Source organism: Hemitrygon akajei, chromosome 1 (assembly GCF_048418815.1).
Source record: "Hemitrygon akajei chromosome 1, sHemAka1.3, whole genome shotgun sequence".
NCBI classification, from domain to species: domain Eukaryota; kingdom Metazoa; phylum Chordata; class Chondrichthyes; order Myliobatiformes; family Dasyatidae; genus Hemitrygon; species Hemitrygon akajei.
The window spans coordinates 158,127,973-158,200,061 of NC_133124.1; the positions used below are offsets into that span (position 1 = coordinate 158,127,973).

At 45.8% G+C, this 72,089-nt stretch overlaps 2 protein-coding genes across 5 annotated transcripts; one reads left to right on the plus strand and one right to left on the minus strand.

Moving 5' to 3' along the window:
- Nucleotides 1-5,890: 5,890 nt before the first annotated feature.
- LOC140731737 (uncharacterized) lies at nt 5,891-42,409 on the minus strand. 4 transcript variants are annotated; one of them, XM_073053501.1, is made up of 5 exons: nt 42,307-42,409; nt 36,169-36,336; nt 17,687-17,779; nt 16,019-16,039; nt 5,891-10,992 (listed from the first exon to the last, which is right to left on the minus strand). In XM_073053501.1, exon 5 carries the CDS (start codon nt 10,599-10,601, stop codon nt 9,786-9,788), a length of 816 nt encoding a protein of 271 aa, XP_072909602.1. In that variant the 5' UTR covers nt 10,602-10,992; nt 16,019-16,039; nt 17,687-17,779; nt 36,169-36,336; nt 42,307-42,409; the 3' UTR covers nt 5,891-9,785. The 4 variants fall into 4 exon arrangements, with proteins under 4 accessions (XP_072909602.1, XP_072909593.1, XP_072909611.1 ...); XM_073053492.1 differs by lacking the exon at nt 16,019-16,039; XM_073053510.1 differs by lacking the exons at nt 16,019-16,039; nt 17,687-17,779 and adding an exon at nt 33,499-33,658.
- A 9,131-nt stretch (nt 42,410-51,540) lies between these two features.
- Nucleotides 51,541-60,516, plus strand: LOC140731755 (uncharacterized). Its single transcript, XM_073053524.1, has 2 exons — nt 51,541-51,569; nt 58,321-60,516. The coding sequence occupies exon 2, from the start codon at nt 58,460-58,462 to the stop codon at nt 59,543-59,545; it is 1,086 nt and encodes a 361-aa protein (XP_072909625.1). The 5' UTR covers nt 51,541-51,569; nt 58,321-58,459; the 3' UTR covers nt 59,546-60,516.
- The last annotated feature ends 11,573 nt before the right edge of the window (nt 60,517-72,089 follow it).

Genomic DNA, 72,089 nt, shown 5'->3' on the forward strand with positions numbered 1-72,089 from the left:
TACAGTATATATGAAAGAAAAGAAAAAGTAAAAGGCGCCAACTTATCAAAGTTCAGTCAGTTTAGTGCACATTGTTGGAGCTCAACCATCGAACCATTCGACCCCTCGACACTTTCCTCCGACCTCCACATCCTTGCAACTGGGACCACCCAGGTGGACAACCGAGCAGTGCAGCACACGCCCACCTTCCTCGGCGTCTTCTTCCCAACTCCCCTGAAAAAACCGCGAAAACCCCCAAGCTCCCAGCCTCACAAGACAAAATAACATTCCCCATTGGTTAACAAATGAATACAATCCTCATATCAGCAAGTGTAAAGCTAAACAACTGCGAGGGAAAACACATCAAAGAAGCATTCCTACTCTTAACAAACCAAAGAAGCCATTTTGAGTAATATACACAGTACATTTAATATTCTCCCCCCACCAGCAAATGTCATGCCCTCATGACATTACCAGAGTTCCCCAAAGCTTCTTGCAACACACAAAACCCAACCCAGGTGCAGAAAGCAGCGACATAACTACCCAGAGCAGTAGAAATCACACTCGGTTCACCTGGCACCACATATGTCAACTGCTCCGGGAGGCGCCTACTTCTCTGAGATCTCCGTACCCCTTCTGCTGACTCTTCCACCTCACTGGGCTCCCTCTTCACCTGCAAACCCTCTGCCTCGGACACCCCAGGTCTATCTGTCAGACCCTCACCTCCTCCCTGACGGGGTTCCCCCCTCACCTGAGAACCCTCTGGCTCACGTTCAGGTTCCACTCTCTTTCCCCCCAACGCTGGCTGCCTCTCCATCTGACCATCAACACCTTCCCTCCTCCCGCCCAACTCAGTATGGGAAGGGCCAGGAGCCTCCTCTTCTGGTACTGGAGCGCCAGCGAATGGGAACAGGGGCCACTCATCTGAGTCGTCATCTTCCGAATCGGTATCATTCCCGGGTTAAGGACCCGTCCCCGCTCTTCAGCAGCGGCCTCTTCCCTCGTTCCGCGTCCTCGCAGAGTCCTTGTACTGGGCACAACCTCCCAGTCTGGCTCCTTGTCCACCTGCACTGCTTGACCCAGGGGCAGCAGGTGATTCCGATGGAGTACCTTGATAGGCCCATTCCCATCTTCAGGTTTCACCGGGTAAACTGGTAGATTCGGCATTTGGCTCTCTATTACATAAGGCTGGCCGCCCATCGATCTGCCAACTTGTGCTTACCAGGGAGTCCCAAATTCCGTAAAAGGACCCGGTCACCTAGCAATAAGTGGGTAAACTTCACCTTTTGGTCATATCTCATCTTATTCCTCTGATTTTGTTTGGTAGCCGCCGCCTCGGCCAACTCCCTCTTCGTATCGGACACATACTTTAGATAGGGCTTCCCAGGTAAATCACCCACTTCAGCCCCAAAGCACAAGTCAATGGGCAACCTTGCTTCCCGCCCGAACATCAGATAATAAGGCAGTGAAACAATTGTCCATTATGACGACTCCACTTACTTTTCTGCCCAATCTCCAGCATCTCAAGCATATCCAACAGTGTCCGGTTAAACCTCTCGGGCTGAGGATCACCCTGTGGGTGATAAGGGGTAGTCCTAGATTTCTCAACCCCAAGCATAGTCAGTAATTCATAGATAAGCCGGCCCTCAAAGTCCCTCCCCTGATCACTATGGATTCGCCTGGGAAGGCCATAATGAACAAAATACTTCTCCCATAACACCTTCTCCATTGTCGTCGCCTTCTGATCCTTAGTGGGAAATGCCTGAGCATAGCGAGTGTAATGATTGGTGATAACTAAGACATTTGCGGTGTTGCTGGTGTCAAGCTCAATAGACAGAAAATCCATACACACCAAGTCCAGAGGTCCCGCACTCTGCAAGTGCAACAGTGGAGCCGCCGACGCTGGCAGGGTCTTCCTCCGGATGCAACGACTGCATTTCCTACAATATTCTTCGACCTCCCCCCTCATCCGGGGCCAGTAGAACCGGTCTTTGAGTAATCCATAGGTCTTTTCCACCCCCAAGTGTCCGGAATCATCATGTAAGGCCTGGAGTACAGTCTGCCGATACTTCTCCGGCAGGACCAGTTGCCAACGGCGGGGTTGGTCCTGAGGCACCGTGACCCGGTACAAGATGTGGTTCTTTAACTTTAACCGAGACAACTCCTTCAATAACAGAGGCACGGACGGGTGTTTTGCCTTCTCAGCCAACGCCACATCCCCCTTCTCTACCGCTCTCCACACAGTGCCAAGACCCGGGTCATTCTGCTGAGCAGCTGCCACTTCCCCCGGACTCAGTTCCGGCAACTGTTTAGTCCGCAGTGCGGTCAGCTCACATTAAGCTAGGGGTATGGCATCATCAAAAACCCCCAAATGGTCCACAGCTCGCTCCAGTCTTCCTCTTCCCTCGGCTTTCACGGTGATAGCGAACTGACACATAGCCTTCACTGTAGGGGCAGGGACACTCTCCCACTCCTCGTCCTTCTCCTGTTCCCCGGCTCCCGATATGACAAAGCATCCGCATTGACATTCCTGCTTCCTGAGTGGTACCTCAGGCTGAAATCATATACCGACAAGGCTGCCAGCCACCGATGTCCTGTGGCATCCAGCTTAGCCGAAGTCAGAATATAAGTGAGAGGATTGTTATCGGTTCTCACCTCAAACTTGGCTCCGTACAGGTAATCGCTCAACTGGTCCACCACCGCCCACTTCAGCGCCAGGAACTCCAAATTGTGAATGGGACAGTTTCTCTCAGATGGCGACAAGCTTCGGCTGACAAATGCTACCAGTCTCAATGCTTTGCCATGCTCCTGGTACAGAACAGCCCCTAGATCCTCACAGCTGGCATCCGTGTGCAGCACATATGGCTTCTGGGGATCAGCAAAAGCCAACACCGGGGCCTGAGTCAGCGCCCTTTTCAAAGATCGGAATGCCTCTTCACATCGATCATCCCATCTCGAGCCAAAAGGTTCCAGTATCCTCCAGCGTCTTGCCTCCGGTCCCCCTTCCTTTTCTTTCCCAGCGGGGGTAGCCACACAACAGCTGAGTCAACGGGTGACACACATTTTGGCGTATCCTTTCATGAATCGGCGGTAATACCCACAGAACCCCAAAAATGAGCGCAGAGTGCTCACTTTCTGGGTTGTCGGCCAGGTGGTCACGGCATCTATCTTGGTTGGATCAGTAGCCACTCCCTCTTGCGAAATGATATAGCCAATGTAGCTAACCGACGACTTGCAGAACTGACATTTGTCCAGGGAAAGCTTCAGCCCTTCCTCCTTAAACCGGCTTAACACCTTCAACAGCCTCTGCTCATGTTCCTCCAAAGTCGATCCAAACACTATCAAATCCTCCAGGTACACCAACACCACCAACAGATTCACATCCCCCACAGTCCTCTCCATGAGCCTCTGGAAGGTGGCTGGGGCCCCCGATATGCCTCGGGGCATTTGTTCGAACTGAAAGAACCCCAGCGGGCAGATAAAGGCCGTCAATGAGGCCCTCACTCATTGGGACCTGGTAATACCCACTTTATAAGTCCAGAACACTGAACCATTTCGCTCCACTCAGGCAACCCAACGCGTCCTAGTCCCTCAGGACAGTATATTGATCAGGGACAGTTCGCTGATTCAAAGTCCTGTAGTCAACACACATGCGCACCCTCCCATTCTTCTTCCGTCCCACCACTATTGGGAACGCATAAGGACTTCGAGACTCAGCTATGATTCCGGCTTCCTTCAACATGCACAAGTGCTGCCGCACATCCTCAACATCTGCTGGGGCCAGCCGCCGGGATCTCTCTCGGAACGGGGTGTCCTCCGTCACCCGGATGGTGTGGTGAATGCTTTTGGAGCAGCCCACATCAAACTCGCTCCGAGAAATAACAGCTTCCATCTTCAGCATCTTCTCCACTAGCCTGCGCTTCCACTCCGGCGACATAGGAGAATCCCCGAAATTAAAGGCTTCAGCGGTCAGCTCCCTACGATTCTCCGACCCCTCCCCGTTAGGGGTCCTCACTGGTGCGCTAGACATTACCGTCACCGAGAACAGATGTGCCAGTGGCATTCCCCTTTTAAAGGTGATTTCTCTTGCCGTAGTGTTCCTGACACTTACGGCTATACGCCTCGCATGTACCACCCCTGGTCTCTGCACTTTGGGCCTCAACAACGCCCCCGCCGGAAATCTTGTCTCCCCTTCAAGATCGTCCGGGGCGTTTACTAACAGGGCTTTGCCCATCGGCACTCCAGGGAATCTGGGGGTCTCCATCACGATTGCTACCTCCCCTGGTCGGATCACCTTGGGCCTCGCCTGCGTACACCACACCGTCCCTCGTTTACACTCCGGGTTCAGCCCTTGGGGGGCAACCCCTTCTTCGAATACCGCTCGAAACACTGGATGCACCGAGAGGGTCTCCAGAAAGTGTTCCCCCCCTTTCTCCTTACAAGCTCCCAGGAGCCGTCGCACAACGGGGGAGTTAGTCCCCACCAGGAGGGCAGAACCACTGGTTTCCACCGGGTCAGGACACACCAACACCAATGTCTCAATAGCTTCGGACACTCCCACATCGCCCTCCGAGAACTCCAATCTCACCGATAGGTACCCATTGTACGGGTAATCACCCTCGCTCACACCCCAAATCTGCAGGGCGTCAAATAGGGTTATGGGCAAATGCTTTAAATATTTGTTGTAGAACGACTGGTAAAATAAGGTCACCTGCGATCCCGTATCAAGAACGGCTATCGCGTAAACTCCCTCTATCCGTAGACACACACTGGCACGGGGTCCTACCAGCCCATCCGGAATAGAGGCGTGGGCACCCGGTGGTCCCCTGGCTGATCTCTGGGAACATGTTCCTCCAGAGGCTCCAGTCCGTTCCCTCACTGAGCCTCTCCCAAGTTTCCCAACACCTCTCCCTTCTTAGTCACAGGGGGCTTGCCCTCCGTGGGACCCCTTGTCTCTCACAATCCCACCAAATGTGTCCCTCCTCTCCACAGCTATAGCACACCCGTGGCCGCCCACAGTCCCGCCTAAAATGCCCCTCTTTCCCACAGTTAAAGCACACACTGCCCGCCCCCCCTCCTCTCCCAGGACGGCTCCCACTCCCAACCCACTGCACGGGCCGCCCCCGGGAGTGGGTACCTCCCCTGTCCTTCCCCTCCAGAGGGGGGGTCCATACTCCCCTGGGGGTTTTCAGTCCTCCACCCAGCCACCACTTCCTGTATCGCTGAGGATCACTCCCGGTGGCCCAAGCCCCTTTTCCGCCCCAACGCTCTCTCTTCCTCCCTAATCAGTTGCCCGAACGATGGATGGGAGCCTTTCCTATAAGCCTGCTGGATAGTCCACGCCACCTTGTCCTCCTCCAGAGAGCCACTGAATATCTGACTCATCCTCACGCTAGCCACGTCAGGTGCCTTTACTACCCCCCGGCACCACAACCCCGTAAGCATCCCCTCCATCCAAAATATGTACTTGGAGAGCTTTTCTCCTCTCCGTTGTTCCAGGCATTGGAACTCTGCTAAAAGCAGACAGGGTTCCCCTGACAACCCAAACACTCCCTCCAAAATTTCTATGCATTCCTCCACTGAAGCCCCAGGCTTTTCAGCTTTCAACTCCCAGACTGTTTAGCCTGCCGAACCCCTCAAACGTCCCACCAATCGCTGCCTCTTCTCCTCCTCCGAGCCTGGCCACCCCTCCAACATCAAAGACGTATGCTCGATCCAGGTCTCATAGTCCACCTCCCCATCCGGAGTAGGCTTGGCCTCTCGGCCACCCCCGCCAGGAAGTTAAGTGCGGCTGCCAGCTCCGACGCTTGCCCCCTACCTGGGGGGGGGGGTGGGGCCTAGTCACACTTCCCTCCTCCGACCTCCCTTTACAAGTGACAGGCACCTCTCCGGGGGACACCTCTAGCTCTAGCTCCTCCTCCGGTGTCTCGGCATCCTCATCCTTGGAGAGGGTGCGGAGCCCCCACAGCCCTGCCTCCCCCGAAACACTGATCATCGCTGGCAGTTCCAACGTCATGACATCAGCACTCGTACGAACTAACACCCAGCTAGACTCCACCTCTTTACCACACCGTCTAGCTACAAATTCTACCTGCCCAATACCTTTTACCAAACTTAACCCCCACACTAACGCATCTTCCAAAACTCGAAAATCCACTCCGCTCACTACACAGGCATACTGCACCAGTTAACAATCTTATCTCTGTCCACCTCCGCTTTGCTGCCTGCGCGATTCCACAGCCCCTGACAATCCAATCCCGGATGAGCCCCCACAAATGTAACACTTACCCAACAGGCTGGTATATGTCTAGGGGAAAAGGAGATCCAGCCACTCACCAACCCCACCTCCCCTTCACGCAAGTGCTGTGAGAATCAAGTTTATGCCGCGCGCACACACACAGTATCAGACTCACACCAGATACCGTTATGAAATACACTTTAAAGATTTTACTGATACTAAAAGAGTACTATGCAATACAGTATATATGAAAGAAAAGAAAAAGTAAAAGGCGCCAACTTATCAAATTTCAGTCAGTTTAGTGCACATCGTTGGAGCTCAACCATTGAACCATTCGTCCCCTTGTCACTCTCCTCTGACCTCCACATCCTTGCACCTGGACCACCCAGGTGGTCCACCAAGCAGTGCAGCGCACGTCCACCTTCCTCGGCGTCTTCTTCCCGACTCCCCTGAAAAAAACCGTGAAAACCCCCAAGCTCCCAGCCTCACAAGAGAAAATTACATTCCCCATTGGTTAACAAATGAATACAATCCCCATATCAGCAAGTCTGAAGCTAAACAACTGTGAGAGAAAACACTTATCAGACAAAGAAGCATTCCTACTCTTAACAAACCAAAGAACCCATTTTGAGTAACATACACAGTACATTGTACATCTGAAAATAACACACCTGCAAGAAATGGCAACAAACTGTCAATGGAGAGAGGGGACATTGATTGGTATGTTGATAGCCGACACTTCACCTGTGAGTCAGCTGGTTGGTATACTGCATCCGGTGCTCACGGTGTGGCCTTTTATATATTGGTGAGACCCATTGCAGACTGGGTGACCATTTGACTGATCACCTATGCTCAGTCTGCCAGAGAAAGCAGGATCTCCCAGTGGCCATACATTTTAATTCCACGCCCCATTCCCATTCTGATATGTCTATCCATGGCCTCCTCTACTGTCAAAATGAATCCAAACTCAGGTTGGAGGAACAACACCTTATATACCGGCTGGGTAGCCTCCAACCTGATGGTTGAACATTGACTTCTCTAACTTCTGTTAATGCCCCTCCTCCCCTTCTTACCCATCCCTGACATACTTAGTTGTTTGCCTGTTCTTCTTCTCCCTCTGATGCTTCCCCCCTTCTTTCTCCCGAGGCCTCCCGTCCCATGATCCTTTCCCTTCTCCAGCTCTGTATCACTTTCGCCAATCACCTTTCCAGCTCTTAGCTTCATCCCATTCCCTCCGTTCTCCTATCATTTTGCATTTCCCCCTCCCCCCACTACTTTCAAATCTCTTACTAACTTTCCTTTCAGTTAGTCCTGACAAAGGGTCTCGGCCCAAAATGTCGACAGTGCTTCTCCTTATAGATGCTGCCTGGCCTGCTGTGCTCCACCAGCATTTTGTGTGTGTGTTGTGTTTAGGAAGTTGTGCCAGAGATGTTCCATCATACTTTGCAGTGGAACCTTACACTACCAATGATAATGCACTGACGCAATGCATTTTCAAAATGCATGTCTTTACTCTCCCAGCGTGGGAAGTGTACCAGTTGTTTAACACTATCACTACACTGTTATTGCTGATCGGTTTGTTTCTACTTGTTAATGCTTTAACAGCCACTCATATTATAGAGGCAAATAGAGTTCACGGAGGGCTGAGAAGCAGCAAAGAGAAAAAGAATGATCCAGAGGTGGAGCACCGTAAAAAATCGATAATTGTGTTGTTCGCTCTACCAGCCAATTTCTTACTGTTGTGGAACCCTTATATTGTATATACTACTAAATCAGAATTACTTTTACACTGACAGATATTTGAACACACCACCTTATATCCTGCAACAGTTTGGATTCATGTTGCAGTTTCTCTGTACCTGCACCAACACGTGTATCTACACTCTGTAACAGAGGAAATTCAGGGAGGAGCTGAAGGGCAGAGTCAAACGTCTAGTTCCATTAAATGGTCGGCTCTGTTGGTAAAACGTAAATCACTTTTACGGGATTTAAAATGCATTTCTGTTATTTATATGTCTGGTAAATGTGTCTATGTTCCTTCAGTCAGGTGAGCGAGTGCTCATGGTTGTTTGTTTTCAGTAAGGTCAGCAACATTACTTAAATTATGTAGGTGAAGAAACAACAAAAAGGTGCTGATGTGATTGCTACAACAGCAGAAATTGTACTCAAAATGTCGGATTAATGCTAGAATCTGGGGAACAGCTACGTGAAGCCACTATCAACGTTTGTTACATTAGTAGAATTCTGTTCTAATTCACTGGACTATGGATCATTCCCAGGATTTCTGAAAAAGAACAGAAAAAGCATGGAAAACTGAGATGGAATAGTATCAGATATGCAGCTGAGACGTAAAAAACAATTCTTCATACCCTTTCTCGTGTAAGGGCGGTGAAAGGTTACAGGAAGAATGCGGGGGAATATGTTGGAGGGGTACAATAAATCAAACATGATGGATCAATGCAAGGATTTAATGTGGAAACTTTATAAAGCATTGGTGAGCTTTCACTTGGAGTATTGTGAGCAGGGTTGCCTGCCTTCTCTTAGAAAGGATGTGCTAAACCTTGGAGATGTTTCAAAGGAGGTCACCAAAATGATTCCATAGGCTTGTCATATGAAGAGTGCTTGATTACTCTAGCCTGTATTCACTAGAATTCAGCAAAATGAGGAGTGATCTCATTGAAACCTATCGAGTGGTGCAAGGCCTTGATAGTGGGTGTGGCAATGATGTTTCCCCCGATGGCAGAGCCTAAGACCAGAGCACACAGCCTAGAATACAGGGGCATCCTTTTAGAATGGAAAAGCGGAGAAATTTCTTTAGCTAGAGAATGTTGAATCTTTGCCACAGAAAGCTATAGAGGGTGTCTTTATCTGCATTATACAAGACAGAGGTTGATAGATTCTTGAGGGTCAGGTCATGAAGGGATACGGGGAGAGGGCAGCACATTGGTGCTGACAGAAAATTGGATCAGCTATGATTAAATGGCAGAACAGGTGATGGGCAAAATGGAGAACATATGGCCTTACATCTTATGTCCTTCCAGCAGAAATTGGGTCAGGACAGAATACATGAAATACAAACAAACAACGCAGTAAATGCAGAAAATGCCAAGGGAAACCAGACACTATCCAACACATTCCAGGATCCTGCAGCAGTTTAACTTAATATGATTGCTTACAAAGGAACAATCAAGTGGGAAATATCATTCACCAAAATCTTGCTTTAAAATGCAAACTCATGAATTCCCTCCATCACTTCATAAAGGCATCATTAATTCAAGCCTGATCCAGTTTTAGAGTCAAAAGCTTACTAATTATATGATAATCAATACATTATTTCAGATAGGACAATCCATAGTAACCATCAGGATATAATATCACAGTAAAAACAGGCAGCAACTTCCCTCAATAGATAAAATCATCCCAACACACACATGTTCCTCGACCACTGGAGCACCTCACCACAGGCATAGTTTGAGTCATCAGTCAGACAAACAAATTATTTTCTCTGTCAATCAGCTTCCAAATGTTGCTACTCTGTCATTCACTCCGCCCACTGCTGATTCCCTTCTCATATGTTCTTACCCCAACTATCATCCAGAACCCCAAACTCGGCTCTGTGGTGAGCCATTAGGTCAGATGTTCGAGCGAATCCCTTTCCACAGTCTGAGCAGGTGAATGGCTTCTCCCCAGTGTGAACTCGCTTGTGTCTCTGTAGGGTGGATGACTGAGTGAATCCCTTCCCACATTCTGAGCAGCTGAACGGTTTCTCCCCAGTGTGAACACGCTGGTGACTTTGTAGGGTGGATGAATGAGTGAATCTCTTCTCACACACTGAGCAGGTGAACGGCTTCTCCCCAGTGTGAATTCGCTGATGTCTCTGTAGGGTGGATGACTGACTGAATCCCTTTCCACAGACTGAGCAGGTGAATGGCTTCTCCCAGGTGTGAACTGACTGGTGTGTCAGGAGGTGAGATGACAAAATGAATCCTTGTCCACAGTCTGAGCAGATGAACGGCTTCTCTCCATTGTGAACTCGCTGGTGTCTCTGTAAGTTTGATGACTGAGTGAATCTCTTCCCACAGACTGAGCAGATGAACGGCTTCTCCCCAGTGTGAACTCGCTGGTGACTCTGTAGGGTGGATGACTGAGTGAATCTCTTCCCACAGACTGAGCAGGTGAACGGCTTCTCTCCATTGTGTACCCGCTGGTGTCTCTGTAGGTTTGATGACCGAGTGAATCTCTTCCCACAGACTGAGCAGATGAAATCCCTCTCTGCAGTATGAACTGACTGGTGTCTCTGTAGGTTGGATGACTGAGTGAATCCCATCCCACTGTCTGAGCAGGAGAACAACTTCTCCCTGGTCTGAACTCGCTGGTGAGCCATTTGTTCAGCTGAGCGAGTGAATCCTTTCCTACAAATTCAGCAGATGACCAGTCCCTGCCCAGAGTGAACTGACTGGTGTGTCCACAGGTGGGAAGACCGACTGAATTGTTTCTCACAAACAGAACAGGTGAACGGCTTTGCCCCAGTGTGAACTTGCTGATGTACCTTCAGTTGAGGTGACTGAGTGAATCCATTCCCACTGTCTGAGCAGGTGAACGGCCTTTGCCCTGTGTAATTTGATGGAAATGCCAGTTGGTCAGATGACAGAGTGAATCCCTCTCCACAGTCTGAACAGGAAGGATGATCGACTTCTTAAATATCTGGACAGAGACTGAAAAACTGGCATGCCATGTTCAAGATTCCCGGAGATAAATTCCTTCTCGTTTTTAACCTGTAAAAAGATATACAAAATTCATCAATGGGTGAAGGACATAATTTCAGATGAGATCACTTCAGTTGCCAAGGTGTGATCTGACATCACACTGTTAGAGTGAGGTTCAACCCAAGTTGGACAGAGAAATCATCTCCTGACTAGGCATAGTGCTGTTATCTGGCATGACCATCAATTCCCCGATGCTCTTCCTGCCTCTATAAGAATTGGGCATTTCTGCCATCTCTAATCTGTGAGCTGGCTCACTTTGACACTCTCCATTGGTATTATTCCCTGTTCCCACTGAGGAGCATGAGTGCCTGGCCCGACAGTAACTGAAACACTCTCATGCAAATAGCCTTTGTTGATGGGATTTTCTTTCAAGTACTATTAATTTAAAGATCCACAGTTTGAACGTCATATAAAAAATTCCTGCTGAGATGAATGGTTGGTCCGCACTGTTGTTAAAAGGTCTGAAAGAGAATATTAGTATTATTTAAGATTCTTGCCACAGTCATAGAAAAACACAGCACAGAAACAGGCCCTTTGGGCCATCTAGATGTCTTGAACTATTTAAACTGCCCACTCCCATACCCCTACCATCCTGGTACCATCAGTGAGCTACTGACTCCACATCCTGACATCTTTGTGCTGATTGCTGGGGACTTTAAACACACCAGCTTAAAGACTGTGTTCCCCAAATTCCTGCAATATGTGGATTTCAAAACCAGCGGAGACAACACACTGAACTTGGTTTATACAAACACACCACAGGCATACAAAGCAGCCCCCCGCCCCCATCCTGGCCACTCTGACCACATATCTGTCATGTTAACACCAGCGTATAAACCACTGCTTAAGGATGTGAGAGAAAAGACAGATAAGGGTCTGGCCAAAAGGAGCAGCCTCAGCACTACAAGACTGTTTTTTGCACACAGACTGGATCATATTCAAAACAGCAGTCTCCTATGATGACCATGTAGACATTGAGGAGTATGTGGAGGCTGTAATCAACTACATAGCCAAATGCACGGAGGATGTCACTGTGATGAAAACCTTCACCGCACATGGTTATAAAAAGCCATGGATGACAACAGAGGTGTGGTCGCTACAGAAGGCCCGTGACACAGCCTACAGATCGGGGGACAGGAGTGCGCTTCACTCAGCTAGGTCTGCGCTTTCACAAGGGATCAGGAAAGCGCAAAGGGCCTATGCGGGCAAAATACATGGACACTTCTGTGACACAGGTGACACCAGACGGATGTGGCAGGGAATTAAAGCTCTGACAGACTACAAGATCAGGCAGAAAACTGATGACAGTGACGCCTCTCTTCCTAACAGGCTTAACAAATTCTTTGCACGCTTCGAAGCATCAAACACTACAGCAAGGGGGAGAGCCAGTCCCTTCTTACCATCTGACCATCTGGCTCCAATCATTGATTCAGAGCAAACATGGAGGACCCTCGCCAGGGTCAACCCACGAAAAGCGGGAGGTCCCAACAACATCCCTGGACGTGTGTTCAAGAAATGTGCTGATGTATTAGCAGATGTCCTGACAGACATTTTCAACATCTCCCTTAGTCAAGCCATTGTCCCCAGATGCTTCAAAACCTCCACAATCATCCCTGTAGCAAAGAAATCAGTTGTAGCCTGTCTGAATGATTACCGTCCCGTTGCCCTGACCCCCATAGTGATGAAATGTTTTGAACGACTTGTCAAGCCTCATATCACAGCCAGCCTCCCTGCATCGCTAGATCCTCTACAGTTTGCTTATCGTCCAAATCGCTCTAAGGAGGACGCAATATCCACCACACCGCACACAGTTCTCTCTCACTTGGACAACAAAGACACTCATGCCAATATCCTGTACATTGATTTCAGTTCAGCGTTCAATACCATCATCCTGCAGAGTCTAGTGGAGAAACTGTTGCTGCTTGGCCTTAACACTGCCATGTGTCGCTGGATTCTGGATTTCTTGACAGAGAAACCAGTCAGTCCGTGTTGGTAGGAACATCTCAGACTCCATCACACTGAGCACTAAATCCCCACAAGGCTGTGTGCTTAGCCCATTGCTGTTTACACTGCTAACACATGACTGTGCAGCCATATTTGAGGAGAACCTGATCATTAAATTTGCTGATGATACCACAGTGGTGGGGCTCATCAGCAAAAATGATTAAACAATGTACAGGGAGGAGGTCAAACACCTAGAGAGCTGGTGCAGTGACAACAACTTGATGCTTAGTGTCACCAAAACCAAGGAGATGATCGTCGATTTCAGACGGTCTCAGCCTGAGCACATACCCCTCAGCATCAGCGGCTCCACAGTGGAGAGAGTGGAAAACATCAAGTTCCTTGGGGTGCAGATCTTGGACAATCTCACCTGGTCCAGGAACACTACTGGGATTGTGAAACGGGCCCAGCAGAGATTGCACTTTCTGAGGAAGCTTAAACAAGCATCACTCCCCACTAACATCTTAACTACATTCTACAGAGGCGTGGTTGAGAGTGTGCTGACCTTTTGCATCACAACCTCGTACTCCAGCTGCAGTGCTGCCGACAAAAAAGCCTTGCAGTGGGTGGTTAGGGGAGCAGAGAAGGTTATTGGGGTCTCGCTGCCTTCTGTCCAAGACCTCTTTCAGAGTGGATGCCTCCAGAAAGACACAGTACATCATTAAAAACCCCTCACACCCTCTCCATGAACTGTTTGTTCTTCTGCCATCAGGTAAAAATTACAGGAGCATCAAAACTAAAACCACAAGGCTAGTAAACAGCTTCCTCCCACAGGCAGTCAGACTACTAAATAGATGCTCTACCTGACTCTGCTTTTGACACTTTTAACTTGCACTCGACTCTTATAACATGTTTTTAACTGACATGTGGCTGTTTATTTTTTATGTTTATTATTTAGTGTTGTGTTTGTTATGTTATGATTGCACTGCTCCTGGGAAACGCTGTCTCATTCTGCCCTGCAGAGCTGATGTACGGTTAGAATGACAATAAAGTTTTTGAATCTTGAAAGAAGTATTTGTCTAATACCCCAGCAGTAAGGCATGCTAGTACTGCAAGGTGGGGGATGGGGGGGTTAAACTAAAGTTGCAGGGGGAATGGGAGCCTGAACAGAGTGGAGGGGTTGTGGAGACAGATATTGTTAAGACCTCAGACAAAGTCAGGAATGAAAAAGTTGAACATGGTACAGTGACTATGCTGAGGTCCATATATTTCAATGCAAAGAGCATCATAGGAAAGGCAGATGTGTTCAGGGCATGGATCAACACCTGGAATTATGAAACTATTATCTGACAACTGTGCACTGGGCAGGCTGCTTTATGGCAAAGGTGTGCTTGCTAAGTGGGAGGTCTTCAAAGCGAAATTTTGGAAGTATAAAATTTGCTTGTCAGAATTAAAAGTAAATATAGAAACTGTAAGGAACATTGGTTTGCAAGAGATATCGAGACCTGGTGAAGTGCAAAATGGAATTGCATAACAGGGATCGGCAGGAAGGTTCTGATGGAGAATGAGAAATACAAGAGAACACATAAGAAATAAATCAGTATGGTTAAAAGACGGCATGAGGTTTCCCTTGCAGCATGATGAAGGATAATCTTAAGAGGTTGCCGAGATAAATTAAGAGCAAATGGATTGCAAGGGACAAAGCTGGTCCTCTGGAACACCAGAATGGCAATCCATGTGTGGAAACAAAACAGATGGGGGAGATCTTAAATATATTTTTCGTCTCTGTTTCCTCAGGAGACGGATGCAGAGTCTGTGGAAGTGTGGGAAAGCGGCTTTCACATCGTGGACCCTGTACAGATTAAAAAAGAGGAGTTTGACATCCTTAGGCAGATTAGGCTGGATAAATCTCCAGAGCATGACAAGACGCTCCCTCGGACCCTATGGGAGGCAAGTGCAGAATTTGTCGGGGCCCTAGCAGAGATATAGTGACAGGAGGAGGTATCAGAGGATTGGAGAATAGCAAATGTTGCTTCACTGTTTAACATAGAACATAGCAACCTACAGCATGTTACAGGCCCTTTGGCCCAGAATGTTGTGCCAATCATGATACCTACTCTAGAAATTGCCTGGAATTTCCCTAGCGTACAGTCCTCTAATTTTCTATCTAAGAGGCTGTTAAAAGACCCTATTGTACCACCGCCGCCAGCAGTACATTCCACACACTCTTACCCCTGCCATCCCTTTAGTACCTAAAACCAAGGTCCTTCGTGTTAGCCATTTCAGCCCTGGGAAAAAGCCACTGGCTATCCACATGATCAATGCCTCTCATCATCTTCTACACCTAAAAAAGGCTCTAAACACAAGCGAGGAAATTATACATCACTTTGAGGATTTCTTGGAAATATACAAAATATGAGGGTACAGATCGAGTAAATGCAAGCAGGCCATTTCTACTGAGGTTTTGTGGATGACAACCAGAGGTCATGGGAAAGTGGGGAAGGTGAAAATTCAAGGTGAACATGTGGAAAACCTCTTCACTGCAATGGTCGTGACAGCGTGGAATGAGATGCCAGCACAAGTGGTGCATGTGAGCTCAATTTCACCATTTAAGCAAAGTTTGGATAGGTACCTGGATGTAGGGGTATGGAGGTCTGTGGTCCCGGTGCAGGTCATTGCATCAGAGAGCTTAAATGCTTTTGGAATTGACTAGATGAGCAGAATGGCCTGTTTCTGTACTGAATTTCTCCATGTTTCTATGTCAGAGAAGCTGGCCAAATTTGATTTGAAGTGAAAATTGGTAGGAATGACAACAGAGCAGCAATGGCTGGAATTTCTGGGAGCAATTCAGGAGTAGAGTGATCGATACATCCCAAAGAAGTGGAAGCATTGGAAAGGCAGGAGGACACAACTGTGGCAGAAATGAGAAGCCAAAGTCAACATAAAAGCCAAAGAAAGGGCAAACAAAGGAACAAAAACTATTGGGAAGCTTTCACACAAATAGCCTTTGTTAATGTGCATCTGGGATTTTCTTTTATATACTGTCAATTTGAAGTGCCACAGTTTTAACGCCATGTAAATATCTCCTACTGACATGTTTGGTTGGTCTGCACAGCTGTTAAAAGGAATTAGAGTGAATATTAGTATTAATTAAGGTTCTTGTCACAGTCATGGAAAAGTACAACACAGAAACAGACCCTTTGGCCCATCTAAACTCTCTACACACATACCCCAACCATCCAGGTATCTATACAAATCTCTACACTGTTGAAATTGTGCTTGCATGTACGACTTGTGCTACCTGCTCATTCCACACCCAGATGACTGTGTGAAGAAGTTTCCCCTCATGTTCCCCTTAATGTTTCACCTTTCACCCTTAGCCCATGGCTTCTGTTATAGTCCCACACCATCTCAGTGTTAAAAGCCAGCTTGCATTTATCCTATCTGTGCCCCTCAAAACTGTGGTATACCTCCATCAAATCTCCCCTCAATCTTCTACATTCCAAGGAATGAAGTCCTGGCCTGTTCAAACTCTCCTTATAACCCAATTGCTCCAGACCTGGCAACATCCTTGTGAATTTTCACTGAACTCTTTCAACCTCTTTTACAGCTTTCCTGTATGTAAGTGACCAAAACTGCACATAATACTCCAAATTAGGCCTCACCAATGTCTTGTACAAAGTCAACATAACATCCACCTTCTGTACTTCCGTACTTTGGTTCATGAAGGCCAATGTGCCAAAATCTTTCTTTCTGTCCCTATTGAACTGTGACACCACTTTCAGTGAAAAACAGACCTGTATTCCCAGATCCCTTTCTTCAGCAACACTCCTCCATGCCCGACCAGTCACTGTGTAACACCCACCCTGGTAGGTCCTACCAAAGTGCAATACCTCACCCTTGTCTGAATTAAATTTCATTTTCCATTTCTCAACCCATTTTCCCAGCTGGTCCAGATCACACTGCAAGCCATGGTAGTCTTCTCGCTGTCCACTACACCACCAATCTTGATGTCATCCACAAATTTGCTGATCCCACTAACCATGTTATTATCCAGATTACTGATATAGATGACAAACAACAACAGATCCATCACCAATCCCTGTGGCACTGCACTAGTCACAGGCCTCCGGTCAGAGAGGCAACCATCCAATACCACACTCTGGCTTCTCCCAAAACCAGTGTCTCATCCAGTTTACTATCTCATCTTGAATGCTGAGTGACCAAACCTTCTTGACCAACCTCCCATATCAGACTTTGTCAAGTGCCTGCTAAAGTCCATGTTGACAATATCCACCGCCTTCAGACTCTATAACATTGGTTAGACATGACCTACCTATCCTTAATCAGTCAACATATATACAAGTTCTTATATATCTGGTTCCTGCACATACATTCCAAAAGCTTTCCCCCTACTGATGTCAAGCTCACCAACGTACAATTCTCAGTTTATTTTTAGAACATTTCTTGAACAGAACAACATTGGCTGTCCTCCAATCCTGCAGTATGTCACCTGTCACTAAGGATGATTTAAATATCTGTGCTTGGGTCCCAACAATTTCTGCACTTGTCCCCTGCAAGGTCCTAGGGAACAACTTGTCAGTCCCTGGGGATTTATCCACGCTAATTTGCCTTAAGACAGCAAAGACCTCCACCTCTGTAATCTGTACAGGATCCATGAAGTTGATGCTGCTTTGCCTCACCTCTATAGACTCTGTGTCTGTCTCCTGTGCAAATACGGAGGCAAAAAAAAATCTCTCACCTCTACTTTGTCTCCTCATATGGATTACCATTCTGATCTTCCAGAGGATTATTTTTTTCCCTTGCAATCGTTTTGCTCTTATCTGCAGAATCCCTGAAGCACAAAACAGAGTTGCATAACAGGCTAGGCAGGCAGGTTCTTATGGAGTATAAAAAATGCAAGAGAACACATAAGAAATAAATCAGGATGGCTAAAAGAAGGCATGAGGTTGCCCTCACAGAAAAAATGAAGATAATCCTCAGAGATTCTAGAGATATATTAAGATAAAAAGTATTGCAAAGGACAAAGTTTGTCCTCTGGAAGACCGGAATGGAAATCAATGTTTGGAACCAAAGCAGATGGTGGAAAACATCTCAATTTCTCATGAGATGGACGCAGAGTCTATGAAAGTGTGGGAAAGTGGCACTAACATTGTGGACCCTGTACAGATTAAAGAAGAGGAGATGTTTGGTATCCTGAGGCAGATTAAGGAGAATAAATCTCCAGGGCATGACAAGGCTTCCCTTGGACCCTACGGGAGGCAAGTGCAGTAATAGTCGGAGCCCCTAGCATCATCCCTGGTGAAAGGGGGAGGAACCAGAGGATTAGAGAACAGTCAATGTTCTTTCGCTGTTTAACATAAAATATAGAAATCTACAACATATTACAGGCCTTTCAGCCCACAAAGTTGTGCCGACCATGTAACCTACTCTAGAAAATGCCTAGAATTTCCCTAATGCATAGCCCTCTATTTTTCTAAGCTTCATGTACCTATCCAAGAGTCTCTTAAAAGACCCTATTGTATCCACCACTACCACCGCCGCTGGCAGTGCATTCCATGCATCCACCACTCTTTGTATGAAAAACTTATTCCTGACACCCCCTTGGTACATATTTTCAAGCACCCTAAAACTGTGCCCCCTCGTGTTAACCACTTCAGCCGTGGGAAAAATCCTCTGGCTATCAACACAATCAATGCCCTCATCATCGTATACACCTAAAAAAGGTTCTAAACATAAACAAGGAAATTATACATTGCTTTGAGGATCTTATCAAAGTATACACAATTATGAGGGTATAGATAGGGTAAACGCAAGCAGGATTTTTCCACTGAGGTTGGGTGGATGACAACCAGAGGTCATGGGTAACTGGGGAAAGTGAGAATTCAAGGGGAACATGTGGAAAAACTCTTCACTGAAATGGTGGTGACGGTGTGGAACGAGATGTCAGCACAAGTTGTTTATGCCAGCTCAATTTCACCATTTAAGAGAAGTTTTGATAGGTACCTGGACGGAACGGGTGTGGAGGGCAGTGGTCCCAGTGCAGGATGTTGCATTAGAGAGTTTAAATATTGTCGGATTGTCTAGATGGGTCGAATAGCCTGTATCATGGAACTTATCCATGTCCCTATGTCAGAGAAGCTGGCCAAACTTGATTGGAAAGGGAGACTGGTAGGAATGACGATGGAGCAGCAATGGCTGGAGTTTCTGGCAGCAATTCGGTAGCTGAGTGATCGATACATCCCAAAGAAGTAGAAACATTGGAAAGGCAGGAGGACACAACCGTGGCTGAAATGAGAAGCCAAATTCAACATAAAAGGCAAAGAGAGCGCAAATAATAGAACAAAAACTATTGGAAAGCTTTTAGAAACAAACAGAAGAGAACTAAAAATAAAAATCAGATATGCTCAGGGCATTGAATTATGATTTGTAGTCATTAATGAGTCTTAGTTGCACCCAACAGACTGAGGGATTTTGAGGAACAAAATATCCGGAGCTTCAATATCTCTTGAAAACCGAGGTTCCCTACACCAGTTACCTTTCAACTTTTATTTTGGCAGGCACATACAAACTCTACACCCTCACAATTTCACTTCGGAAGGCCTCCCACTTACCAAGTACTCCTTTGCCAGAAAGCAGCCTGTCCCAAACCACACTTCTCAGATCCTTTCTGATACCACCAAAATTGACCTTTCTCCAATTGAGAATCTCAACCTGTGTTCCAGACCTTTTTTTTTCCATATTTACTTGGAATCTCATGGCATTATGATCACCAGATTCAAAGTGTTACCATACAGTAATTTCTGTCACTAGCACTGGATCATTTCTAATAGCTTATTGCACACTCCTATATTGGAAATTCTACATGTTGATTAAGGACATATTTGACAAACTCCACCCCAGCTAGTCTTTTTTACAGCACAGGAGACCCAGTCAATATTTGGAAAGTTAAAATCACTTACTATATCAACATTTGATTCTTGGCATGGATTGCAATCTCTCTACAAATTTTTTCCTCTAAATCCCTCAGTCTGTTTGGTGCAAGCAAGTCCCAGTATTGGCTACAACATCATGATTCCATGCCCTCAGCTCATCTGGTTTTCCTATGATGCCTCTTGCTTTGTGATATACACAGCTCAGCACATTCATCGCACCATGCTCAACCTTTTGATTGCTGACTTTGTCTGAACAACATCTGTCCTTTGACATTCCTCTGCAAGGTAATCCACCACTAAAAGTTTCTGAAGTGGTCTACCTGTTGTCGTGGGGGACGGCCACAAGAGTACTCTGCAATGGCTATTTAACCTCATTCCCCTTCCTGACTCTCACCCAGTTTCCTGTGTCCTGCACCTTGGGTGCAACTCACCTCTCTTCATGTCATATCTATCACCCCCTTTGATTCCCAGATGATCTGGAATTCATCCATTTCTAGCTCCAGCTCCCTAATATGCAGGATTACAAGCTGCAGATGGATGCATATTTTGCAGGTGAAGGTGTCAAGGAAGTCTCCCCACCTTCGCAAAAATGTCTCATCTAATTTGTAATGACCGGTGTGCTGAAAAATCTTGTGCTGTGCAATTTTTACCCAGTGACAACAACATGTGCACACTAAATTTCAGAAAGAGAGGTATTTATTATTTATTTTAACAGCCAGCAAATACCTGTTAATAAGAACTCTGATCTCCTCTGGGTTTGATCGAGTTCATCTGCACTCTCACACAGCCTATGTCACAGGCCTGTAGCGGGTAATGAAGGATTTTCTCACCAGAGCATTTGCACACCATCCATATCTGATTTGCTTTCTAAATGAAACTTTAAAAAGTCAGATTTCAAAATATCACTCCACCTCTTCCCACTTCCAAATTCTCCAGCAACTTTTGCATCGCCACAATACACACAGGTAACACCAGTTTCCATATTGGACATAATTATTTCCCCTGAACCCTCCCACAGGTGACTGATGGTGGTGAACTCATTGATGGCAACGCCAATCATTATGAAGGGAAGAGCAGTAGTCTGTCTCATTAGAGTCTGGCACGTTTGTGATGTGAAAGCTACTTGTTGCCCAGGGCAAAGATGTTTGATATCATTATGTACCCAGAGAGAATGGGTAAAAAAAAATGATCTCACGGGTAGAAAGGTTCAGAACAAGAGGAGGTAGAACAGGCAACACACACAAAATGCTGGAGGAACTCAGCAGGCCAGGCAGCATCTATGGAAAAGAGTACTAATGCTGAGTTCCTCCAGCAATTTGCGTGTGTTGCTTGGATTTCCAGCATCTGCAGATTTTCTCTTGTGATTGGAGGTAGAACAAAGGTGATTTTCTCAACTGCTGATGTAAAAGAATTTGTTCCCTTTCTCCGAGTTCCTAATCCTTGCATTTAGATAGCTGTAGCTCAGCTCTGTCTGAGAGATCCATCAGCTCCTATTCCTTCATCAGCCGGAAGCTCCCCGGGACCTGTGTACAGATCGTGGGGCTGAGAGAGGGGGAAGAGAACAGGACTGTCCCGGGATTGTGGACTACGGTGTCCGGAGCTCACAGCAATTGTCCGTCATTCAGCGTTGCAATCCCGCCCAGAGATTTCCTCTTAACTGCAGTCGATCTGCCCGAGACCTTTTGAGTTCTGCGAGCATGTGTGATATTCGGGAACTTCCACAACCCTAATGCCTGCGCGTTCGCTCAGTGCTTCAGCGACAGCGAAAATTGTTACCCAGAATTTTCTGGGTAATCATGGTGCCATTAAAAGTTTCTGCAAGCACTGGTTTCATGCCCATACCTCAGTTTTGTTTTGTGCAGAAAACTCAGCAGCTCTTTTAACACAGAAAGCAGCTCCAATAAACAGTACAATTAATATCAGCAAACTTTCCATGTGTTTAATGCCAAAGTAGAACCTTCTTAAAAATGCAGATATAAAACACAAGTGATTTTGCTCTTGCTGGAAATGTGGACACATACACACAAAATGCAGGAGGAACACTGCAGTTCAGGCAGCAACTAAGCAGAGCAGTGCACAGTCTAGGCATGCTGAAGGGCTCATCCTAAACGTTATCTATTTATACTGCTCCACGTTTGCTGCCTGATCTGTTGATTTCCACCAGTATTTTGCAGAAATTAACCACCATTTTTTTCAATCAACCTGTTTCCTAATGTTTCTGATCTTTCATTTGAAGCCACATCCTTCTGGTCCGATTCCTCTTCTTTCTCCTTGTAATCTCTAGAGCCTACCTCTTCCTGCAGCCCCAAAGCCCTATCTCAGGCTGGCAACTCGTTAATTTCTGACTCTGCTCCATTGAAGATTCACCCTAATGATCTGAGCAGGTTAGATGTTTGTCAAGGAAGCATCGAACGCCCGACTCAAAGTGGGAGACATCTTTGCAGAAAGAGAGGCTCCTTGGAGAAATACAGGACAAGGTGTTTAACATAAAAAATATCAAAAATATATAAAAGACTAACAAACAAGGTGATAAATGCAGAAAATGCCAAGAGAAACCAGACACAGTCCAACACATTCTTGGATCCTGCAGCAGTTTAACTCAATCTGATTACTTACAAAGATACAACCAAGTGACAAATTTCATTCACCAAAATCTTGCTTTAAAAAAAAAATCATGAATGACCACCATCACCTCATGAAGGCACCATAAATTCAAGCCTGATCCAGTTTTAGAGTCAAAATCCTTCAAATTATAAGACAAACAATATATTATTTCAGATAGGACAACCCATAGTAACCATCTGGATATAATATTACAGGATATACTATCAGGAACAACTTCCTCAACCATTATAACCATTCCCAACACACGCATACTCCTTGACCAATGGAAAACTTCACAACAGGCATTGTTTGTGTCATCAGTCCAACAAACAAATTATTTTCTCTGTCAATCAGCTTCCAAATATTGCTACTGTCATTTGCTGCCATGCCCACTGCTGATTCCCTTCCCATCATACGTTCTTACCTCGACCATCGTCCAGAGCCCCAAACTCTGCCCTATGCAGACCCGCCTCTGGTTTCTGACCCTGCTCCGCTAAACATCCAACTGATGCTTTCCCACTCTGCTTTCAGTCTTCAAAGCACAGTGCTGTTTTCTAACAACCCTTTAGGAGCAGGGAAAATGACCATAATGTGAAAATGAGCCATGAATAAGGAGGTTAACTATCAATGTCATTCTTCCTGAGCCCAAAGATTTGAGGGGCGAAGAACATGTCAGACAGAACTGCAGTCAGCTCGACTTCTTCAGTCTGCAGAGAATTCAAAAGAAACCTCTTCACCCACAGAGTGGTGACTGTTTGGAACCCATCACCACAGGGAGAATGGGATGGGAACAACAGGGGAGGATTTAAAAGGACTGTCGTGGAACGGAATCACTGGCAGGGTCCAGCCTGCCTGAGTTGACTCTCTACTGTACATTAAGTGTGTTATAAATTCACTAAGTACTGGAGACAGAATTTAAAACAGAACTGATTTATTTGTCTCAGATTGAGAATATTAAACTCCAGTCCCATTAAAGGTGAATGTGCAGCAGAAGAAACTCCTCCCATGCCCAGCGACCAGGGTGCAGAACCGGGTGTAGTGAGCAGCAGCAATAATTGCAGAGTTCAGCACCAACAGTCACTGTCAAAATTGCATCAGCAATGGTGATGGACAATTTTTACAGGTTACAAATGTCTATGGAAATAGCAAACACAACACGCCAGTTATGCTGTCTCTGTCCAGATATTTAAGAAGTGGAGCAAGGATTTCACTTGATCATCCTTCCTGCTCAGACTGTGGGGAGGGATTCACTTGATCATCTGAACGACTGGCATGCCCGTCATTTTACAGCAGCAGAAGAAACTCCTCCCATGCCCAGGGAGCTAATTGAAACTTTCTCCCCAGTGTGAACCCGGTAGTGTGTCACAAATATAACATGCTGTAAGGTTTCACTGCTGATGTAATGGCCTCTCTGCAGTACTTCGCTGCTAATGAGAAGACGCGAATGGAGAGAGTGGGCCCTTTTTCTTTCATTTTTGTTTTCTTTACTAACCAGTGTGAACTCGCTGATGTACTTTCAGTTTAGATGATTTAGTGAATCTCTTCCCACAGTCTGAGCAGATGAACGGCCTATGTCCAGTGTGAACTCACTGGTGAGCCATTAGGTCAGATGACCAAGAGAATCCTTCTCCACAAATTCAGCAGATGACCAGCCTCGCAAGTGTGAACTGACAGGTGTGTCCACAGGTGGGAAGACCGACTGAATCCCTGCTCACACACGGAACAGGTGAATGCACTTGGCCCAGTGTGAATTTGCTGAAGTACCTTCAGTTGAAATCACCGACTGAATCCTTTCCCACTGACTGTGCAGATGAATGGGTTCCCCGCCGTGTAAAATGAAGGGCATGCCAGTTGTTCAGATGATCAAGTGAATCCCTCCCCACAGTCTGAGCAGGAAGGATGATCAAGTGAAATCCTTGCTCCACTTCTTAAATATCTGGACAGAGACAGCAAAACTGACATGTTGTGTTTGAGATTTCCATAGACATTTGTAACCTGTAAAAAGACCATAAGACAAAGGAGCAGAAGTTGGCCATTCGGCCCATCGAGTCTGTTCGACCATTTCATCATGAGCTGATCCAATCTCCCTTTTAGTCCCATTCCCCCGCCCTCTCACCATAACCTTTGATGCCCTGACCACTCAGATACCTATCAATCTCTGCCTTAAATACACCCAACGACTTGGCCTCCGCTGCCGCCCGTGGCAACAAATTCCATAGATTTACCACCCTCTGGCTAAAAATTTATTTTTCTCATCTCTGTTCTGAATGGGCGCCCTGCAATCCTCAAGTCATGTCCTCTCGTACTAGATTCCCCACCATGGGAAACAACTTTGCCACATCCACTCTGTCCATGCCTTGCAATGTTTGAAATGCTTCTATGAGGTCCTCCCTCATTCTTCTAAACTCCAAGAACAGTCCATGAGCGGTCAAATGTTCCTCATATGTTAACCCTCTCATTCCCGGAATCATTCTAGTAAATCTTCTCTGAACCCTCTCCAATGTCAGCACATCCTTTCTTAAATAATGAGGCCAAAACTGCACACAGTATTCCAAGTGAGGTCTTACCAGTCCCTTAGAGCCTCAACATCACATCCCTGCTCCAATACTGTATTCCTCTAGAAATGAATGCCAATATTGCATTCCTCTTCTTCACCACCGACTCAACCTGGAGATTAACCTTAAGGGTATCCTGCACGAGGACTCCCAAGTCCCGTTGCATCTCAGAACTTTGAATTCTCTCCCCATTTAAATAATAGTCTGCCCGTTTATTTTGTCTACCAAAGTGCATGACCGTACACTTTCCGACATTGTAATTCATTTGCCACTTCTTTGCCCATTCCCCCAATCTATCCAAGTCTCTCTGCAAATCCTCTGCTTCCTCAGCACTACTGGCCCCTCCACCTATCTTTGTATCATCAGCAAACTTAGCCACAAAGCCATCTATTCCATAATCCAAATTGTTGATATACAATGTAAAAAGAAGCGGCTCCAACACGGACCCCTGTGGAACACCACTGGTAACCGGCAGCCAACCAGAATGGGATCCCTGTATTCCCACTCTCTGTATCCTGCCAATCAACCAGTGCTCTATCCACGTATGTAACTTTCTCATAATACCATATGCGGCACCTTGTCAAAGGCCTTCTGAAAATCCAAATACACAACATCCACTGCATCTCCCTTGTCTAGCCTACTTGTAATTTCCTCAAATTGCACTAGGTTTGTCAGGCAGGAATTTCCTTTAAGGAAACCATGCTGAGTTCTGCCTATCTTGTCATATGCCTCCAGGTACTCCGTAACCTCATCCTTGACAACTGACTCCAACAAATTCCCAAACACCGATGTCAAGCTAACAGGTCTATAATTTCCTTTTTGCTTCCTTGCCCCTTTCTTAAATAGCGGAGTGACATTTTATCTTCCAGTCCTCCAAAACCAGGCCCAAATCTATCGACTTTGAAAGATCATTGCCTATGCCTCCGCAATCTCCACTGCTACTTCCCTCAGAACACGAGGGTGCATTCCATATGGTCTAGGAGACTTATCTACCTTTGGACTCTTCAGCTTCCCAAGTATTTTCTCTGTTGTAATTGTGACTGCATGTATTTCTCTTCCCTGACACCCTTGAATGTCCGGTATATTGCTGATGTATTCCTCAGTGAAAACTGATGCAAAATACTTGTTCAGTTCCTCCGCCATCTCCTTATCTCCCATTACAATTTCTCCAGCATCACTTTCTATCGGTCCTATATCCACTCTCACCTATCTTTTACTGTTTATATACTTGAAAAAGCTTTTAGTATTCTCTTTGATATTATTTGCTAGCTTCCTTTCATAGTTCATCTTTTCCCTTTTAATGACCTTCTTAGTTTCCTTTTGTAAGCTTTTAAAAACTTCCCAATCCTCTGTCTTCCCACTAAGTTTTGCTTCCTTGTATGCCCTCTGCTTTGCTTTTACTTTGGTCTTGACTTCTCTTGTCAGCCACAGTTGCATCCTTTTTGCATTCGAAAATTTCTTCTTCTTTGGAATTTATCTGTCTTGCACCTTCCTCACTTCTTGCATAAACTCCAGCCACTGCTGCTCTGCTGTCCTTCCCACTAGTGTTCCTTTCCAGTCAACCTTGGCCAGTTCCTCTCTCATGCCACTGTAATTTTGTTTACTCCACTTAAAAATACAGACACATCGGATTTCAGCTTCTCTTTCTCAAATTTCAGTGAACTCAATCATGTTGTGATCACTGGCTCCTAAGCGTTCCTTCAATTCCATCTCTCTAATCACCTCTAGTTCATTACACAATACCCAATCCAGTACAGCCGATCCTCTAGAGGGCTGAACAACAAGCTGTTCTAAAAAGCTATCTCGTAGACATTCTACAAATTCTCTCTGTTGAGATCCAGTGCTGACCTGATTTTCCCAATCCACTCGCATGTTAAAATCCCCCACAATTATCATAACTCTGCCCTTCTGGCAAGCCTTTTCTATTTCCTGTTGTAATTTGTAGTCCACATCACTGCAGCTGTTTGGAGGCCTGTAGATAACTGACATCAGGGTCCTTTAACCCCGCGATTTCTTAGCTCAACCCATAAAGATTCTGTACCTTCTGATCCTATGTCAACTCTTTCTAACAATTTAATATCATTTCTTACCATTAAAGCCACGCCACCCACTCCTTGATGGAAAATCCATCAGATTTACAAAATCCATCAAATGTGTGTAGGACAACATTTCAGATGAGATCACTTGAGTTGTCAAGGCGTGATCTGGCATCACACTGTTAGAGTGAAGTTCAACACAAATCGCAGAGAGAAACTATCTTCTAACTGGGCACAGTGTTGGTATCTGGAATGACCATCAAACTCTCTAATGCTCTTCATGTCTCTATAAGAATGGTGCATTTCTGCTGTCTCCAATCTGTGGCCTGGCTCAGTTTGACTCTCTCCATTGGTATTATTGCCTGTTCTAATGGTCTGCGATCTCTCTACAAATTTGTTCCTCTATATCCCTCAGGCTGTTGGGTGCAACCAAGTCCCAATAGTGGCTACAATATCATAATTCCTGTCCTGAGCTCATCAGGCTTTCCTACCATGCTTCTTGCATTGTGATATACATTCATTGCACCATGCTCAGCCATTTGATTGCTGACTTTGTCTGAGGTCTGAACAACATCTATCTGGTGTCAAGAAAACAATGTCGCAAAAACAAAGGAGCTGATTGTGGATGACAGGAGGAATGGAGACAGGCTAACCTCTATTGACATCAATGGATCTGGGGACGAGAGGGTGAACAGCTTTAAGTTCCTCGGCATAAACATTACTGAGGATCTCACGTGGTCTGTACATCCCGGCTGTGTTGTGAAAGGAGCACAGCAGCACTTCTTCCACCTCAAATGGTTGAAGAAGTTTGGGATGGGGCCCCAAATCCTAAGAACTTTCTAAGGGACACAATTAAGAGCATCCTGACCGGCTGCAACACTGCCTGGTATGGGAACTGTACTTCACTTAATCGCAGGAACCTGAAGGAAGTGGTGCAGACAGCACAGTGCAGAAAGATGTGAACTTTCCACTGTTCAGGACATTTACAGAGACAGCTGTGTAAAAAGGGCCCAAAGGATATTGGAGACCCAATTCACCACAACCTCAAACTGTTCCTGTTGCTACCATCCAGGAAACGGTACCACAGCAAAAGGACAAACAGTCTCCGGGACATCATCTTCCACCAGGCTATCAGACTGATTAATTTATGCCGATACAATTGCATATCTATGTTATATTGACTGTCCTATGTACAAACTCGTTATTATAAATTATGATAAATTACACATTGCACATTTAGATGGAGACATAACATGACGATTTCTACTCCTCAATTCAATTCATCCTCTGCACTATCTGTTCTGTCATTCTGGCTCCCATTCCCCCTACAACTTATTTTAACCACATCACCCTCTCCCCCCACACTAGCAAGCCTTACCACTAGGATATTAGTCCCCTCTTGTTCTGTTCCCCTAACTAATGAATCCCCTATCATCTCTTTGACTTTCCTCTGCCAGGCAATCCCCCCAACAGTTTCCAAAGTGGTCCAGCTGCTGTTGTGCGGGATAGCAAGAAGAGTACTCTGTGATGTCTATTTAAACTCATTCCCCTTCCTGACTCTTACCCAGTTTCCTGTGTCCTGCACCTTGGGTATAACTCAGCTCTCTTCATGTCATATCTACCACCCCTTCCAGCTCCTGGATAATCCGAAATTCATCCATTTCAAGTTCCAACTCCTTAAAGTGCAGGGTTACAAGCTGCAGCTGGATGCACATCTTGTAGGTGAGGGCATCAGGGACACTGAAGGTCTCCCCACCTTCCCACAAATGTCACCCCTAATTTGTAATGACCAGTCTTGTACTGTGAATTTTTTTACCCAATGACAATATGTGCACAGTGAATTTTATATAGAGAGATATTCATTTTAACAGCTAGCAAATCATTGTCGATAAGAACATTGATCTCCTCTGGGTTGGATCGAGTTCATCTGCACTCTCATACAAACTATGTAGCAGGCATGTAACAGGTAATGAAGGATTTCCTCAACACAGCTTTTGCACAACGTCTATATGTGGTTTGCTTGCTAAATGATGCTTTAAAAAGTCAGATTTCCAATTATCACTCCACTGCCTCCCACTTTCAAATTCTACAGCACGTTTGCATCGCCACAATACACACAGGTAACACCATTTTCTGTACTGAACATAAATATTTCTCCTGAACCCTCTCAGGAATTGAGGATATATAAAAAATCATTTTGAACCTATGTAACCTCTCGCTAAAAGAATAATTGGGACTGAATAGGAATTTGTGAACTGAAGTAAACTCTGTCTTCAGCGGTTAGCTAAAACAGACTCATTACACACTGAGAGCTGATAACATTATACATTGTACCCTCATTTGTTGATAACATTATATATTGTATCCTCATTTAAGTAAAAGGAGGAGGACTCACTGATAAGGACAGGAATGAACATCTATCTGTTTGTAATTAAGTCAGGGCCTTGTAAAGGGAATAACTGAAAAGGACTGGACAGTACATCCATCACCCTAATTAACACCTTGATTTAGCAAATTCTCCTATCTAAGTAGAGCCGGCTGATAGCATAGTGGCATCGGTGCTGGACTGTGGAGCGGAGGTTCCGAACTTCAAACCCAACCGGCTCCCCCCAGCACGTTTTCCATCCGGGCGGGGTTAAGAGCTTGTAAACTTTTAGAAAACAAAACTTACCCGGCAGAAGGCAATGGCAAACCACTGCTGTAACTTGCCTCGTATGCGAATTTCAAATACATCAGAATGGCATGGGAGGCAGTCATCTGCTAACTGGAAAAAAATTCCAGATACAATCTTCCTTTCCTTTTTCCTTATCTAAGTAATTAAGTTTTGCACCAACAGATTTTGGTGGGCGTACCAGTTCAAATAACATCTTGCAATAATAATGTATGGGGCTTACTATTTAAAAATACACAGATGTAACCTGACTAAGTCAGTCAGGTCATTGTCGTAAGGTTGCAGTGCTTACGTGCCTTACCTCTGACAACTACCTCTCAAACTCCTGCAGGAGAATGCACAATAAACTATGCTGATGATAAGAAGCTGGTCTCACAAGTTTTATTCAAATTCAACTTTAACATTTGGCATCATGAAGAGGATCCCAACATAGGGCGTGCCAAGCAGATGGGCTGAGTAAGAGGCCGGACCACTCTGGGAACTGCAGAGAACGACCGGGCACCCAAGAGGTATTTTATGCTTTGTCACTTTCCGTTAGTTCCTTTGGAGGTATGGTCCCTCACCCAAGGCTGATCGCATACCTTGACGGGATCAGGAAAGAATCTGTTGGTAGACTCGTATAAGGTAGGCAAAATTTTCATAAGTGGGCAGGAGGTGGACCCGGTAAATTTTACTAAGTGGGCAGGAGGCGGTACTGGGTAAATTTATCAATTTAGCAGGATGTGCCAGACGGGTAAATTTATCTGATTGTTAATTCTGCAGGAGGCTTTGTGCTGGGTAAATTACTTAGAGAACAGGGGTCAATTGTAGACGATTGAAACGAGTAGGCCAGGAGCAACCTGATACAATGCGTGTCAGAGTTTTCCGGACAAGGAAAAAAGTTTGCGAATGTTGAGTGCAGCGCTGAATAAGAAATTGGGGAACAAAATGTGCCCACTGGTGGGGGGGGGGGGGGGGGGTGGACCTGGGATATGCCTCATGAGAACAAGCAGTAAATTTGATATGGAAAAAGAACTGTGGAAAGAAGTGGAAATAGTTGAAACAGGAATGGAAGGAAAAGGCAGATGTAAAGTGGAACAGTATATTATTAGCAAGTTGGAGGAATAATGCATGTGACAAAGGGACAGAGGTATGTACTGCAGAAGGAACACCAAAGGTTGAGAGACGCTAAAAGCGGAGCGTGAATGGAAGGATGGGTGCCGAAAACAAGAGCAGGAAAAACAACATAAGCAAACCAAGGCCGGTCCAGATAGGAGAGAAGGGCAGGAACGCCAGTCTGAAGTTCGAACTGATAGGGAAACAAGGGATCCCAAAATCATGTCTGGCATACAAACCCTGTTTGAGGACAGTGACCGTGAAGAGGAGTGGGTACCCACTGTACCTCCCCCCCACCTTACCAGGGCCAAGTGCACCCAACGTTCCTGAACCCCAATCCTCCCGGTACTCAGATACGGTGGCTGCTCAGGTAAAACAGCGACACAGGGAAGGGGAGGTCCCTATACCCTGATATCCAGAAAGGGAATACTGAGGATTATTCCGAGACAGGGAGGGCAGAATCCAATAAAACCCCAGAGTCAATGGTTGCACAAAGACAACTGCCCACCCGAATGCTGCCCAGTCCACGAGCAGGAGGACGGACAGCCCTCAGTGATTCCCGTGTATGCACCCTGGAAGCCTCAGGAAATGTTAATGATTATGAATCAGGCCCCATATAGAAAAGAAAAACCAGCACAGTTTGCTCAGTGTGTCCGCAGTACTATACAAATGTTTAATGTGACCCTGCAAGATTTATTCGGTCTCTGCTGCATGATTCTCTCAGCTGATGAGGGGCGGAAATGGAAGGTAGAATTGAGATTCCAAACCTATCAGGAGTGACAGATGGGAAACCATAATGTGAAAGAACAGACAGACCAGATTACTCAAGCCTTGGAAAGAGCTCTCCAACAACCTGTTAACATCACTAAAGTACTTGAGTGCAAACCTAAGCCTGGGCAATTGGGACCAGACTATTGGGAGCGATTTGTGGCCTGCTACGGCACTTTCGCAGGAGTCCAAGCCTTTAATGATGGGAATCAGTCCCCCCAGTTTAATGCCTTACTGCTCCAATGCTTACCAACTAAGTTAGCCAACATGATTAAAACAAATAATATGGATTGGCCTGACAATGACCGAAATCGAATGCGACGAGCTTTGACATATTATTGGGACCCGGCTTTCGAATCCCGATAAAGCCCAAAGAGAACTAATATTAAAGGTGAATATGTTCAGTGGGATGAAGGATGCAAGCGGGCTATATCTGTGGATCAGAAATGGGAACAAAAACCTACCAAGGGACAGGTAGGGACAACAACCCGTTTAGAAATTGACAAGCAAGGAAGCTTCCTACCGTGAGTACCACTCTTCAGGAAGTGCCCCTCAACATGCAAAATTGCAAGTTGCTGGAATTCCAATTCCATTTATGATTGATGTGGGGGCAACCACAACCACTCTCGATCAGGAAATAGTATCGGAAAAGGGATTTCAGCTATCAGACACTACAATCACTCTGTCTGGGTTCGAAGGCACGGAACATACGTATTCACGTACCCAGCCACTGCAGTGGGAATTCCAGGGGGACCCAGTGTGAGATTTCATTTAGAGTCACCACCATTCAGGAGTGTAATCTAGCAGGGAGAGACTTGCTCTGTCTGTTAGAACTCGAGTTTCTATGCACGGACAAGGATACCACCCTGGGACTAGCGAACAACTGACAGCTTCCCCAGTTTCCAACCCCTACTGGTGGGCACTTAAGCCGGACTCCACTGCATTTGCACCCCTTCTGCCAGCGGGTGACCCTCATGTGACTCTGTGCTATGACCCTCCGGGGAGCTCAACTGAGGAAAGCCAATATTAGGAACCCCTCAAGGGACAGAAGTTCCTAGTCACGGTAATCGGAGAGGTTAAAGGAAGAGAGGGCAGTGCATTTCTGGCCAAAGTTCCTTTGGTGATAGACAGGACTGGTGGTTCCCCAAACCACCGCTAGGGTTTGCCCTGGATTCATCTCCAATACTGGAAGACGAGTCATCTGGTAAGACATTCCTTTAATATTGACCGAACCTAAGACATTATACCCCATCTCTGGGCAATTTCAGGCCATGAAGTCGGCCGCACCAACAGCCCCCCCCCATCCGGATCACTGTGGAAGGAGGACAGACTCGCATCCATTCCGCAATAACCCCTCAAGTCCGAGGTAACATTTTATGAGGACAGAAGCTCTTTTGTGGATCCAGCAGGAAAACGATATTCTGGCTATGTGACAGTGATGGACAGTGAAGTAATTGAGCAGGCCTCTTTTGAAGCAGCTGTTTCCGCCCACACAGCTGAGCTGTTTGCTCTGACTCGTGCCTGTCTCCTAGCAACAGACAAAAGTGTGAACATTTACACAGACTCCCGTTATGCATTTGGAATTGTACATGACTAAGGGGCTCTCTGGGAACATGGGGATTCCTGAGTTCCCCTGGCCACCCCATTAGTAATGCCACCTTTGTAAACAACTTACTCACCGCTCTACAGCTACCTCAAGTTTTGGCTATTATTAAATGTGCGGCCCACACCCGCATGTCCAGCCGGGTCACTAAAGGCATTGCTTTAGCAGATAAGACAGCGAAAAGTGCAGCACAATCCTCAGTAGCTGTCATCCCCTCGAGTTCCTGTCAAGCAACCTTCCGTGACTTAAGCAGAACCGGTTTGCCAGACATGTAAGAGGTACTTACTTTTCATGGGGACATCTCTTGAGGAGGAGTGCAAACTGTGGTCCCAGATGAGGTGCCAGAAAGACCTGACCTAGGTTTTTGGATCACCCGAGCATGACAGGATTATGTTCCAACACGGTTTTTACCAATATTGGTCGATTATATACATAATTGCACACACCTGGGAAAGAAGGGAATGGTTGGTAACCTGTACCCTGCACACTGTGCATGACTTCCCTGACCGGTGGACCTTTTTCGTGTCTACATGTTGATTTTATTGAATTGCCTAGAGTATATCGCTATAGATACTGCTTAGTTATTACAGATGTGTTTAGTAGACAGATTGAAGCTATTCCAACTGCCAATAATACTGCTATCACTGTTGTGAAGGTATTATTATGGGAAATTATTCCCAGGTACGGCCTGCCAGAGATGCTGAGCTCTGACAAGGGCCCACAATTTGTGGCGAAAGTAAATGAAGGGGTATGTCACGAACTAGCTATCAAGCAACTATTCCACTGTGTACACGACCCACAGGCCGCTGGCATTGTAGAAAGAGCCATTGGCCCCCTGAAGAGTAAATTGGCCAAACTAACGGCGAAGACTGGACTCACTCGGTTGAAGGTCCTACCGTTAGCCCTATTTCACATGAGGGTTGCCCCACAGGGGAAAACAGGGTTGTCACCAGCTGAAATCATTTACGGACGGCCCATGAGGACACCCTGGAGACCAAGACCTTGTGTTCCATTGCTCCCAGAAAGTCTACCAGCAAAATTGGATATGCATACCTTAGGGGAAGAGATGGGGAAATAAATGCCAACTAACCAAAATTCTCCAAGCATTACATTCACAGGTACGACAGGCTCACAAGGAAGAGAACTACCCCACAGAGAGGAGTGACTATCCCACCATAGAACCTGGGAATTTTGTTCTGATCAAGAACTGGGATCGAGGGAAACTTGGACCTCTGTGGAGACGACCATATCAGGTGTTACTGACCACTCCCACGGCTGTGAAACTGAAGGGGCAATCCCGGTGGATATATCGAACAGACTGCAAACATGTTACTGAAGGAACTGAGTAGAAGGACTCTCTCGGACTAAAGGAAAATGTATTGGTTGATTGTGGTGTTTGTGTTTATGTCTTTGAGAGGGTCACCCCAGCATCCGGCGGTCTCCATGCTAACACCTTTCTGTCCCTCTGTCACACCGATGCCAAACAGGTAGAACTAGGGGCCTGCTGGGTTTGTGCCGAAATTCCACAGCATGGTATAACTATGATTCCAATGTCAGTAATCCCGCTCAACCAGAGAGAGGAACTCTCAGCCTGGGCTTTCTCGGGGAAGTGAGGTGAGGAACTGTGGTCCAGTCAGAGGTGACTGTGGCTGTCAGTGTTTTGAGGGATGGTATCTCAGGCCCCCATCAAATGGAACCTCCTATACTGGGAAACATGCATCCTGGCCATACTTGCAGGTGCCCAGCAGCGGAGAGGAATAATTGAGACTCAGCAATTTTGGATGATTACTTTTCTCTCCTATGGAGTAGCCAGGAATTCACGGGAGGTAATTAATTTGGCTACAGCACTTGAGGAGCTGGCCACAATACTGCAGGGGCCCTGACAGAAACACAGGGCCAAGTAATAGAAATATCCACTGAAATGATTGCAATCCGGCAAACGGTCCTACAGAATCGTATGGCTTTAGATTTTATCATCGCTGAGAAAGGGGGAACCTGTGCTATTATTGACACAGAATGCTGCACCTATATCCCTGATGAGTCTACTAACATTACATCCCTCTCCGAGCACACTGCCCAGGAGATCGACAGCATCAAGAAAGTAGTGCAGGATTTACACGGGTGCACCGAAGGATCGAAATGGTGGTCTTCAAAGGCGTGTTCAGTGATATGTGGGGCATGATATTCCATTATGGCCTAATATTTGTACCTATCATTGTAATAATTACTGATGTACGCTGTTTCTATCCACTGATAAGTCAATGCTGTAGTCAGGTGCTTTCTCCGTAAAAAGTTACTGCTTTGTTGATAATGTAATGATCAAAAGGAGGGAGTGATCAAGTATGTAAAAGGGTTAACACTTCGTTAAACAATAGCAGCCTGTTTTTCTGAAAGGAACTGCTGATGATCAACAGATGTGCTAAGCCATGCTGAGCCATATTTCTTCTTGAGGGTAGCCAGCTATGGTTTCAGGATGGTTATCTCCTTGTGCACTCACGTGTAGAGATAGGACAGCTTCAGTCTGCTCTGTGTGTGTAAGCCATTATGACTATTTTGCAATTTGTCTTTAGGAGCTATCATGTAGTAAATAACTTTGGCTCTAGCCTGTCTTGTGTGGGGGGTATCTGGATGGATGTATCTGTGGTGTAAGGGGAATTGTTGGTCAGTTAGTGGATTAGCGACTAACTGAGTAAGCCCCGAGTATTTGGAATAAAAAGTTTGTACTTATACGGTCTCTTAGTGACTTTATCCGGATTTGACTTCCACAGAATGCGAGTGGTTTAAAGGGCTGGGCTGCTGGAAGCACATTTCCAGACCTGGAGTGATTGCAACTGGGTCTGACAGAGGCATAACTGGTTCTTCTGGGCACATTCAGTCTCACTCCAACTATTTCCTACCTTCCCTTGTACAGGTATGTAATGTCTAAAGGACCAGAGTTTGAGTAAATGAGACTCACCAAACTTTCTCCCGACTGAATCACTGGAATCTCCGAGTCAGATGGGTTCTCTCAAGTTGATGCTCTTAGTCCTCGGGCTGGTTCACTTGGTGCTCTTCCCTTGTCTACAGTCGTGGTTTGCTTCCAGTTGGGATTTTTCCTCCAATAAATCTCTCACCGCTGACCTAACTTTAACAAGAAAGAGAATGAAGCACATTAACAATAAAAAGGAGAAACAAACATTTCTGTTTAATGATACTAAGAACAAAACTCACTGAAATTTAAACATTGAAGGCAAATATAATGATCTCAGTGAACAATCTTTTATTGCCCCTCACAGGTCACAAAACGATATGGGATAAGCAGGAGCCATCAGTCAATCATGGTAAGACATAAGACACACGAATAGAATTAGGTGATTCGATTCATCTGGTCTGCCCCACCACTCAACCATGGCTGATTTTTATTCCAGAACCATATTCCTGCCTTCCCCCTGTAACCCTGAAGCTACTTAGTAATCATGAATATATTAATCTCTGTCATAAACGTACCCACATGGCAGCTCAACCAACCTCTGCAGCAACAAATTCCACAGATCAGACATCTTTTGGCCAAAAAATTTTTCTCATCTCAGTTTTAAAGGGAAGCATCTTTATTCTGAGTCAGTGCTGTCACATCACAGACTCTCCGACTAATGGAAACATCCTCTCCATGTCCACCGTATCCAGGCTTTTCAGCGTTCGGTAGGTTTACTTAACCGTACATCTCCCCACCACCCCACCGTCCCTCTGAACTCCATTGAGCACAGGTCCAGAACCATCAAATGCTCCTTGTACATAAAGCCAATCATTCCTGAGATTATTCTTGTAAACCTCATTAACAACAACTGTACTGAACACATTTCCAGGAATAACAGACAAATTGGTACCAGGATAATTTATAGGGAAAAGTTGTGGTTTCTTTACACAGAATGAGCCATTTACATTTCCAGGTTAAAACAGGTCCATTTCAGGAAATTTAAACCATTGCAGGGTGAATGTAATAAAAAGAAACTGGAATTACCAGAAATACTCAGCAGGTAAGTAAAAGCTGTGGGGAGAGGAACAATCTTTACAATTCAGGTTAATAATGTTTCGTCAGAATGACCTCAAACTTTTTCAGATGTTAGTCCAGATTTCCAGCAACTTGAGATTCTGCCTGATTTCCACCGAGTGACAGTGAGGGGGGATTTCCAAACACAGTTTGAACACCAAACTCACGGGTCTATTTCTAATGTTGTAAACATGGAACAGCCCATTTACTCAGAGCCTCTCCCTGTGAGGGATGGAATACAAACTCATTCTCTCCTCAGACTGACAGCCATTGCTTCCAAAGGAACTCCAGAAACAAAGATTTGATCCCAGACCTGGAATATTCGCTCAACATCCCATAAACCTGGGCAGCTTGATCCCCAGGTCCATTTTACTTGGAGCTAAAACTGTGATATCCCAAGACCCAACCTCACAGAGTCACACAGCTGAATCTGCAACTCACCAACCCTGAGAGTCTCACACATCGTCTCCACATCTCACACCTGGTAGTGCTATCCGGGATTTCCCCACAACCCATTTCCAGCTGCTCGAAATTTCTGCTTCATTGCAGAAGGACGACCATCCAGCCCCATCGGTAGAAGAACTAAACAAAATCAAAGCTAAAACACCAACAGTTCCATTTGCCTAGAATGTAGATCACAGGATTATAGCCCAAGCACCAACTCTCCCAGTACTCTTTGCTGACAGTAAATTGCAGTAGTGTGTCAGCCAGTCACTGTTCAAAAACTAGCACCTCCACACCAATGCACAACAGAACTGGTACCTGATGACCCTCTGGCATTCCAGCTAACAAAAACCAATCCTGGAAATAACACAGTGAGGCTAAAGATGCAAAAGAACACTTCACAAGCAGGACAAAGTTTAGAAGGAAGATTGCTGATATAGAACGTTCAGGTGGTGATATACAGGATGGTCCGAGGTTGACCAAGATAGTTGATGTACATCACTGAAGTGGGGTGGTGGAGGGAGGTGGGGTTAGGAGACTGGACAGAGGTAGAACAAGATGGGCAGGGATGAGCAGATGGAACCAGGTAGGAGAAGGGATCAAGGACAATTACTGATGGTCCTCCAGCAATATGCAGATACTGGATTAATGTTCATACTACTGCACAAAAGACCCTAAAATGACAAAGTTAGAGAAAACAGTAAGAACTTTGCCATATATACTTTGACACATATTTTTATCAACACACCACAGAAAGTTTCCCATCCGGACACTTCACGCCTTTGCATAGTAACTGCTCTGCCCATGACTGTGAGGAATGGCAGAGATCTTCGGATACAGATCAACACAACGCAGAAACCATTCTCCCCCCTACACTTCCCAGTCCCTCGGTAAAGCAGGCAGTGAAATCAAAGATCCCCACAACCTGGGACATTCTCCTTTCTCACCTTCCCCAGTCCAGGAGAAGACACAACAGCCATAAAGCTCAAGGTCAAAGGTGAGGAGCCTCAGGAAGCGAGGCGAGTTGGGGAAGTTAACGGGACTCAGTGGCCAACTTCAGATTTCCCCAGCACAACATGGAGGAAGCATCACCACCCATCCGGGGACTGTCCACACACACCATGTAATCTGGCGTCACAAAGCGGAAGGCTGGGCAGATCTGCAGTACACAGCCTCATGTGACCTGTTGACAGGCCTCCCATTTCAATTCTGCGGAAATAGACAGCCTGGGCTCCTGGTTTGGATCGTTCAATGCAGATCCAGTGAAGTCTACACATTTTTGATGAGCCCAGATAACTGGGTACTAAATGAGTAATTAGCCCTCAGTTCACGGCTCACGGCCAACATCAGACCTCCCTGCTTGGGACCGGTCTCAATACTCACCGATAGGAAAGTGATATCTTCGTCCTGCAGACAGTGAACCCGACCCCTGGCTCCCTGACCCAGGAGGTGAGAATCTTTCCTGATCCTACAGACAATCCAGTGCAGCAGAGCGGAAAGGAAAACACCGTCCACCCGGAGACTGTGAGCATGCGCAAAGAGATTGTTACATCATCCAGAGGGCGGGGCCTCGGAAACAGGCGTGTAGATGCTGCCCAGCTGCGGTTAAATGGGATGGGCAAACGGAATCACGTGACCAGTGGGGTCTCCCACCCCAACCAGAGACTCCAGCTACCCAAAACTCTGTGGAAATAAACAAACTTGCCCCTCACATCTTCCCTCACCTTAAATGTATTAGAGATTTCAACCCCCAAGAATAATATATCGTCTGTCCACTCTATCTATTCCTCCTGTAATCTTATAAACGTTCATCCAGTCTCATGTCAGCCTGTGCCACTCTGGAGAAAACAGCACAAGTTTATCCAACTTCTTGTTATAGCTTATTCCCCCTAATCCAGGCAGTATCCCAGTAAATCGCTTCTGCACCCTCTCCAAATCACCCGACACCATTTCGAGAATGGGGGGCAACTAGAACTGTATGAGACACTCCAGGTGTGGTCTAACTAGTTTAACATAGCTGCAACACAACTTCCCAACTTTTGAATTCAATGCTTCAACTGATAAAGAGTACCATGACATTTGCCTTCTTAACCACCCAATCAATCTGTGCAGTCTCTTTCAGGGAGCGATGAGCTTGGAGTCTAAGAACGCTCTGCTCATCAACACTATTAATGGTTTTGCAGTGTACTGTCTCATACATTCAGGGGTGCAGTGCTGCGGGAGTTCACCGGAGGCACCTCTGTTAAAAAAATGTCAAAATAAACAAGCAGGGGATTTAACAGTGGCCGCATATTAAATAGAGGGAATTTTACAGAAGCAGGGGTTGGGGAGAGGGGGTGTTGGCTGGTGGGGAAAATACCACTAATAACATTAGGATATTTGATCGTTTTTGGTGAAATCCTGGAGCTGTGATGGTTTTTTATTTAGGTATATGTAAAATACCTTCTCGCTCGACCCATTGTCCTAAGAAGCTGGGAAATACCTATACACAAGTGTGAGCATTTTTCTGCTCTTTCCAATGGGTACTATTGGATTCCAGGAAGGAGCTATATTAAGCAAGGAATGAACATCAAAACATAAGTTTAAAAGTCAAAAATAATGAAAGAAAAATTCACTGCTCACTGATCTTCAGCCTGATTTTCAGATTCAGATTCAGATTATTGTCATTTAGAAATCACAAATGCAATGCAGATAAAAAATGAGACAACGTTCCTCCAGAATGGTATCACAAAAGCATATGACAAAACAGACTACACCAGAAAATCCACATAACGTTTGGCAATCCCCAATCCAGATTCCGGAGAGGCTACTGTGTATTAATATCGCGCTACCGTCTTAGCATGTTCCCTAGAAAGGAGCACCAAATCCACCAGACAGAACAAGACCAAAAACTGAAGCTACAAGAACTGCACAAAACCTCATAGTTACAACGTATAGTTACAACAGTGGAAACAACAGCATAATTGATTTAAAAAAAACAGACCATGGGCACAGTAAAAATAGTCCAAAGATGTTAAAGGACTATAAGTTCAAAAGAAATCACCACACAGTTTCCACAAGTCCCCAGTGTCCCGACAGAAGGTAATGATCCAAATCCTCTTCTACACCTAGATAAATTTAGCTTTTTTTTACAAGCCAAATAGAAAAAAAAAAATTCTAGGCTATAAGCTAGTTTTAAGTCATTTCAACTATCATTAGTAGCTGATTAACCCCTTGGCCTCGCTCCACCAACTGTAGTTGACTAGAAAGAGGCTCTTTTTCTCTTTGTGTTGATAACAAAAAGAGTAATTTTGTGAGGCAATGAACAAGATAATATGCATTTCCAAACCTCCCAAATGGTTGCTCTCCTCCAGTGAATATTTATCACTTACAAAATACGATTTTTTTATTTGTATAGATACAATAATAATTTATGTAATGATTCAAGCTTCTTTAACTTTTTATATATTTAAAGACTAAACAGAATCTATATAGGACTAACCATGTAATAACCGACGTATGAGGATATTGTGAGTATCAAGACTCACAGGTACACTTCCTGTCCAACCATTTCTGCGAGAGAAACGGTATGAGGCACATTTGCTAAGGCTTTAGCAATAGTTCATTGGATGTTCTTTCTTCATACTTCATTGCTTGGTTCCAATTTAGATGTCTAAAAGTGTAAAAAACCTTAATTGCTTTATTTCTGTCATTTTTATACCTGCTTAGAAGCACTGCTAAGCACTGCGTGCCCTGCTGTTTGCTCTGACTCAGTAGTAAGGCTACACATGTGGTGGTCCATGGTCCATGGAATACAACAGTAATTTTTTCCTCACTAACAACCCTATAGCTTCTAAGCAAACAATGTTATTTTACTTGCTTGATAATTATATTTTATGATAATTAGTTAAGTGCAACCATGCAATACTTTGTCATATTATTAAATTATTATATACGTAATTGCACCGGTTATACACAACACTGAAATGTACTGATAGGCTATAATCTGGTTAATGTCTTAATTACCACTGTATATCTGGAATTCATATATTTCTTTCATCTTGGTTTAGTGCTTGACATTATAAGAAGCCCTATTCATTCACACCCAATTTGTGTACCTGCTCATTACATGAATGGGGCAAGGAAGTTGCCCAGCACATGTAATGAGCAGGTACACAAATTGCGTGTGGCATACGACGGGTCGATTGATAAGATCGTGGCCTAAGGTGGAAGGAGTCAATTTTACAAAACCTAGCAATTTTCAATTATCTGAAACAGAAATACCACAAAAGTTATTAACTTCAAACTTTCTGCATAATCAAAGCGTTGAACTGCACGTGCATGTAACGAGAGCTGTGTAACTTTAGGCCTCCCAACTTGGGCCACGAACTTATCAATCACCGCTCGTGCAGCTCCGGCAGCTAAACAATTGGCACTGCTCCCCTGCTCCAGCCGTCCGGCACAGCTCGGACCGAAACGTCGACTGATGCTGCCTGGCCTGCTGCGTTCCACCATCATTTTGTGTGATTCGCCCAGATTCGTTTACACGGATTTGATGAGGAGTTCGGGGTGTCATAGTGAAAGCCCTTTCCCAATGCAACCGGCCCAGATTTAAACAACCCCGGGATCAAGCCCCTTACTCACCACGACCGAACGGGAGAAACGTCCTGGCAGCTGCGGTCGACACCGCGCATGCACTTAGCAGGAGAGGTTCGAGGCAGCACCACCGGTGGCCGGAGGTCTGCACATCGCCGCCAGTGGCCTGCCGTCTGTATAGCGACACAAGCGGCCGGAGGTCTGTACATCGCCGCCAGTGGCCTGCCGTCTGTATAGCGACACAAGCGGCCGGAGGTCTGCACATCGCCGCCAGTGGTCGGAGGTCTGTATAGCGACGCAAGCGGCCGGAGGTCTGCACATCGCCACTAGTGGTCGGAGGCGGGAGGGATTTACATGAGATGTAAATCACGCGACAAAATCTGCAGATGCTGGAAATCCAGAGCAACACAAAAAAATGCTGGCGGAACTGCCGGGTAGCATCTATCGAAAAGAGTCAACAGTCGGCGTTTCCAGTTGAACCCTCCTTCAGGACTGAGATGGAATGGGGGAAATATCTGAATAAAATTTGGGCAGGCGAGGAAATGTCTCGCTGGAAGGTGATAGGTGAAGCCAGGTAGGTGGGAAAGCTCCAGAGCAGAAGAAAATAGAATCTAATAGGAGAGGAGAGTGGAGAATAGGAGAAAGGGATGGATCAGTGGACCCAGGGAGAAGTGATAAGTAGGTGAGAGGACGTGAAAATCAGAGTGGAAGTGGGAGGGGGAAGCGATGGGGAAATTTGTTCTCCGGAAGGAGAAATCGATATTCATGCCATCAGGTTGGAGAGGAGGTCACTCAGACGGAATATAAGGTACTGATTTGGACCCTGAGGGTGGCCTCATTTTTGGCACAAGAGGAGGCGATGGGTTGAGACGTCGGATCGGGAATGGGAATCGGAATGAAAATGTTTGGACACCGGGAAGTCCCGCTCGGAGCTGATAGATCAAAGGTTAATTTATTACCAAAGCAGGTATCCATAAACAACTCAGAGGTTGTTTTTTTTTCCTTTTCCAGAGCGTCACGAGTCACGAAACAAAGAAAGAGCATGGAAGTCGATCCAAGAGAAAAATCAAACTCCCACCCCATCCCCCCCCCGCATAAAAAGGAACGGCATCCCGATCATCAACCCCTAAAACCCACCCCTCCCGCACAAAAGGGAAAAATAACATCGACCACCCCCCCAAAAAACAACCCTACCCCGCACAACTGCGGAGGAGCTGGTGCCATCAGTGTCGAGGCGGCCGCATCGGGAGCAGCGGACACAACGGGCGACCCCGGAAGATTCACAACTGAGGTGTCACCTCACCTGGAAAGATGTTTGGACAACGGAGAGAGTTCGGCCGTCCGGCCCTTTCACTATGACACCCCGAACTCCTCATCAAATCCGTCTAAACGAATCTGGGCGAATCACACAAAATGCTGGTGGAACGCAGCAGGCCAGGCAGCATCAATCGACGTTTCGGTCCGAGATCCTCCGTCAGGACCCGAAACGTGGAATGTGCTTCTTCCAATAGATGCTGCCTGGCCTGCTTCGTTCCACCAGCATTTTGTGTGTGCTGCTTGAATTTCCAGCATCTGCAGATTTCCTTGTGTTTTGGCGAATCAGCTGTCTGAATTATTCTCTGACTTTCAGAGGAAGGGGTATCTATAGTCCCCATTGTCAGGGTGTTGAGTTTACCAGGAGACAAAGACTGCAGGGTCGAGAGGTTTTCTGTTGACTGTGTGTGGATCCCGCTGGCAATTCTGGTGTTGTGACCCGAATCGAGACAAACACCACCCTGCACTCCACCAACAGCACGGCACAGCCAAACACATAACAGGGGACTTTACATCTCACAACACAACAGTGATGAAACCCGTGATTAATGTTGTTGTCCCACTGAAATTATAAGAAACGTCCATTAAGGTGTTTTTAAATATGAGTGCTCCGCCACATGTGACGTCACACATGGGTTCCCCACACCGGGATCTGCCCTCACGTGCACGGTGTCTTACATCACCCACGCGCTGTTGTGCTCGAGCTTTATCGGTTTAACGGCTGAGCCACGATTCGCGTGACCAGCCCCTCCCTCTGCTGTAAACAGAGAATTCGAGAGCTGCGCTATTGCCATTGGTGCGAAGCGATATCAATCACTTGTCACACCCAATAGCGGAGACGGACCAGCCGAGAGGGCGTTACCCTCACTTAGTCGTCTCCCGCTCCCGTGACGACCAGCCGTCAGAGCGAAGCAAATCTCGAAGTAAACGTCCCGCTTTTTGATTTATTTCCATTTCCATCCGAGGGAAGTTGGGGGCTTTTGTGAGACATCTCCTGCCTCCAATATCCTTCACCGTGTTTGGAAATTCTCAAAAACTGTCATCTGTCTGTGAGCAGCTGGAAATTAAAGAAACACTCAAGATGCTGGAGACCTGAAATCAGATCAGGAATTGTTTGAAGCCATTCGGACACAGGGTGTTGGAGCTGAAGCATTAACTTTGTTCCTCTCCGCAGATATTCTTCACCTGTTCAGCGTTTCTTGTATTTGCAGGGGTTTTTTCAGAAAATTTCGTTGGACTGATTTAAGTATTCCTTGGAAATGGACTTGTGTAGGGCGCACAAATTAATTCAATCTCTTGCAACACGGAAACAGGGATTTAGGCCCATCTAGTCTGTGCCATTTTCTGCCTGGACCCATCCAGACTCTAGATGTCACTACCTTTGCAGTAGGTTATTCAGGCAGGAATTTCCTTTCAGGAATCCATGTGGCTTTAGCATATCTTGTCATGTGTCTAAGGTATTCCGTAATCTCATCCCTAACAATCGATTCCAACAACTTCCCAACCACTGACACGTCTATAGTTTCCTTTTTGCTGCCACCTACCCTTCTTAAATAGTGGGGTAACATTTCCAATTTTCCAGTCATCCGGTACAGTCCCAGAATTTATCCATTCTTGAAAGATCATCGTTAACGCCTCTGCAATCTCTCCAGTTACTTCCTTCAGAACCCAAGGGTTCATTCCATCAGGTCCAGGAGATTTATCCACACTCAGACCATTAAGCTTCCCGAGCACCTACTCAGTCGTAATCTTCACTGCACAAACTTCACTTCCCTGACACTCTTGAAAATCTGATATACTGCATATGTCTTCCACTGTGAAGACTGATGCAAGCTACTCATTCAGTTTCACTGCCATCTCTGCATCTCTCATTACAATATCTCCAGCGTTATTTTGTATTGGTCCTATTTCTACCCTTGACTCTCTTTTACTGCTTATATACTTAAAAAAGCTTTAATATATTCTTTGATATAGGTCGCCAGCTTCCTCTCATGATTCATCTTTTCCTTCCAAATGACCTTCCTAGATTTGTTCTGCAAGGTTTTAAAAACTCTCCAATTCTCTATCTTCCCACTAGCTCTGGCTTCCTTGTATGCTCTCTTTTTTGCTTTTACATTGGCTCTGACTTCACTGGTCATCCACGGTAGATAGATAGATACTTTATTCATCCCCATGGGGAAATTCAACTTTTTTCCAATGTCCCATACACTTGTTGTAGCAAAACTAATTACATACAATACTTAACTCAGTAAAAAATATGATATGCATCTAAATCACTATCTCAAAAAGCATTAATAATAGCTTTTAAAAAGTTCTTAAGTCCTGGCGGTAGAATTGTAAAGCCTAATGGCATTGGGGAGTATTGACCTCTTCATCCTGTCTGAGGAGCATTGCATTGATAGTAACCTGTCGCTGAAACTGCTTCTCTGTCTCTGGATGGTGCTATGTAGAGGATGTTCAGAGTTATCCATAATTGACCGTAGCCTACTCAGCGCCCTTCGCTCAGCTACCGATGTTAAACTCTCCAGTACTTTGCCCATGACAGAGCCCGCCTTCCTTACCAGCTTATTAAGACGTGAGGCGTCCCTCTTCTTAATGCTTCCTCCCCAACACGCCACCACAAAGAAGAGGGCGCTCTCCACAACTGACCTATAGAACATCTTCAGCATCTCACTACAGACATTGAATGACGCCAACCTTCTAAGGAAGTACAGTCGACTCTGTGCCTTCCTGCACAAGGCATCTGTGTTGGCAGTCCAGTCTAGCTTCTCGTCTAACTGTACTCCCAGATACTTGTAGGTCTTAACCTGCTCCACACATTCTCCATTAATGATCACTGGCTCCATATGAGGCCTAGGTCTCCTAAAGTCCACCACCATCTCCTTGGTCTTGGTGATATTGAGACGCAGGTAGTTTGAGTTGCACCATATCACAAAGTCCTTCCCTTTGAAAATTTCTTCTTATTTGGAAAAAGATCTGTCTTGCACTTCTCTCATTTTTCACAGAAACTCCAGCCATTGCCACACTGCTGTCTTTCCTGAAAATGGCCCTTTCCAGTCAACTTTGGCCAGTTCCCCTCTTTTACCATTGAAATTTCCTTTATTCCACTGAAATACTGACACATTTACTTTTTCCCTCTCAGATTTCAATGTGAACTCAATCATATTGTGATCACTGTTCTCTAAGGGTTGCTTAACCTTAAGCTCCCTTATCACCTCCGGATCATTGCACAACACCCAATCCAGCACAGCCAATCTCCTAGAGGACTCAACAACGAACAGTTCTAAAAAGCCATCCTTCAGACCATATATGTCAAACTCAAGGCCCGCGGGCCAAATCCGGCCTGCGGTGGAATTATCTTTTGCCCATGAGATAATATCTAATTACTATTAAAGCTGCCCTCAGTAATCGAAGCGCCTATGGCCTATGATATGGCTAATGCTGAGTTTATTCAGGTACCAGGTTTTCAGGGTTTTTAGTGTTTATTCGGTAGTCTTGCTCAGCAGTCTTCTTCATAAGAAACGGAATTTGTAAAGTGAAGCACTTTGTAGTTATAGCAGAGACTGAGACACATGAGAGCAGGCTGAAAAAACGGAGGCAACGAAAGCTGTGTTCGCACGCGTCTGACTGATCTGGCCCGCATGACGCTGCATTTTGCTCAATCCGGCCCGTGATCTAAAATGAGTTTGACACCCCTGCTTTAGACATTCTACAAATTCCCTCTCTTGATGTCCAATACTGACCTGGTTTTCCCAATCCACTTTCTTCTTAAAATCCCCAACGATTGCCACGACATTGCCTTTCTGACACACCTTTTCTATCTCTTGCTAAATTTGCAGTGTACATCCTGGCTGCTGTTTGTAGGCCTGTATACAACTGTCAGGGTCCTTTTACTCTTGCCATTTCTTAATTTAACCCACAGAGACTCTACACCTTCTAATCCTATGTCATTCCTTTCTAATGATTTAATATTATTTCTTGTAAACAGGGCCACACCACTTCCTTTGCCTACTAACCTATCTTTCTGACACACCTTATATCCTTGGACGTTCAGATCCCAATGGCAGCCATTCTTTAGCCAAGTTTCATGATGGCCACAACATCATATTTGCCATCTGTGAAACTTGGCAACTGTTTCTTGGAAACTGTTTGTTTCCATGGATGCTGCCCGACCTGCTGAGTTCCTCCACGGTGTTGTGTGTTGCTTTGATCACAACATCTGCAGAGTATTTTGTGTCCTGTTTACCAATCTGTAGCTGAAGTTCAAGATCGTTCATTTTATTCCTTATGCTGCGTGCATTCAAATACAACACTCTCAGTCCATTATTTTTTGCTTTCTGCTTTAATAGTACCACACCTCCATTGCCCTGTAACTCATGCCACTGGCTTTGATTAATCTTTATTTCCTGCCTTTTCTTTCTATAATCTCTGATGCATGCTATCTTTGATTTATTTCTGTTTTCCTCTTCCTCAGCCCAATCACTCCAGTTCCCATCCCCCTGCCAAATTTGTTTTAACCCTCACTAACAGCTTTATCAAATGTGCCCGCTAGGATACTGGACCCCTTTGGGTTCAGATGGAACCTGTCCTTTTTGTACCGTCTGTACCTCCCAAGGAAGAGGCCTCAATGATCGAAGAATCTGAAGCCTTGCTCCCTACACAAGTCTGTCAGCCACACATCAATACTGATCGTGCTATTCTTTCATCGCTAGCTCAGGGTACAGGCAGCAATCCTGAGATTACTATCCCAGAGGTCCTCAGGAGTCTGTGTTGGCAACGTTTCTTTTTACATTCTATGTCAATGCATCGGATGACAGTATTGATGGCCCTGTGGCCAAGTTTATGAATGATGTTGAATATTGAAAGGCCTGGATAGAGAAGTCGTGTACGGCTATAGTATCTGGCTATCACAATGCCATAAATACAACTTAAATACACAAACGATAGGCTTGCTCCGCAGCATGACATTCTAAATTGGAGAATGGCGCTTCATTCACAAAATCCTCATAGCACACAGTGACTGTGTAATGAAACCTGCCAGTGCAGCCCCACAGTGCACTATGTACTGATTGCATGTGAATAGCCTCCCTTCCCACAACTCCACTCTCTCTGCGTCACCAGCAGACTGGAAAATCTCACATTTCGCTGCCTTCACTAGGACATTAAACGGCGACCAACTGTGGTTAGGGACTGATCTCTGGGGTACGCCAAATGCTACTTCCTTCCAGTCTGGAAACAACCTACACATCCAGGCACACACTACCAGTAGTTTATCGGTCTCCAACGAGAAAGCCTAATCACCTACTCCTGAGGTTCAATACCATTGCTGACTCTGAGTTTACCACCGTCAGATGCCAGGAGGGGCACAGTAATCAGAAAGTCTCCAGTCACAGCCATGTAAATAAATGTCATCTTAGTGGGTGTGTGGCGCAAGCTCAAAATGCAAAGGAGACGGACAAACTAAGCCAAGTCACAGACTGATGAAGGGGAGGAATGATCCATTCTGATACAGAGAGGGAAGCAGAGAGTTTGATATTGTGCCTGATGCCGGAACTGTAGCCAATTAGAAGATGAGGTCTTGTTCCTCCAAATTGTTTTGAGGTGTGACAGTGTTTTTATCAGAAGGCACCATGGAGACAAAAATTATCTGAGTTGAAATGTTGCCCTTCACACACTGACGTGCTTTGTAAACCTTTAGCAGTGCAGAAAAATCAAAGGATTTGTGTATGAGAATCACAAACACAACAACACGTTAGATCCGCTGTATCTGTCACTTCACCAGTGGTTGAATGCCACCGATCCTTGAATGTGGAGGCGGAGATGCTGGAGAAGATAGCACCCCACTCGCTACAAGGAGAGAATGATCACGTGTCGATGTCCGTGATCTGATTGGATAAATGCCATGACGTTGATAGATAGATAAATAGATAGATAGATAGATACTTTATTCATCCCCATGGGGAAATTCAACTTTTTTTTCCAATGTCCCATACACTTGTTGTAGCAAAACTAATTACATACAATACTTAACTCAGTAAAAAATATGATATGCATCTAAATCACTATCTCAAAAAGCATTAATAATAGCTTTTAAAAAGTTCTTAAGTCCTGGCGGTTGAATTGTAAAGCCTAATAGCAGTGTGATGTCATCCACTGGCTCTCGTTTTGGATAGGATTCAGTCGGCCATTGCAGATACATCACCAGCTTCACACTGGGACACGGCCATTCACCTGTTCCGTGTTTGCGAAGAGACTGATTCAGTTAACCCACCTTGTGATGTCAATCATCCCAGCTGCTGCAACACCAGCAACTTCACATCAGGGAGGAAGTTCAAATCAGCTCAGTGTTAAATGTTTAACCATCAAGGTGACTGAAGGCAGCTGCAGGTTAATGAGGGATTATTACTGTCAGATTTTGCAGTTCTTGCGGCTGGTCATCGCACCCAGGACTGAACCCTGGTCACTGAGCATTGGAGGAGTCCATTCTGCTGATGTTAGTCTTAAACTAGACTGGTGTTTAATATAGTGGATCAGTGAAAAATAAAACAGTTTTGTATCAAATTCCATGTCCCAGGTACTTACTGTCTCTACCACTCTCAATATGTACACTGGAGAGGCCACTCGGCTCATCTGGTCCCTGCCCATGTTTCTGTTCCATATCAGTATATCAAAATCTCTCCCTGTCGCTCCCCTTTCATCATCCCTGTGATGACAGGTTGCAACTAGCCATCACTCCGTGGGCGAGGAGATTTCCCTTGAATTTCATAGAATCACAGAAATCTACAACACATTACAGAACCTTTGGCCCACAATGTTCTGCCGAAGATGTAACTTACTCTAGAAACTGCCTAGAATTACCCTACCACATAGCCCTCTATTTTTCTAAGCTTCATGTACATATCTAAGAGTCTCTGAAAAGTTCCTATTATATTCACCTCTACCACCGTCGCTGGCAGTGCATTCCACACATACCACTTTTTGTTTAAAAAACTTAGCTCAGACATCTTCTCTGTACCTACTTCCAAGCAGCTTAAGCCTAATTCCCCTCGTTTTATCTGTTTCAGCCCTGGGAAAAAGCCTCTGGCTATCCACACGACTAATGACTCTCATTATCTTATACACCTGCATGAATTTCCTGCATGATTTTCTCCAGGATGAATACGACAATGAACACACTGTGGTTTTGACATTCTTCAGGGCTCTGGACAAAGTTGGTTGATGTCCTTCTTCCCTGCTCTTTTCAAAGTTTTGGGTCACTTTCACCAATTTCAAAGGACTGTGCCTCACACAGCTGGGTTATTGCAATGCACCTCTAAAGTCTGACAGCAGACTAGTGAATGAATTTTTGATGGAGCAGATGGGCTCCAGAGAGAGATGGGACCAAGAGTTTACCAGGAGGAGGAAGAAAAGGAATCAGACCAGCAGGATGTGGCTACAAATGAAAGATCAGAAACATTTGGAAACTGATTGAAAAAAAGGGTGTTTAACTTCTGCAAAATACTGGTAGAAATCAACAGATCAGGCTGCAAATGTGGAGAGGAATAAATAGACAACGTTTAGGCCGAGCCCCTTCAGCACGTCTGGACTGCGTATTCCTCTGCTTAGTTGCTGCCCGAATTGCAGAGTTCCTCCAGCATTTTGTATGTACCTGTATGTTTCTACATTTGCAGCAGCAGCAGAATCTCTTGTGTTTTATATCTGCATTTTTAAGAAGGTTCTACTTCGGCATTAAACACGTAGAAAGTTTGCTGATGCATTGTTTATGGGAGCTGCTTTCTGCGTTAAAAGTGCTGCTGAGATTTCGACAAAAAACTGAGGTTTCGACTTGGAACTGTTGCTTGCAGAATCTTTAAATGGCACCGCGATTAACCAGAAAGCACTGCGCGATAATTTCGCCGTCGGGGAGGCACCAATCGAATACGCAGGCGTCGCGGATACGGATGTTCCCGGATATCGCGCATGCGCAGTGCACCAAAGACCTCGTACGGTTGATGCAGGTAAGAGCGATTCTGCGACCGAACGCTTTAAACACCGAATGAAGGACAATTGCTGTCAGGCCGGACACCGAGGCCCGGAATCCCGGGACTGTCCTGCTCTCTTCCCTCTCTCTCAGCCCCACGATCCGTACATGGGCCCGGGGGAGCTTCCGGCTGATGAGGGAATGGGAACCGATGGATCTCTCAGACAGAACTGAGCTCCACCTGTCTGAATGCAAAGATTAGGAACTCGGAGAAAGGGAACAAAATCTTTTGCATCACCGTTGTTCAACCTCCAATCACAAACAAGAGAAAATCCGGAGATGCTGGAAATCCAAGCAACGCACTCAAATTGCTGGAGGAACTCAGCATTAGTACTCTTTTCCATAGATGCTGCCTGGCCTGCTGAGTTCCTCCAGCATTTTGTGTGTGTTGCTTGTTCTATCCCCTCTTGTTCTGGACTTTTCTACCCGTGAGAGCATTTTTTGACCCATTCTCTCTGGGTACATAATGATATCAGATACCTTTGCCCTGGGCAACAAGCAGCTTTCACATCACAATCGTGCCAGACTCCAGTGAGACAGACTACTGCTCTTCCCTTCATATCTATTGGCAATTGGCATTGCCATCACTGAGTTCACCACCGTCAGTCACCTGGGGGAGCGTTCAGGGAAAATATTTCTGTACGATACAGAAACTGGTGTTACCTGTGTGTATTGTGGCGATTCAAAAGTTGCTGGAGAATCTGCAAGTGGGAAGAAGTGGAGTGATATTTTGAAATCTGACTTAAATCTGAGTTAAACTAAAGTGGCAGGGGGGATGGAAGCCAGAATGCCAGAACATTTAGTGGAGGGGGTGAATTGAATGGATTTTATTTCTTATATCCTTTGCATACATGATGAGTAAAAGTCTTTACGTTCCGTTTCCATCTAAATGTGCAACTTATAGTAGTTTATAATAAATAGTTTGTACATAGGACAGTAAATATAACATAGAAATATAATTGCATCAGCATGAATTAATCAGTCTGATGGCCTGGTGGAAGAAGCTGTCCTGGATACTGTTGGTTCTGCTTTTCTGCTGCAGTAGTGTTTCCCAGATTGTGGCAGCTGGAACAGTTTGTGGTTGGGGTAACTTGGGTCCCCACTTATCCTTCAGGCCCTTTTTTACACACCTATCACTAAATGTTTTGATCAGTGGAAAATTCACATTTACAGATGCGTTGAGCTGTCCGTACCACTCTCTGCAGAGTCCTGCGATTGAGTGGAGTACAGTTTCAATACCAGGCAGTGATGCAGCCAGTCAGGATGCTCTCAATTGTGTCCCTGCAGGAAGTTCTTAGGATCTGGGGACTCATACCAGACTTCTTCAGCCGTCTGAGGTGAAAGAGGTGTTGCTGTGCTCTTTTCACAACACAGCCTGTATAGATAGACCATGTGAGATCCTCGATGATGTTTCTGCTGAGGAACTTACAGCTGTTCACCCACTCAACCACAGGTCCAATAATGCCAATAGGGGTTAGCCTGCCTCTACTCCTTCTGTATTCCACAACCAGCTCCTTTATTTTTATGATATTGAGGGAGAGTTTGTTTTCTTGACACCAGACAGATGTATTCAGACCTCAGACAAAGTCAGCAATCAAATGGTTGAGCATGGTGTGTCGACTGTCCTGCGCTGTGTATATCACAATGCAAGAAACACCATAAGAATGTCAGATGAGCTCAGGGCATGGAATCATGATATCGTGGCCATTACTGGGACTTGGTTGCACCCAACAGTCTCAGAGATTTAGAGGAATAAATTTGTAGAGAGGTTGCAGACTATGCCAAGAAAAAAAATTTGATTCAGAGACTTTCCATATATTGACTGGGTCTCCCATACTGGAAAAGGACTAGATGGGGTACAGTTTGTCAAATGTGCCATTAATCAGTACGTAGAATTCGCGACGTAGAAATGTGCAATAAGCTGTTAGGAAATGATCCAGGGCTGGTGACAGAAATTAAAGATCATAATGCCATGAGATTCAAAGTATATATGGGAAAAGAGAGGCCTGGACCATGGGTTGAGATTCTAAATTGGAGAAAGGTCAATTTTGAAGGTATCAAAAAGGATCTGACAAGGTTTGGGACCTGCTGTTTTCTAGCAAAGGAGTACATGGTAAGTGGAAGTTCTTCAGAAGTGAAATTTTGAGGGTGTAGAGTTTGTATGTGCCTGCCAAAATAAAAGTTGAAAGACAACTGCTGCTGGGAACCTTGGTTCTCATGAGATTTTGAGGGCCCGGGTATTTTGATCCCCTAAATCCCTCAGACTGTTGGGTGCTACCAAGATGCATTAATGACGACAATATCATAATACCATGCCCTGAGCTCATCCGACTTTTTTTTTGGTTGTCTTCTGTTGGTTATTGAAAGCTTCCCAATAGTTTTTGCTCTTTTGTTTGCCCTCTCTTTGGCTTTTATGCTGACTTTGGCTTCTCATTTCAGCCATGGTTGTGTCCTGCCTTTCCAATGCTTTCACTTCTTTGGGATGTATCCATCACTCAGCTCCCGAATTGCTCCCAGAAATTCCAGCCATTGCTGCTCTGTCGTCATTCCTACCAGTTTTCACTTCAAATCAAATTTGGCCAACTTCTCTGACATAGAAACATGGAGAAATTCAGTACAGAAACAGGCCATTCTGCACATCTAGTCAATGCCGAAAGCATTTAAGCTCTCTGATGCAATGACCTGCACCGGGACCACAGCCCTCCATACCCCTACATCCAGGTACCTATCCAAACTTTGCTTAAATGGTGAAATTGAGCTCACATGCACCACTTGTGCTGGCATCTCATTCCACGCTGTCACGACCATTGCAGTGAAGAGGTTTTTCACATGTTCATCTTGAATTTTCACCTTCCCCACTTACCCATGACCTCTGGTTGTCATCCACCCAACCTCAATAGAAAAAGCCTGCTTGCATTTATCTGATCTGTACCCTCATATTTTGTATATTTCCAAGAAATCCTCAAAGTGATGTATAATATCCTTGTTTGTGTTTAGAGCCTATTTTAGGTGTAGAAGATGATGAGAGGCATTGATCATGTGGATAGCCAGTGGCTTTTTCCCAGGGCTGAAATGGCTAACACGAAGGACCTTGGTTTTAGGTACTAAAGGGATGGCAGGGGTAAGAGTGTGTGGAATGTACTGCTGGTGGCGGTGGTACAATAGGGTCTTTTAACAGCCTCTTAGATAGAAAATTAGAGGACTGTACGCTAGGGAAATTCCAGGCAATTTCTAGAGTAGGTATCATGATCGGCACAACATTCTGGGCCAAAGGGCCTGTAACATGCTGTAGGTTTCTATGTTCTATGTTCTATGTTAAACAGTGAAGCAACGTTGGCTACTCTCCAATCCTCTGATACCTCCTGCTGTCACTATATCTCTGCTAGGGCCCCGACAAATTCTGCACTTGCCTCCCATAGGGTCCGAGGGAGCGTCTTGTCATGCTCTGGAGATTTATCCAGCCTAATCTGCCTCAGGATGTCAAACACCTCCTCTTTTTTAATCTGTACAGGGTCCACGATGTGAAAGCCGCTTTCCCACACTTCCACAGACTCTGCGTCCGTCTCCTGAGTAAACAAAGACAAAAAAAATATTTAAGATCTCCCCCATCTGTTTTGTTTCCACACATGGATTGCCATTCTGGTGTTCCAGAGGACCAACTTTGTCCCTTGCAATCCATTTGCTCTTAATCTATCTCTGCAACCCCTTAAGATTATCCTTTATCATTCTGCAAGGGAAACCTCATGCTGTCTTTTAACCATACTGATTTATTTCCTATGTGTTCTCTTGTATTTCTCATTCTCCATCAGAACCTACCTGCTGATCCCTGTTATGCAATTCCATTTTGCACTTCACCAGGTCTCGATATCTCTTGCAAACCAATGTTCCTTACAGTTTCTATATTTACCTTTAATTCTGACAAGCAAATTTTGTACTTCCAAAATTTCACTTTGAAGACCTCCCACTTAGCAAGCACACCTTTGCCATAAAGCGGCCTGTCCCAGTCCACAGTTGTCAGATAATAGTGTCATAATTCCAGGTTGTTGATCCATGCCCTGAACACATCCGCCTTTCCTACGATGCTCTTTGCATTGAAATATACGGACCTCAGCATAGTCACTGTACCATGCTCAACTTTTTCTTTCCTGACTTTGTCTGAGGTCTTAACATCTGTCTCCACAACCCCTCCACTATCTGTTCAGGCCCACATTCCCCCTGCAACTTTAGTTTAACCCCCCCCCCATCCCCCACCATGCAGCACTTGCAAGACTTACCGCTGGGATATTAGACAAATACTTGTTTCGTTCTCCAAACTAACGGATCCTATATCACCCCTTTGGCTTTCCTTTTCCAGATCAATAAAAAGGAGGTGCATACCAGGTACAGGCAGATAGGAACAAATGGCATACTTATGAAGTGCAGGAAATGCAAGTGAACACATGTTAAAGAAATAAAAGAAGGCATGAGGTTGCCCCAGCAGACAAGGTGAAGGAGAATCTTCAAGGATTCTGCAGATATGTTATGAGCAAAAAGATTGCAAGGGTCAAAATTAATACTCTGGAAGTTCAGAATGGTAATCCAGACGGGGAGAAAAGATAGATGGGGGAGTTTTTTTTTGCATTTGTATTTACACAGGAGACAGACACAGAGACTATAGAAGTGAGGCAAAGCAGCTGGACCCTGGACAGATTACAGAGGTGGAGGTGTTTGCTGTCTGAAGGCAAATTAGCGTGGATAAATCCCCTGGGCCTGACAAGTTGATTCTTGGGACCCTGCAGAAGACAAGTGCAGAAATTGTTGGGACCCAAGCACAGATATTTAAATCATCCTCAGTGACAGGTGAGGTACTGGAGGATTGGAGGACAGCGAATGTTGTTCTGCTGTTCAAGAAAGGCTCTAAAAATAAACTGAAAAATTATATGTCAGTGAGCTTGACATCAGTAGGGGGAAAGTTATTGGAATATATGTGCAGAATCTGGATATATATGTATTTGGATAGATCTGGACTGATTAAGGATAGACAACATGGCTTTGTGCATGGTAGGTCATGTCTAACGAGTCTTATAGAGTTTTGCGAGGAAGTTATCAGGAAAATGGATGAAGGCAAGATAGTTGATGTTGTCTACATGGACTTTAGCAAGGCACTTGACAAAGTCTCATATGGGAGGTTGGTCAAGAAGGTTCGGTCACTCAGCATTCAAGATGAGATAGCAAATTGGATGAGACACTGGTTTTGGGAGAAGCCAGAGTGTGGTATTGGATGGTTGCCTCTCTGTCTGGGGGACCTGTGACTAGTGGTGTGTCGCAGGGATCATTGCTGGATCTGTTGTTTGTCATCTATATCAGTAATCTGGATGATAGTGTGGTTAACTGGATCAACAAAGTTGTGGACAACACCAAGACTGGGAATGTAATGAACAGCGAGAAGACTATCATGGCGTGCAGTGTGATCTGGACCAGCTGGAAAAATGGGTTGAGAAACAGAAAATGGAATTTAATGCAGACAAGTGTGAGGTGTTGCACTTTAGTAGGACCTACCAGGGTGGGTCTTACACAGTGACTGGTCGGGCATGGAGGAGTGTTGTTGGAAAAAGGCATCTGGGAATACAGGTCTGTATTTCACTGAAAGTGGTATCACAGTTCAATAGGGACAGAAAGAAAGATTTTGGCACATCGGCCTTCATGAGCCAAAGTACTGAGTTCAGGAGATGGATGTTATGTTGACTTTGTACAAGACATTGGTGAGGCCTAATTGGGAGTATTGTGTGCAGTTTTGGTCACCTACCTACAGGAAAGATGTAAAAGAGGTTGAAAGAGTTCAGAGAAAATTCACAAGGACGTTGCCAGGTCTGGAGCAATTGGGTTATAAGGAGAGTTTGAACAGGCCAGGACTGTATTCCTTGGAATGTAGAAGATTGAGGGGAGATTTGATGGAGTATACCACAGTTGTGAGGGGCACAGATAGGATAAATGCAAGCTGGCTTTTAACACTGCGATGGTGTGGGACTATAACAGAGTTCCATGGGCTAAGGGTGAAAGGTGAAACATTAAGGGGAACATGAGGGAAAACTTCTTCACACAGTCATCCGGGTGTGGAATGAGCAGACAGCACAAGTCGTACATGCAAGCACAATTTCAACAATGTAGAGGTTTGTATAGATACCTGGATGGTTGGGGTATGTGTGTAGATGGGCCAAAGGGTCTGTTTCTGTGTTGTACTTTTCCATGACTGTGACAAGAACCTTAATTAATACTAATATTCACTCTAATTCCTTTTAACAGCTGTGCAGACCAACCAAACATGTGAGTAGGAGACATTTACATGGCGTTAAAACTGTGGCACTTTAAATTAACAGTACATAAAAGAAAATCCCAGATGCACATTAACAAAGGCTATTTGCGTGAGTGTTTCAGTTACTCTGAGGCCATGCACCCATGCTCCTCAGTGAGAACAGGAAATAATACCAATGGAGAGTGTCAAACTGAGCCAGCTCACAGATTAGAGATGGCAGAAATGCCCCATTCTTATAGAGACAGGAAGAGCATCGGGGAATTGATGGTCATGCCAGATAACAGCACTGTGCCTAGTCAGAAGATGATTTCTCTGTCCATCTTGGGTTGAACCGCACTCTAACAGTGTGATGTCAGATCACACTCTGGCAACTGAAGTGATCTCATCTGAAATGTTGTCCTTCACCCATTGATGAATTTTGTAAATCTTTTTACAGGTTAAAAACGAGAAGGAATTTATCTCCGGGAATCTTGAACATGGCATGCCAGTTTTTCAGTCTCTGTCTAGATATTTAAGAAGTTGATCATCCTTCCTGCTCAGACTGTGGAGAGGGATTCACTCGGTCATCTGACCTAATGGCTCAGCAGCGAGTTCAAACCAGGGAGCGGCCGTTCACTTGCTCGGACTGTGGGAAGGGATTCACTTGCTCATCTAAGCTGACAGTACATCAGAGAGTTCACACTGGAGAGAGGCCATTCACCTGCTCAGACTGTGGGAAGGGATTCACTCAGTCATCCACCCTCATGGCTCACCAGCGAGTTCATACTGGGGAGAGGCCATTCACTTGCTCAGACTGCGGCAAGGGATTCACTCAGTCATCTTACCTGATGGCTCACCAGCGAGTTCACACCAGGGAGAGACCGTTCGACTGCTCGGACTGTGGGAAGGGATTCACTTGCTCATACGAACTGAAGGTACATCAGCGAGTTCACACAGAAGAGAGGCCGTTCACCTGCTCAGTCTGTGGGAAGGGATTCACTTTATCATCTCAGCTACTGAGACACCAGTCAGTTCACACCGGGGAGTGGTCTTTCACCTGCGCAGAATGTGGGAAGGGATTCACTCGTTCATCTCAGCTATTAGGACACCAGTCAGTTCATACTGGGGAGAGGCCGTTCACCTGCTCAGTTTGTGGGAAGGGATTTACTCAGTCATCTTACCTACTGACACACCAGTCAGTTCACACTGGGATATGGCCATTCACCTGCTCAGACTGTGGGAAGGGATTCACTTCGTCATCTAAACTGAAGGTACATCAGCGACTTCACACTGGAGAGAGACCATTCACCTGCTCAATCTGTGGGAAGGGATTCACTCAATCGTGTCAACTGAAGGTACATCAGAGAGTTCACACAGGGGAGAGACCGTTCACCTGCTCAGACTGTGGGAAGGGATTCACTTTATCATCTCAATTGAAGGTACATCAGAGAGTTCACACTGGGGAGAGGCCGTTCACCTGCTCAGACTGCGGGAAGGGATTCACTCGGTCATCTCACCTACAAGCACACCAATCAGTTCACAGTAGGGAGAGACCGTTCACCTGCTCAGACTGTGGGAAGGGATTCACTTTGTCATCTGAACTGAAGGTACATCAGAGTTCACACTGGGGAGAGGACATGCACCTGCTCAGACTGTGGGAAGGGATTCACACAGTTAGCTAGCCTACAAGCGCACCAGTCAGTTCACACTGGGGAGAGGCCGTTCAACTGCTCAGTGTGGGAAGGGAATCACTCGGTCATCTCAGCTACAGAGACACCACCGAGTTCACACTGGATAGAGGCTGATCTCCTGCTCAGACTTTGGGAAGAGATTCTCTCAGCCAAATCAACCAAATGTGCATCATTGAGTTCACACTGTGAGAGGCCGTTCACCTGCTCTGAATGTGGGAAACGATTCACTCAGTCATCTAACCTTATGTAACTCTCGCTTCAGCTAGCAGCTTAATATAGGGGGTGATAGACCCCTCCCCCTCAACCCGGCCAAGCTTATGAAATCTCGTTTGGGTGGATGACGTGTGATGTATCCCCGTTACAAATTAGTACCCCAAAATTACAAGCAGTACACAATATGTGATTAAATGATTGAGCTTTATAATTCCTACTTTGACTATAGGGTTAGTAAACAAAACAAAAAAAACAGAAGAAGGGCCCACTGTCTGCATTGGTGTCTTCCCATCTCTCCCCAGCAAAAGACCACAAAAATATCTCTTCAAGATTCACAAGAAAAAACATTTCTGCCCCACATTCCAAAACCCTGTTATCTCTCGTCGTAACCTAAACATTGCTGCTACAGAGAAACCATTACCTCTGCAGTGGTAAAACAGTGCAGAGAGGCCATTACATTAGCAGTGAAACCGTACAGCATGTTATGCTTGTGATACAATACCGTGTTCACACTGGGGAGAAAGTTTCAATAAGCTGCATGCTGGATATTTGTCCATCACCGTTGCTGAATGTAAATTTGAGAGTGACTGTTGATGCTGAACTCTGCAATTATTGCTGCTGCTCACCACACCCAGTTCTGCACCCTGGTCACTGGGCATGGGAGGAGTTTCCTCTGCTGCACATTCACATTTAATGGGACTGGAGTTTAATATTCTGGATCTAAGACAAATAAATCAGTTTATTTTAAACTTTGTCTTCGGTACTTAAGTGAATTTATAACACACCTAATGTATAGTAGAAAGTCAACTCAGGCAGGCTGGACCCTGCCAGTGATTCTGTTCCACGACAGTTCTTTTAAATCCTCCCCTATTCTCCTCTTGCTCTCCCTATGGCGATTTCTTCCAAACAGTCACCAGTCTGGGTGAAAAGGTTTCCCCTGAATTTTCTGTAGACTGAAGAAGTCGAGCTGACTGCAGTTCTGTCTGATATGTTCTTTGCCCCTCTAATCTCTGGGCTGAGGAAGAATGACATTGGTAGTTAACCTCCTTATTCAGGGCTCATTTCCACTTTATGAGTAATTTTCCCTGCTCCCAAAGGATTGTTAGAAAACACCACTGTCCTCTAAAGACTGAAAGCAGAATGGGAAACCATCAGTTGGATGTTCAACGGAGCAGGGTCAGAAACCAAAGGTGGATCTGCACAGGGCAGAGTTTGGGGCTCTGGACGATGGTCGGGGTAAGAACTTATGATGATGAGAAGAGAATCAGCAGTGGGGCGTGGAAATGAATGACAGTGTAGCAACATTTGGATGCTGATTGACGGAAAATAATTCGGTTTTCTGACTTATGACAAAGAATGCTTTTTTTTGTGTTGGGAATGGTCATATCTATTGAGGGAGTTGTTCCTGCTTGTTTATCCTGTAATATTATATCCGGATGGTTATTATCGATTGTCCTATTAGTAGTAATGCTTATCATATAATTTCTAAGATCTTGTCTCTAAAACTAGATCAGGCTTGAATTTGTGCTGCCTTTATGAAGTTATGGTGATCATTCATGAGTTTATATTTTAAAGCAAAATTTTGGTGAATGATATTTGCCACTTGATTGTACCTGCATAAGAAATCAGATTGAGTTAAACTGCTGCAGGATCCCAGAATGTGTTGGTCTGTGTCTGGTTTCTCTCTGCATTTTCTGCATTTATCACCTTGTTTGTCTTTTATATTTTTTTGATTTTTTTTCTTTGTTAAGCACCTTGTCCTGTATTTCTGCAAGGAACCCCTCTGTTTCTGGGAAGAGGTCTCCAACTCTGAGTCGGGCACTCGATGCTTCCTTGTCACCATCTAGTCTGCTCAGGTCATTGAAATGTCTCACATGGAAAGTCATCCTCATTCCACTGGTTAGCATTTTCTTCCACAGTGATGATTCATTTTACTGAGTTGGCTTCTCAATCTCTAGGTTTAATAGCACTCTCATTAACTTGTAAGTTTTCTGGTCTGTGATTCTTATCAGACTTGCATATGTACACACATGGAGTTCTGAATCATGTTTATTTTTGATGAAAATATACTTTAGAAATTTTATCAGAAAAATAGAGAGCTATGGGGAAATCTGCTAATTTCTAAAGTAGGGACATGTTCAGCACAACTGAACATGTCTGTTATACCTCTTCCTCCATCTATCTTTGGTAGTGTTTATCTATGTGGATTTGAGGCTAAATGGTGTTTTCTAAATTTTTAATCTCCGTTCTTATCTTTCATTGTCAAGTGTGCAGATCAGAATGGGACTAAGATATTTTGATGAAAGAATACATTAGTATTGGTATAGTGGAAGTGTTTATTGCCTTTGTTGTATTTGCTATACCATGGAGATCTGCTTAGCAAATCTTATTAAGCCCTGATGTAAATTCTGTCATAAGTTTTTGTTTTTCTTTTTCGCACTATTTTCTATATTCTCTGCCTGTTGATATTCCAGATAACTGGGTGTCAAGAGTTCCGATGAAGGGTCTTGGCCCAAAACGCTGATTCCCATCGATAGATGCTGCCTGACCTGCTGAGCTCCTCCCGCACATTCTGTTATTGCTCTAGTCTTCAGGCATCTGCTGTATCTCTTGTGTCCCATTTATTGTTATGTTTCTGGGAAAGACACGCAGGTAGGCAGAGAGGGTGCTGTGGCTCTGTTGGTAAAAAAAATAAAATCAAATCATCAGAAAGGTGACATAGGGTTGGAAGGTGTTGAATCATTATGGGAAGAACTAATGAACAGCAAGGGTGAAAAGAGTCTGATGGGTGTTATCTAGAGACACCAAACAGTAGTAGGTATATCGTCCACAAATTACATTGAGAGATAGAAAATGCTGGTCAAAGGGCAATGCTACAATAGTCATGGAAGATAGTCATTCAGATATAATGGGAATATCAGGTTGGTGCTGGATCCCAAGAGCGAGAATCCCTAGAATGCCCAGACGACAACTTATTGGAGGATCTCCTGGTTGTGCCCAGCTGGGGATCAGCTATTCTGGATTTGGTTTTGTGCAGTGAACCAAATTAGAACATTTAAAGTAAAAGAACCCTGAGGGGCACGTGATCTTAATATAATTGAATTCACCCTGTTACGTACACGTGGGTATCTTGTCACAATCACATGACTAGGATATACTTGAGGCTTTGCTAGGCTTGATGTAATGGTCTTGTGATGGTGACAAGATACCCACCGGTACGTAACAACCCTGAAATTTGAGAAGGAGAAGCTAAAGTGAGATGTATCAGTACAACCATGGAATAAGGACAATTACAGAGGGATGGGAGAAGACTTGGCCAAATTTGATAGGGAAAAAAACATTTGCAGGGATGACAACAAAGTATCAATGGCTGTAATTACGGGAAGCAATTCGGAAGACACGGGATATATACATTCCAAAAAAACTATTCTAAAGACAACGTCATACAACCATGGCTAATGAGAAGGTTGAGTTGGTGGTGAAGAAGGCAAATGCAATGTTGGCTTTCATTTCTGGAGGTATAGAATACAAGAACAGGGATGTGCTAGTGAAACTCTATAAGGCACTCATGAGATCACACAGACTATTGTGTGCATTTTTGGGATCCTTACTTTAGAAATGATATACTGACATTGGAGAGGGTTCAGAGAAGATTTACGAGAATGATGCCAGGAATAAAAGGGTTACTGTAGGAGGAACGTCTGGCAGCTCTTGGACTGTATTCCCTGGAGTTCAGGAGAACGAGGGGGATCTCATAGAAACATTCAGAATTTGAAGGACGTCCATTTGGAACTGAGATGTGGAGAAATTACTTCAATTGAAATTACTTCAGTCAGAGGGCAGCAAAGGGTATGGGCTGAAAGCAGGGGAGTGGGAATGACAGGAAGAATTGGATCAGATAAAAAAAAACACGAAATGCTGGCAGAACTCAGCAGGCCAGACAGCATCTGTGGGAGGAGGTAATAACGACGTTTTGGGCTGAAACCCTTCATCAGGAGTGAAGTAACATGGGATGGTTGAGGGGGGATAAGAAGTGGGGGGAGGGATAAAGTAGAGAGCTGGGAAGTGATAGGCTGGAGGGAAATGGGCTCGGGGGAAGGTGGAGAATTATGGTAAATAAAAGAGAAAGAAAGGTAGGGCTGGGGGAGAGATTATAGTGAGGGGGGGAAAAGAGAGAGAAAGAGAACCAGACAAAAATAATAGATAGGGATGGGCGTAAGGGTGGGGGCCAGGGGTATCAACGGAGGTCAGTGAGTTGGATGTACATGCTGGCAGGAATGAGGCTACCTAGGCAGGAGATAAGGTATTGCTCCATCGACCTGCGTGTGGCCTCATCTTGATGGTAGAGGACACCATGGACAGATTTGTCAGAGTGGGAGTGGTCTGTGGAATTGAAGTGTGTGGCCACAGGGAGATCCCGCCACTGCTGGAGGACCGAGCGCCGGTGTTCGGCGAAATGGTCTCCCAGTCTGTGGCGGGTCTCCCCAATGTATAAATGGCCACATCGGGAGCACCAGATACAATATATCACCCCATTTGACTCGCAGGTGAAGTGGTGCCTCACCTGAAAGGACTGTCTGGGGCCTGGGATGGTGGTGAGGGAAGAAGTGTGGGGGAAGGTGTAGCACTTCTGTTTTCAGGGATGTGCCCAGAGTGAGGTCCGTGGGGGGATGACGGGGATGAATGGACAAGGGATCCCTGCGGAAAGCCGAGAGTGGGGGGGAAGGGAAGATGTGGTTGGTGGTGGGATCACGTAGGAGGTGGCAGAAGTTACGGAGGATTATGTGTTGGATCTGTAGGCTGTAGGGTGATAGGTGACCGGAGGACTCTATCCCTGGTGGGCTGGCGGGGGGATGGGGTGAAAGCAGAGGTGCGTGAAATACGGAAGAAGCGATGGAGGGCAGAGTTTATAGTGGACGAAGGGAAGCCCCTTTCTTTAAAAAAGGAAGACATTTCCTTTGTCCTAGAATGAAAGGCCTCATCATGAGAGCAGATGCGGCGGAGGCGGAGGAATTGAGCTAAAGGGGTAACATTTTTGCAGGATGACTATAATACCGGGTCTGGGTTAGCGTGTGGTCTAAAAGTTTCAGGGCCAAAGAAATAGTAGGTTGGGAGCAGAGAGAGAATTGGATCAGACCCTGATTGAATGGAGGAGCAGACTTGATGGGACAAATGGCTTACTTGTGTTCCTATATCTGATGAGCTTATGAACTCACTCATCCGTGCATCTCCATCCATTTCAAATTGTCAAAAAGTATGTGTATTTCAGTATGTTAAACACGTGGATTTCTGCAGATGCTGGAATTCCAAAGCAACACACACAACATGCTGGAGGAACTCAGCAGGTCAGGCAGCACTTATGAAAATGGATGAACAGTTGACCTATCGGGCCGAGACCTTTCTTCAGTTCTGGAAAGTTAGGGGGAAGACGCCAGAATAAAATGTCATTGGCGGGGAGGGGGAAGTGACAGATGAAGCCAGGTGTGTATGAAAGATAAGGGGCTGGAGAGGAAGTAAATTGATTAGAGGGAACAGTGGAGCACAGGGAGAACGGAAAAAGTCGAGACACTGTGTGAGGTGATAGGTGGGTGAGAATAGGCATGGGGCCAGAGTGGTGAATGGGAGAAAAAGGGAGGGGGATGGATTTATGTTTTACCGACATTCATGACATCAGGTTGGAGGCTACCTAGATCCTCCATCCTCAGTGTTGTACTTTGGCCACTTGCAGGGAAAATGCCGGTAGGAAGATCAGTGGTAAGGGGCAGATGAAAAAGGGAATCATGGAAGAAGCGATCCCTGCAGAGTGATGGGGATGGGTGGTAGTGAGGTTTGTTTGTAGCATCCCTTTTAAAATGGACACAGCCCATCCACACTCACCTAATTTTCCCACCGCTGCAATAGCGATAGATTTCCTCTTGTCCTGCCCTACCACACAATGACACTCCACAATCAACGTATTCTGCTCATGTAAGCGGGTAGTGAGCTCTACCTTGTCCATCGAGTTTCACAGCATCAATGTGTGTAGTGAGACCTATGATTACCATGCCAGCATTTCTGTCCATGCCGATATCTTTAATTCTCCCATGTTACAGCAATAAAATTTCCTGCGATAGGGAAAGATCTCTGTCTATCCGTGCATCTATTCATCCATCTATTTTTCTGTTCATTTCTCCCTCACAAAAATGCACACATTCACAAGATCGCACACACACACACACGAACGGAATTTCATTTTTTTCGGTCTTTTTTCACTCTATATATTCAGCTCTTATCTTTTCACTGTTCACTGCTCTAAAGGTATTCAGGAGTATTTATTGAAATTCATGCAGAAGTGCCAACTGGATTTTAGTGAGAATTTTGAAAACGTTCCCCAAATTAGGCCAGGTCAGGGTGGCAGGAAGCATTGATCCAGGGGAATTTGGCTTTGTGGATACCAAAATGACTTGACCACAGAAGGGAGAAGGTGGTGGGAGAGTGAGAGGATTCTCTCTGGAAGCCGGTACCCAGCAGTGTTCTGAACAGATCTGTTCCGACAACCCTATTCACTGTGATTTTTACTTCACTCGGAAGGTGATGCGAATGTGGATGCAGGTTCAATTGCAGCATTGAAGAGAAGTTTGTGTGGATACATGGATGAGGGAGGTATTGACATCTAGAGTCTGGGTGCACGTGGATGGGTCCAGGCAGAAAATGGCACAGACTAGATGGGCCAAAAGCCCTGTTTCTGTGCTGTAAGGGAACGAAAGGGAATTAATTACATTGTGCGTCCTACACAAGTCCATTTCCCAGGATACTTAAATCATTCCAACAAAATGTTCTAAAAACTGCAAATACAAGTCTACACGATTATGAGAGGCATAGATAGGGTGGATAATCAGTACCTGTTTCCCAGGGCACCAATAGCAAACACCAGAGGGCATAGGTACAAAATTAAGGGAGGGAGGTTCTGTGTTATGAGCCCCGGTCTTACGTCCTGTACCCAAGGAAGGTTCCTGGCTCGGTCTTCCATGTTCCTGTCTCTCCCTGGACCAAGGCTTTGGGTTCTCGTCATGTCCACGTGCCTCGCCCAGCACATCAGTATCATGCCCAGGCCGGTGCTGGGATTCCCTCGTCCTGTGCTGGGGTTCCCTTGTCCCGTCCAGGAGTCTCACGTCCAGCCCTGTGCCTCTCCTCGTCCTGTAGCCACGGCTTGTCCTCGCCTGGGTCTGGAGTCCGAGCTCCAGTCAAGACCCAGGTTCTGGGTCCTTGTCTAGTCTCTGGCTCGGAGTCCAAGCTCAGGCTCCTAGTCCCTAGTTCCATGTCCTGGTTCCCTATCTTAGTCAGGTCCTAGCCCAAGCCCGGAGTCCTTGTCTCGACCGGGGCCGGTGTCATGTCCAGCATCCTTTCTTTCCCACGTTCCTTGCTTCCTTCTCACGCCCAGTCCTTTTCCCGGTAGTTCAGTGTCTGTGTCTTGCTTTTGGGTCCACTCCCAACGCCCGCCTTATGACAGCTTTCCCTGGCGAGCAGAGCGTTGGTGTTCAGTGAAACGGCATCCCAGTCTGCGTCGCATCTCACCAAGGCCGCACCGGGAGCACTGCACGCAGTATATCACACTAGCCGACTCACAGGTGAAGTGTTGCCTCACCTGGAAGGACAATCTGGGGCCCTGAATGGTGGTGAGGGAGGGGTGTAAGGGCAGGTATAGCACTTGTTCCGCTTACAAGGATAAGTGCCAGGAGGGAGATCGGAGGAATGGGATGGGGGGTAAGAATGACAAGGGAGTCGCGTAGGGAGCGATCCCTGCGGAAAGCAGTAACAGGGGAGGGGGAGGGAAAGATGTTCTTGGTGGTAGGATCCCTTTGGAGGTGGCGGACACGGAGGCTTGTGGGGTGGTAGGTGAGGACAAGGGAAACCCTATCCCGAGGGCGCTGGCGGGCGAATGGGGTGAGAGCAGATGTGCGTGAAATGGGAGAGATGATTTGAGAGCAGAGTTGATGGTGGAGGAAGGGAAGCCCTTCTGTTTAAAAAAGGAAGACATCTCCTTCGTCCTGGAATGAAAAGACTCATCCTGAGAGCAAATGCGGTGGAGACGGTGGAATTGCGAGACGAGGATGGCATTTTTGCAAGAGACGGGTGGGAAGAGGAAGTGTCCAGGTAGCTGTGAGAGTCAGTAGGCTTATAGTAGATATCAGTAGATAAGCTGTCTCCAGAGATGGAGATAGAAAGATCAAGAAAACGGAGGGAGGTGTTGGAAGTCGACCAAGTAAACATGAGGGCAGGGTGAAAGTTGGAGGCAAAGTTAATGAAGTCAACGAGCTCAACATGCGTGCAGGAGGCAGCGCCAATGCAGTCGTCGATGTAACGAAGGAAAAGTGGGGGCCGGATACCCGTATAGGCTTGGGACATGCACTGTTCCACAAAGCCAACAAAAGGGCAGGCATAACTGGGACCCATACGGGTGCCCATGTCTACACCTTTGATTTGAAGGAAGTGGGAGGAGCCAAAGGAGAAATTATTGAGAGTAAAAACTAATTCCGCTAGACGGAGGATAGTGGAGGTAGAGGGGAATTGGTTAGGTCTGGAATCCAAAAAGAAGCGGAAAGCTTCCTGGTGGGGGATGGAGGTATACCGGGACTGGACATCCGTGGTGAAAATAAGGCGCTGGGGGCCAAGGAACTCAAAATCATTGAAAAAATTCAAAATGTGAGCAGTGTCACGAACGTAGGTGGGAAGGGATTGAACAAGGAGGAAGAAAACTGTGTCGAAGTATGCAGAAATGAGTTCGGTAGGGCAGGAGCAAGCTGACACAATTGGTCTCCGTGTACAGGCAGGTTTGTGGATTTTAGTTCGTGGATTAAGACCCACAACACAAGTGAAATGGTTAACTGTTCCAAACGCTGCTCATAAATGATGTTCGCATGTTGAATATCCTTGTTTTACTAGCGTATGCATTCGAAATGTTTCATTCGGCCACATGTCTCCTGAAGTAACATAGTTGATATCGTGACCTCCAAGGAGAATGATTAGAAAGGGTTTGCGATCTAAAGAGCAGGTGCTACTGCCAGGACAGTTTTAAGATTTGAACCTTCCTTAGTGTGTTCTGGTTTCAATTCTTCTGCAAAACCTTACTTCGCGAGGTCCTTATGTGGGTAAGAATTGGTAGCAAAGCCATTCATATGGTCTCTACAATCCCCACCAAACCGACAAACGACCTCGATCCCCTCACATCAGTGGGGAGAGGTAGTTTTACCACTATATCCACACGCTGCTTATCAATCTCTTGTCTCCCGGGGTCCCGTCTGGCTATTTCCCATCTCAATCCTATCTCCATGATTGTGCCTTAATTCCCGTCGTCTGATTCCCATTTGCTGCTAGTTCAATTAATTACATCACTCCTGGTTCCCATTAGAGAATATAGGATAAGAACTGTGGTGGCACAGTCATGGGTCACGAGTTCGCTGGTCGATTCCAGTTTGTGCTAACCTTGTTTCCTCATCCCTTAGGACTGTTAGTTCTAAGCTCCGCTCCTGGAGATTCTGTGAAAACCTCGTCTTCCAGTTAAGACTCCCCGGTTATCTGTTCTGCTTTCGCGACTGAGATAACATCTCTGGACCCCGTCTCCGTGCTTGTGTTCTGCACTTGTGTTCGTCTCTAGCTCCTCCTTTACAACTGAACGAACTGGCCAAGAATTTTCCCAGCGGACATGAACCCCTTGTAACAGGCCGTCGCCAGCCAGGGCTCCCTACTTGGCGTACACGATCAACCGCTCAGAGATGTCAAGGAAAACCTTCGCGCCCTGTCCGAGAATGTAAAGAAGATCATCAGGTTGACAGGGTATCCACTTCCCTTACTCTGTTCCTTCCATGAAACCAGTCTGAGCAACCCGCACAGCCTGGGATGACAACGCCCTATGGGTCGGCAACACAGTCGCCAGGAGACCCGCACGTACCCGAGCCGGAACACTACGCTGGGGACCTAGGGAATTGCCGGGATTTCTCACTGCAAAGCTTCTTGGTTTTTGAGCAGCAACCACGCACGTGCACCAGGGGCAGCTGGAAGATTGAGTACATCATGAGGCTGTTGCTAGAGGATGCTTTAGCATGGACCACCGCGTTCTGGGAGAACCAGCCAGAGATCTGCTCCTCCTTCTCCACCTTCGTCTCCGAAATGAGGAAGATTTTTAAACAGCCCATTCACGATAAGGACGCCGCTAAGCGCCTCCTGACTGTCCGTCAGGGCTCGCGAAGCGTAGCCATATACTCCATAGAGTATAAAACATTCGCGGCCGACTCTGGGTGGAATGATAAGGCACTACAGGAAGTGTTTTGACAGTGTCTTTGTGACAAGATAAAAGACGAATTGGCGGCGAGGTATGACGGTAGCTTTTTGGACTCGTTGGTCTCATTAGCCACCAGGCTAGATAACCGACTTGGAGAGCATCAGGGAGAGACAACCGGTCGCCCCACTCCTCGAGCCACCCCACGACCCCTTTTATCATCTTCAACCAGCCCTAGCTCTCTTTCCCTTCCGCTCCGAGCATAGCTTCCGCTCCTACTGTTCTGGTGAGTCAGACGGCACTCCCTTCAGTCCCCCAAACCTGGATGCAGCTCTAGGCTACGGTGCACTATCACCAACAGTCTACGCTTCTATCCGCCTTGGTGGACTCCGGTGCCGAGGGAAATCTGTTGGGCGAATACATACCCTCTCGGCCCGGAATTCCTCGGGAACCTTTAAGTACCCCTCTGGAGGCCCACACGCTGAGCAGAAGACTTCTGGCTCGGGTTACCCACTGTACACCACCCCTGACCCTGATATTGTCTGCAAACCACCGAAAGCAGTTACAATTTAATCTAATTCATTCTCCTCAAGCCCCTATAGTTCTGGGATCCCTCTGGTTGAACCACCACAATCCCCACATCGACTGGTCGACTAGGAGGATGCCCGTTTTGCCACGCCACCTGTCTGCAGTCGGCTTTATCCCCTAGGGAGTCTGCAGCGCCCTCGCCTGTCTTTGAAACACTCGATTAGTCCAGCGTTCCAATAGAATACCAGGACCTGGGACAGGTATTCAGCAGGCAACGGACTCTTTCCCTGCCACCATATCGCCCGCATGCCTGCGCTATCGACATTTTCCCCGGGGTCTCGTTACCCACCACTCGCCTGTATAACTTGTGCCGACCTGAGAGAGAGGCCATGGAGAAACACATTACTGAGTCCCTCGCGGCGGGCATTATTCGACCCTCATCATCCCCAGTGGGCACAGGTTTCTTCTTTGTAGGGAAAAGGGGTGGGTCTCTTAGTCCCTGTATCGATTACCGAGGCCTTAACAACATCAATGTTAAAAGCAAGCACCCACTGTCATTAACTAGGCGTTTGAACTACTTCACGGAGCTACCATCTTCTCGAAGTTGGATCTTCGTAGCGCCTACCATCTAGTGAGGATAAGGGAGGGAGACGAGTGGAAGACTGCATTTAATACACCATTAGGCCACTTCGAATATTTGGTCATGCCGTTTGTCCTCACCAATGCACCCGCCGTGTATTCAAGCCCTAATCAATGACGTTCTGAGGGAGTTTATATACCACTTTGTGCTCGTCTACCTAGATTCCATCTTAATATTTTCCTGCAGCCTCCAGAAACACATTCACCATGTCCGTCTAGTCCTAAGCGACTGTGAGAGAACGACTTACTTGTGAAAGCGGTGATGTGTGAATTCCACATCCTCTTAGTCAGCTTCCTGGGCTACATCACCGAGAGCGGGCTGGTGAAGGCAGATCCCGAGAAGATCCAGGCGGTGGAAGAATGGCCCAGACCCACGACCCGCAAGCAACTTCAGCGGTTCCTGGGGTTTGCGAACTTCTATCGCTGATTTATCAGGGATTACAGTCTGGTTCCGGCGCCCTTTACCTGACTTACCTCACCAACAACATCTTTTTTTTGGGTCTCTGACGCGGATTCAGCATTCACCGAAATGAAGAGGCGTTGCACAAGAGCTCCCATCCCGGTCCAACCGGAACTCTCCCGCCATTTATTGTAGAATTTGAAGCCTCCGAATCAGGGGTGGGAGCAGTCCTGTTCTCAACATCAAGTCCCGAGGAGAAGCTTCATCCCTGTTTCTTTTTTTCTCTCCGGCTGTCCCCCGCCGAGCGGAATTACGATGTGGGGAACCGGGAGCTACTGGCGTCAGGCTAGCTTTGGGGGAATAGAGGCACTGGCTGGAGGGATCGGAATACCCGTTTATTGCTGGGACTGACCATGAGAACCTTGGATATATTCAAACTGCCAAATGTTTGAACTCGCGCCAGGCCCGTTGAGCATTATACTTTGGCCGATTCAAGTTTT

Coding starts and splice junctions, on each gene's coding strand:
- LOC140731737 (XM_073053483.1), bottom strand. CDS start 10,601: ATGGCTCACCAGCGAGTTCAGACCAGGGAGAAGTTGTTCTCCTGCTCA.
- LOC140731755 (XM_073053524.1), top strand. CDS start 58,460: ATGGCTCAGCAGCGAGTTCAAACCAGGGAGCGGCCGTTCACTTGCTCG.